This window comes from Heterodontus francisci, chromosome 27, assembly GCF_036365525.1.
Source record: "Heterodontus francisci isolate sHetFra1 chromosome 27, sHetFra1.hap1, whole genome shotgun sequence".
Taxonomy (NCBI): Eukaryota; Metazoa; Chordata; class Chondrichthyes; order Heterodontiformes; family Heterodontidae; genus Heterodontus; species Heterodontus francisci.
Window position 1 is genome coordinate 31,307,896 of NC_090397.1, and position 72,089 is coordinate 31,379,984.

Below are 72,089 nucleotides of genomic sequence, written 5' to 3' on the forward strand. Positions count from 1 at the left end.
ACACACAAAGTATAACTATACCCGAGCATAACCGCAACATCATTTGAAATCATTCTATTTAAAACATTGCATCTCCTGTGAGTTTTATCAGACCATAACTTATATAGATTCATCCAACAGATAAAATATGGCAGAGTTTAACCCTTTAGTTCCTACAGTGCCCAGAACTGCTCACAGTACTCCAGGTGTAGTCTAACTAGGGCTTTGTATAGTTCTAGCATGACTTCTACCCCTTGTATTCGAGTACTCTCAATATAAAGGCAAACATTCCATTAGCCCTTTTGATTATTTTCTGTACCTGTTTATAGCATTTTAATGATCTATGTACCTGGAGCCCAAGTCTCTGCACTATTTCTATCTTTTCACCATTTAGAAAGCACCCAGTTCTAATCTTTTTAGGTCCAAAATGGATGATCTCACATTTGCTTACATTGAAAACACATTTGCCACAGTTTTGCCCATTCACTTAATCTTTCAATATTTCTTGGTAATTTTATGCTTCCATCTACACTGCTTACAATGCTGCCTATCTTTGTGTCATTGGTAATTTGGATATGTGGCTTTCTATCCCAACAAATAGTGAATAGTTGTGGCCCCAAACAGATTCTTGTGGGACACTAGCCACATCTTGACAAATGGAGTGCCTGCCCATTGTCCCAACTCTCTGTCTCCTTCTACTCAGCCAATCTCCTAACGAGATCAATAATTTGCATTCAATTCCATGAGCTTCAACTTTAGCTAACAGTCTCTAATGAGGGACTTCATGAAAGGCCTTCTGAAAGTCCATATAAATAACATCCATAGACATTCCCCTGTCCACTACTTAGAATCATAGAATCATAAAGAATGGTTACAGCACAGAAGGAGGCCATTTGGCCTGTCATGTCCATGCTGGTTCTCTGCAAGAGCAACTTACCTCTTCCCATGCCCCTGCCTTTTCCCAGTAGCCCTGCAAATTTTTACTCTTAAGATAATTATCCAGTTCCTTTTTGAAGGCCTCGACTGAATCTGCCTCCACCACACTCTCTCAGGCAGTGCATTCCAGCTCCTAACCATTCTCTCTTTTGCCAATCACCTCAGAATGGTGTCCTCTGTTTCTGGATCCTTCTGCCAATGGGAACAGTTTCTCCCTATCTACTCTGTCCAGACCCTTCATGATTTTGAATACCTCTATCAAATCTCCTCTTAATTTTCTCTTCTCCGAGGAGAACAGCTCCAGCTTCTCCAACCTATCCATTTAACTGAAGTTCCTCATCCATGGAACCATTCTCGTGAATCTTTTCTGCATCCTTTCTAATGCCTTTCATCACCTATTCAAAAAATTCAATCAGATTTGTCTCTTTTACAAATGCATGCTGGCACTCTCTGATCAGTTGAAAATTTTCAAGGTGTTCAGTCACCCTATCCTTAATTATAGGCTCTAGTAATTTCCCAACAACAGATGTTAGGCTAACTGGTCTATAATTCCCTGGTTTCCCTCTCTCGCCTCTCTTACATAGCAGAATGACATGAACAGTTCTCCAATTGAAAGGAACAGTTCCCGAATCGACAGGACTTTAGAAGACTATAGTTAGGGCCTCTTCAATGGGATAGAAACTATCTGGTCCTGGAGATCTGCCACTCTTCAGTGCCATTATTTTTTTCATTGTTCACATTGTGACAACCCAACTACCTGTCCTGATAGTCCCACCAAGTTGTGTGTATCTGAGCTGGTAGAGGGTGCACATGAGTCCTGTGATGGTGCTTCCTTAGAGCGAGTGACCTCCTCTGAGGAGTTTTCATCCTCCTCCGCCACCACCTCCTAAGGGACGCGTGAAGGGCCTGTGGGAGATGAAAGACATGAATTACAACTGACAAAGTGTGAGGGTTCTTAATCATCATTGTGCAGATCATCATATTTCATTGCATGCTGACATCAAGACAAAAGGAGTAAGTGTGAATGCCATGTGTCAGTGTGATAGTTAATTCCTGGTGACCCCCATTTCTCCATCTGCTATGGCACAGTATGCTGGAACCTGGTTTATCTATGGGGTCTCCTCCTCTGCAGTTGTCTAAATGGAAATGACTGGAGGACTCTGGTTCTCTGCCTCTCCCTGGTGTTCTGTGCTCTCTTCTCCTGGAAGGAGAGAAAGAAGAGAACAATTAATGTAAAAAAATTGAATGTTTTGAGAGGATGGAAGGACAACATTTATGGAGGGTCGTTGTGAGGGATGGGTGTGACATTGCATTAAGATGGAGGTGGGTGTCAGTGATGGCTGGTCAGATGGGAACATGAGGAGCTCCCTCAACTGAGAGGGATGGGTGCAACTGCAAGTTTTGATGGTGTAGGGTAAGACACACACCAGGATATAGTTGATTGTGCCATGCCACTCACTTTTCCTGCCCTGATCAGGTCATTGAACTTTTTGCAGCACTGTATCCAGAAGCAAGGCACCACACTCCTGCTGCTGACCTCCTCTGCCACTTCCAACCACACCTGCTTGTTTTTGGAGGCAGGCTTCTTCCTCTTATCTTCAGGGAACAGAATCTCCTTGCGAGCTCTCACAGCTCACAGCACTACATTCACAGGGGCATCGCTGAATCATGGTGCTGCCTTGCAATGTTGTGCCTCCACTTCTGCAGCTTCTGGCTCTGTCTAAAAACCTCTACAATATTTCAAGTCGGTTTCTTGCAAGGTCCCTTTAAATAGTTGAGCTGAAATAAACTGCTGTGGGTCATCATCTCACCCGCTCACTCTCTAATTTGCCAGGAAATCTGGAAGTCAGATGCAAATACAGAGGCTGGGTTACAAAGCCACTAACAAACACACTGCTGAAACCTTTAGGTTCCCCACCCGCTGCTGATCTCCCCAGCTGCGAGAAGGCTGGGAAGTTAAAATTCAGCCCATAGTATCTGGGCCAGTTCTTTGTTAAAACAATGGATCTCACTACCCTGCTTTCGCTCCATAGTCCTTTCCTTTGCTTTGAACGTTTAGCTCCACTTCCCTTAAAGGTTGCACCAGTTGCTGCCTCAACAACTCTCTGTGGCATATCATTTGCTGCTCCAATATTCTCTACATAATTAAATTTCTGCTGTCCTTTCTCCTAATTCTTTCAATGATGATGTTAAATTCATCACTAACTTCGTCATTCCCTTTACATTCTATGAAAATCTTTTTGTAACTTTAAAATTGCTTACTAAATATCTTCTTAGCCTCTCTGCTCATCTCTTCTCATGTATACTTTCTCATCCAATTGAATCTACAGTCTACACAATCTTTGGCTTTAATGTTCTTTCTATAATGAAGCAACCAAAACTCCACACAGTATTCTGTCACCTAATGATTACCTGGTACAAATTGGCCTCTTTGCTCTTCTACTCCATGCTCCTAATTATAAAACTCAAAATTCTATTAGACATTTTATGCTTTCTCTACTTGTACTTACACCTTTGGGAAATTATGTACTTGAACTCCAAGTTCTTGCTTTTCATCTGCAAACTTCAGCATCTTTTAATTTGAATGTATACTCCCATTCCTTAATTTTCCTTCCTAAAAGATATTACCTCACACTTATCCACATTAAACTATATATACTTGTGTCATCTGCAGATTTTGTGATTATGCTTTCCATGCCCAAGTCCAAATCATTACTACTGTGAGCAAAATTGAACACTGTACTGATTGTGAGGTACATTATTTCCAACTCTTTATCAAACTATCATTCAGATAACCTGTCTATTGGCCCTAACCCTTTGTTTCTTGTCCTTCAACCAAATTTCTAATCATGGTGCTCCATTTCAGTTGCAAAGTCTCATAAAATTGTGGCTTAAATCATTAGGAGTCTCCTTCCATGTGTGTTATAAATCTTAATTTTATCATTTATTAAAAGTCCCCATTAGTGCAGCTTTATCCTTGTGTTGTATATAGGTTTGGTTTGGGTCTTTGCATTTTTCCTAGACAATTATGCTAAATACTAGCTACTTTATCTGGGGTCAAATCCACATATACCATAGTGAAAAGGCCTGTTTAAATAGGTAATATAAAATAGCTGACAAAATGATAAGCATGAGATAACACGAGTAAATGACATCGAATCATTATAAAGGTCTTGAAACACTGTTATCTCAGTATTTGAGCTGTGTGACAACTTAGAAACTAACTTTTTGTGCTTTATCTTGTACAATACCTGAGTGGTCAAGTGGAACAGTTTGTAAGAAGTGAACTTTGTCCCCTCTTGAACCATGCCTGCAGGTGGGTGAATGGGGTAGATACGAAAGTGAATGCTAGGGTTATTGACTTCAATGAAAAATAAAATCAAGTGGGGCGTATAACATACAGCTAATCCACTACTGCCTGTTTTGCACTCCCACCAAAGTTGAATTTCACCCCCCAAATTGTTTCCTTAATCCTATGTTTCTTTGCCAATCCAATAATATGTTAAGAGCAACTAGAACAAATTGGGAGTCTGCATTGACTAAAATTGGTGTTAACTCAATACAGAAAGATCTGTAAATCTTTAAACCAGTCAACTTGCACACTTCAGGCTCATTCATTACAAATCTGAAATGACTTTGCATGACTCTGATGGATGGAAATCAGGAATGGGCAATCCAAGAGTGTCTTGTAGCTCATTCTAGAGTATCAACAGTTATAAATTACCTTCTATTTCTCGAACTTAGATGGTAATTCATAGCTGTTACTAGTCTAGTGAGTGACATGACACTATTGGATTACCAATAATTTAGTCTTAATTAGTACCAAATTGGTATCACACTCAAAAAGGGCATAAAGGGGATTGGTGCCAAAATTATAAATGTCATACTGGCCTACAGTAAGGATGAGACTTCTCAGATTGGCTTTATGCTTCACCATAGTGTCAACCATGGCTCAGTTGATAGCACTCTTACCTTAAGAAGGTGTGGGTTCAAGTGCCACTCTGGAGACCTGAGTACAATAATCTAGGCTGACACTACACTGCAGTATTGAGAGAGTGCTGCATTGTTGGAGGTGCATGAAATGTTAAACTGAGGCTTTGTCTGTTCTCTCAGGTGGACATAAATGATTCCATGGCACTATTTCGAAGAAGAGCAGGGGAGTTATCCTTCATTTCTTGGCGAATATTTATCCCTTAATCAACATCAAAAAACAGATTATTTGGCTATTATCACATTGCTGTTTGTGGAAGCTTGCTGTGCGCAAACTGGCTGCCATTCTTCCTACATTACAACATTGACTACACTTCAAAAGTACTTCATTTGCTGTAAAGCACTTTATTTATTTAGAGATACAGCACTGAAACTTTGGTACATTGTGAAAGACACTACAGAAATACAAGTCTTTCTTTTCTGTAGGAGCACTGTCGAGAGAGTTTTTTTTACTCTTCTAATCGTATCTGAGGATGCTTGAGTTTAACATTAAAGGGTAAAATTTCTGGACGAATCATGGGGGGAGGGAGGGTCATGTAGTTTTAGGTGGAAAAATGGTCCATTCTTTGAATTAAAAAAACACTCAAATTTTAAGTTTAAGAAAACGAGTGCTCTTGTTCTAGGTTTGGTTGCTCATGTTAGTACAGTATTATAACATGGAAAAGGAACTAAAACAGTACTCACTCACTATTTAAACTCCTTGATGTGCAATTTGACAGCATAATGTTTACATTGTTGTAGAAATTCTATGATGTGGATTTAATCATATCCAGAGTAAGTGAACCAGTATGCAATAAATGAAATTTAACCCTTTTCAGCATTGAATTTACAGCTTTTTAAGTGTGCATCTGTTTTCAATTACAGCTGTAAAAATAGCTTTCTGTGAATTTCTAATCATCCAGAAACCTGCATGTGGGGTATATCTAATTCACACATTCATCAACTTCATTGGGTGCAGAGATGATGTGGACTTTGAATGATCCGCCTTTCACTTTGATGTAGCAAAAATATATATTATTGAAATTCTGTTGAAGGGTATTTAATGAGTGTTACATAAAATGTAAGAGGAGAGAAAATTAAGTTTGGTGATCAAATGATGTTGGAGACGGTTACATGTTATCTACTAACAGAATGACCTCTGATGAAATTTAATCGCAGTCATGCAATTGTTTTTGTGCAGATAATGATGTACAGTAAATCATTATGTACATATTATGCATAAAGATCACTACAAATTGGACCAATATCTTGCATGTGCATTAGCAGTTACCCAGGACAAACATCACAACAGATGACAATGCTGAATCTGAGTGGGATTGGACATCATATACCTGGGCAGTTGTACGTCTAGAGATAACAAAACAAGAAAATCTGAACAATCTGAGAGTATCCATAAGGTATAGATGATTTAGAGATATCAGCAAGTATAATAAACAGTAGAAATGGCATCTATTTATGATGGCAGGCTCAAATGATTTTGATATGAGAAAGAAATTAGATATGAGAAAGAATTTTATGATAAGCTGAGGAACGCCGATTATTTCCTTCAAGGAGTTTGTGGTGGGGTGGGGGAGGAGGGGGGGATGCTCCTGATCGGTCACAGTAACATTGGCAAAAGATCAACAGAAACAACATTTACACCACGTGAATTAAGTACCTGTCAATATTCTGTTGAACTTACAGCAGCAGCCATATGGACATAAGAAATAGGAGCAGGAATAGGCCATTCGACCTCTTGAGCCTGCACCACCGTTCAATAAGTTTTTGTCAGCGCCCCATAACCCTTAACTCCCTTGTAGATCAAAAATCTGTCTAACTCGGCCTTGAATATATTCAATAATCCAACCTCCACTGCCCTCTGGGGAAAGAAATTCCAAAGATTAACGACCCTCTGAGAGAAGAAATTCCTCGTTATTTCCATCTTAAAGGGGAGACCCCTTATTTTCAAACTGTGGCCCCTAGTTCTAGATTCCTCCAGGAGGGGAAACATCCTCTCAGCATCCACCTTTTCAAGTCCCCTCAGAATCTTATATGTTTCAATAAGATCACCTCTCATTCTTCTGAATTCCAATGAGTATAGGCCCAACCTGCTCAACGTTTCCTCATAAGACAACCCCTTTTTCCCAGGAGTCAGCCTAGTGAACCTTCTCAGAACTGCTTCCAATGCAAGTATATCCCTCCTTAAGGAGACCAAAACTGTACACAGCACTTTAGGCGTGGTCTTACCAATGCCCTGTACAGTTGCAGCAAAACTTCCCTACTTTTATATTCCAACCCTCTTGCAATAAATTCCATTTGCCTTCCTAATTGCTTGCTGTACCTGCATGCTAACTTTTTGTGATTCATGTACAAGGACACCCAGATCCCTCTGTACCACAGCATTCTGCAGTCTCTCTCCATGTAAATAATATTTTGCTTTTCTATTCTTCCTGCCAAAGTGGACAACCTCATATTTTCCCACATTATATTCCATCAGCCAAATTTTTGCCCACTCACTTAACCTATCTATATCTCTTTGCAGACACTTTTGTGTCCTCCTCACCACTTGCTTTCCTACCTATCTTTGTAGCATCCACAAATTTGGCTACAATAGACTTGGTCCCTTCATCCAAGTCATTAATATAGATTGTAAATAGTTGAGGTCCCAGCATTGATCCCTGTGGCACTCCACTAGTCACAGTTTGCCAATGTGAAAATGCCTCATTTATCCCAACTCTCTGTTTCCTGTTAGTTAGCCAATCCTCTATCCATGCTAATATATTACCCTGAACATCATGATCTCTTATCTTTTATGTGGTACCTTATTGAATGCCTTTTGGAAATCCAACTACACTACATCTACTGGTTCCCCTTGATCCACTCTGCTTGTTACATCCTCAAACAACACTAATAAATTTGTCAAATATGATTTCCCTTTTGTAAAACCATGTTGACTCTGCCTGATTGCATTATGATTTACTAAATGTCCTGCTACTACTTCCTTAATAATGGATTCCAGCATTTTTCCACAGTCTCCCTCCTTTCTTGATTAGAAGTGTTACATTTGCAGTTTTCCAATCTGCTTTGACCTTTCCGGAATCTCAGGAATTTTGGAAGATTATAGCCAATGCATCCACTACTGCTGCAGCCACTTCTTTTAAGCCTCTAGGATGCAGGCCATCAGGTCCAGGGGACTTGTTAGCCTTTAGTCCCATTAGTTTTCCTAATACTTTTTCTCTAGTGATAGTGATTGTTTTAAGTTCCTCCCTCCCCTTTGCCTCTTGATTTTCTATGATTCTTGGGATACATTTTTTGTCTTTTACTGTGAAGACAGACACAAAATACTTGTTCAAAGTCTTTGCCATTTTCTTGTTTCCCATTATCAATTCCCTAGTTTCATTCTCGAAGGGACCAATGCTTACTTTAGCTACTCTTTTCCTTTTTATATATTTGTAGAAGCATTCAGGAAACCCCCCACAAGGAAACTCACACCTAAAAGATTTTACAGGATAGAAGGGACCATTTGGCCTATCAGCTCTCTGAAAATGCTATTCTTTTGTTACCATTCGCCTATCTTCTTTGGCTTGGCTTCCAATTTTTTCCCTTTTGCTGTGACTGGGATATTTTTCTATGTTAAAATCACTATACAAATGCAAGTTGTTATTTGTAGGTGAATTAAGATTTTTTTAATAGTGAATTACATTTCCATCCTATTTGTCTTTACTGCTGTATCCTGTTCTAGAATGTTTTAATGTTTTGCTTGCATAACTCCTAATAATTAAAGTCGATATCCCACAAACTTAAGACTGCACCCTGAACCAATATAAAGGAACAAAAAATGATGAGTTTCATGTAATGAAAATATCAAAATAAGGAACAAGTTTGAAATATCCATATCCAATTAATAGGTCATTTTTCTTTTGGGCCTCCTTATCTCGAGAGACAATGGATACGCGCCTGGAGGTGGTCAGTGGTTTGTGAAGCAGCGCCTGGAGTGGCTATAAAGGCCAATTCTGGAGTGACAGGCTCTTCCACAGGTGCTGCAGAGAAATTTGTTTGTTGGGGCTGTTGCACAGTTGGCTCTCCCCTTGCGCCTCTGTCTTTTTTCCTGCCAACTACTAAGTCTCTTCGACTCGCCACAATTTAGCCCTGTCTTTATGGCTGCCCGCCAGCTCTGGCGAATGCTGGCAACTGACTCCCACGACTTGTGATCAATGTCACACGATTTCATGTCGCGTTTGCAGACGTCTTTATAACGGAGACATGGACGGCCGGTGGGTCTGATACCAGTGGCGAGCTCGCTGTACAATGTGTCTTTGGGGATCCTGCCATCTTCCATGCGGCTCACATGGCCAAGCCATCTCAAGCGCCGCTGACTCAGTAGTGTGTATAAGCTGGGGGTGTTGGCCGCTTCAAGGACTTCTGTGTTGGAGATATAGTCCTGCCACCTGATGCCAAGTATTCTCTGAAGGCAGCGAAGATGGAATGAATTGAGACGTCGCTCTTGGCGAATAGGTCATACTGCATCAGCAAACACCGCAGAATAGGGAAAGTGGGAAACCAATACTCACTTGCATTGCTGTTGAGTGGGGCAAGTCAAATCTTCAAGCTAATAGTGTTGAGTGCTCATAAAATTTCTAAAATTGGAATTTACTTGATATGATTATCAATGTCTATTAATATTAGCATTCAAAGGCTGCATGGGGGCAGCCTAATGTTTTAAAGTTTATATTTAAATGCTAGTACTGCGAGGTCATTTTTTTCATAGAAATCAACTGTGGTACACTACACCTCTGGCTTTAGTGCAATGCAAAAGATCACTGTTTATAACATGTAGTATAACTGAAACATAACTAAGAACCAAAAACCTTGGATTTCAATCTCGGGCAACCAAAAGAAAGATCTTATCAGTTAATCTAAAATAGCTAATCTCAGCCACATACATGTGCATAAGTAAATCAGATGCCAGAAAGAGAAACTGCAGGTTAAAAATTCCAATTGCACATTCCTAGCATGAAGCCTTACTCACCAGGACAGCATATCATGGGTGCACAGCCCATAATTTTCCATTGCCTGCTGGGAGCACAGATTAATCATCCATAATGGGCCCTGCATTAGGAACATGCAATCTGAAAAATTTATGTTTACATTAGCTTGGAGAATGAAATATAAAACTAAAAGTACAATTCTTTACCTTGTACGAGGCCTGGGTGTCACCACATCTAGAATACAGTGTCCAGTTTTGTTTCCCTCATCTGGTGGGTGAGATTAAGGTACAGGTTCAGAGGAGGTACAAGGGCTTAATATCTACTTTAAGAGCTCTTAATTATCAGGACAGGCTTAAAGAGCTAAGACCTTTTACTTTGAAAACTATAGACTTTGAGGGGATTTGGTTGAGGTCTTTAAAATAATGAAGGGATGAAATTCTGTCAAAATGGATAGATTAATTGAACTTTGCAGGAAAGGACTAGGGAACATCAATAACAACATGCATTTATACAGTGTCATTAACATAGAAAAACAATTATGCTTTACAGAGGCATATCAGAAATAAGTAGGCACTATACCAAAAGAAGAATATATTTGAAGGGGTGACCAGAAACTTGATCAAATTGATTTGTTTGAAAGAGGGTCTTAAAAGAATCTGCAGAGATGGAAGGCCACGGGCCGTTGGTTGTACTTTGACCCCTGCATCAGAATGTTGTGGGTTTAAATTCTATTACAGAAATGTGAGTACAAAATCTAGGCAAACACTCCAGTGCAGTACTGACAGAGTGCTGCACTGTTGGAGGTGCGATTTTTTTTTTGGAACGAGATGCTCTGTCAGGTGGACCCAGAAGACATAAATATCTGGTCTGGATCACAAGGGGATGCTATTTCAATGTCTCCATGTTAGCCTTTCATACCTATAGATTTATAGCAGTGTGAATCAACTCTGATAAAGACACTCAGACTGCATAAGGGAGCAACTATTACTGAATCTGAGATTTCTATGACAGAACCAAATTCATAAGTGTACAATGTGTACATTACATCTTATGTTAATGAACTTAGCTGTAGCTTTTTTATCTGGGGTCTCCGTTTTAAACAAAAGCTCTGAGTTTAAAATATATTAAGCACGTATAGAAATTAGGTATTGCACCAGCAACAACCCTCTCTGTGCTATTCTAGGTGATGCGGTTTGCCCTTCAAAATTGGAGATTGGCATCTCCACTGAAATAGCAGCAATTTCAATCTCACTCAGGCCCTACCTTTTCAAGAACTCCTATGAAAATAACCGGATAGGATAATAAAACTATATGTTATTGATGTTGGATAAACTATAAACTGCAGAACCAAAACGTTAAACTTTGTTATATATAACTTGACCACTACTCGAAACTGACCTTGTATTTTTCTGCCTATCAACTTGCACAATTCATCAGTGAAGATAATTCTAAGACACACACACAAGGTTGGAGACTGGGTAGCTTAGATGGCTCCTGTGTGGTTCAGAACAGCATCAACAGCACAAATTCAATTCTTGTCTTGGTCTAAGGAAAACAATGGGAAACTACCTGGTATTCAATTCAATACTCAATTCCCTACTCATGTTCAGCTCTCCTGGGTGGAAAAAAGAGCAGGGGACCTGGGCAGATCACATCATTGCATGGCACACACAGGGTTACAAATGTGACATTAACACAAGACAAATTAACACAGCCTGTTATTTGTAAAGTGGATCTACATGAGCCTGCGTATCTATTAGTGTGATCGTGCACTTGTGTCATCTAAAGCTCCTCAAATGTATAAAGAATAGCTATTTTCACCCCTTCCTCCCGAAGCTCAGCATGGTGTCACCTGCGTCTACGACTGCTGTCTCCCCAGGACAGGTACTGCCAGCCTCACCTGCTGCTGTCCCTCAGTCAGCAGGCGAACCAGGGAAAGGAGGCAAGTGCGGGGGAGCCAAGGGGAGGGGCCAAATAATGCAACAAGCAATTCATATTTGCCACATGGCAAGCTGGTCAATCAAATTCAGGACAATTCCACATCTGCTGCCTCTAACTGCCACAACAATATGAACAGCAGCTTCGTTCGTGCTTGAGGCATAATACTATTGTAATAAAGCCGGCAGCTTTATTTTTGGTTCGATTTTCAATGTGACAATTCAGTACGTGCCTTTTTCATTCAAAATAAACATTGCGCGAGGGTTTAGACTGTACGTAACAAGTTGAGTACATAATCAGGTTATATAACTATCAGATAAACAAAGCTTTATTTCGAGGTGATAGGGTAACACTACATGCTGAACGCTGCGACAATGTTTCCGTATTTCGCAATGCTTAAATTGGGAAAAGCATTTTAATTTCAGAATTCGGAAAAGCCGAACGAAATGGGTTAACGATCCTTGGAATTGTTTCAGTTTATGTTTTCCCCTTAAGTTTACAGTTATTATCTTGTAGATAACCATCATTTTAAATGACTTGCAGTAACAATGATACTGCCTGTTGAATAAATTATTGATGTAAACTCATCTCTGTGAATCCACCTTGGATGAGTTTTAAGGGTTAAAAAAACGCCCATAATTTCTTCAACCTGCTTCCCCTCTTAAAATATCTTGCACGTCATTCAGTAAACCCCCTGGCACCGGTGAGTGAAAATGCCCATATTTACTACCGAATAGTCAACAATCGGACAAAGATGGATTTCCATTCAGGAAATTTTACACATGTATTGCAAATGTATTGCAAATCCACGCATTGCTAAAGAACTAAAAACAGCAAATGCTGGAATAATCAGCAGATCTGGCAGCATCTATGGAGAGAGATAGAGTTAAGAGCTTTCGGCTCTCCACCTGAAACTTAACTCTGTTTCTCTGTCCACAGGTGCTCCCAGACCTGCTGAGTATTTCCAGCATTTTCTGTTTAATATTTCAGATTTCCAGCTTTTGCAGTATTTTGCTTTTATATTACTGTTAGTTTAAATGTTGTAAGGAGCAACGTTTTCTCAACGTGTCTGATTAAACTAGGTAGTCTGTGCTAGCCGAAAAACGATCCACCCATTTTAATCCCATCTTCCACCATTTGGTCGGTAGTCTTGCAGATTACAGCTTTTGAGGTGCATATCCAGACTCCTTTAGAATGAGGTGAGGGTTTCTGCCCCAACTACCCTTTCAGGCAGTGAGTTCCAGACACCCACCACCCTCTGGGTGAAAAAGGTTTTCCTCATCTCCCCTCTAATTTTTCTACCAATCACTTTAAATCTATGCCCCCGAGTCACTGATCTCCTTCACCTCCACTCTATCCAGGCCCCTCAAAATTTTCTAAGTTTTAATCAGATCTCCCCTCAGCCTTCTCTGTTCCAAGGAGAACAACCCAGCCTATCCCATCTTTCCTCATAGCTGCATTTTTCCAGTCCTGGCAACATCCTCGTAAATTTCCTGTGTACCCTCTCCTATTGCAATTACATCCTTTCTGTAATGAGGTGACCAGAACTGCACACAGTACTCAAGTTGTGGCCTAACAAATGAGTTATGACTTGTACAGTTCCAGAATAATCTCCCTGCTCTTATATTCTATACCTCGGCTAATAAAGGAAAGGATTCCTTAACCACCTTCTGAAACCACCTTATCGACCTATCCTGCTACCTTCAGGGATCTGTGGACATTCACTCCAAGGTCCCTCACTTCCACTACACTTCTCAATATTTTCCCATTAATTGTATATTCCTTTGCCTTGTTTGACCTCCCCAAATGTGTCACCTCCCACTTCTCCGGGTTGAATTCCATTTGACACTTTTCAGCCCATCTTGATCAGACCATCAATATCTTCCTGCAGCCTACAGCTATCCTCCTCGCTATCTACCACACGACCAATCTTTGTGTCGTCTGCAAACTTCTTGATCATGCCCCCTATATTTACGTTCAAATTGTTAATATATACCACAAAAAGCAGGGGACCCAGTACTGAGCTCCGTGGAATGCCACTGGAAACAGCCCTCCAGTCGCAAAAACACCTGTCAACAATTACCCTTTGTTTCCTGCCACTGAGTTAATCTTGTATCCATCTTGATGCATTTCCCAGGATCCCATGGGATTTTATATTTTTAAACCAGTCTGCCATGTGGGACCTTGTCAGAAACCTTGATAAAATCCATGTAGACCACATTGACTACACTACCCTCATCTATCTTCCTTGTTACTACTTCAAAAAATTTGATCAAGTTGGTCAAACTAAATCTTCCCTTAACAAATCCATGCTGACTATCCTTCATTAACCTGTGCATTTAAGTGACAGTTTATCCTCTCTCACAGAATAGATTCCAATAATTTGCCCTGCTGAGGTTAGACTGGCTGGCTTGTAATTATTCGGTCCATCTCTCACTCCCTTTTTAAACAGAGGTACAACGTTAGCAGTTCTCCAATCTTCCAGCACCACACCTGTATCCAATGAGGACTGGAAAATGATGGTCTGGCCTTCCACTATTTCCTCTCTTGTTTCTTTTAACATCCTGGAGTACTGGCCCTGGTGATTTATCAATTTTCAAGGATGCTAATCCCATTAATACTTCCCTTTTCCCTATGTTTATCACACCCAATACATCACACTCCTCCTCCTTAACTACAATATCTTCATTGTCCTCCTCTTTTGTGAAGACAGATGCAAAGTATTCATTAACAACAATACCAATATCTTCCAACCCTACACATAGGTCACTTTTTTGGTCTTTTATGGGCCCTACTCTCTCCTTAGTTATCCTCTTACTCTTAATGTATTGATAAAACATCTTTATCTGACTGTTTAGGGGTCTATAGTCTTCCATTTTCCAGATGGAAACATTGGATTTCAGACAAAATGGAAGCAAGAGTTTGATCGGTTTGGTAACTGTTGCTGACATTTATGGAGTAGACATCTTTCCTCATTCCTGATCCAACTGTGGTATCACTCATTCCTCTCAAAGTTGCTGAGACTAAGTCGCTTGCAACACCCGTTCCCGGGATGAAGCACATGAACAAATCTGATCAGCAACCAGCAGCGCCCAACGCAGGATGCAACGCGCCCGTATGCTACGTAGATAAACAGGGGACAGGTAGCGAAGTACACAATTCAAGCTATTTTAGAACATCAACTAAAACAAAATATCCAAACACACAGCAAATCACATAAAAACAAAAGGCAGCTCACACAAACACGCAGCTGAAACACAGACACACATAGCAACGTAAACGTTGCACAACTTAAACCCAAGTTTCTGCGTTGAAGTTGTGTGTTTAACTTCTTCAAATTACTGTGTCTTGTTGAGGTTACGTTGTGTTTCTGTGATTAAGTTGATTGTATAATCCATTTAAACACACCACTTTAACATACACTTAAAATAACTGCAACGCACAATAAACAGCGACTCATTCAACATAATCCTTTAATTCCGATGAAACGGTAATTCTGTTTCTCTCTCCACAGATGCTGCCAAACCTGCTGAGGAGTTGCACCATTTTCTGTTTTTGTTTCAGATTTCCAGCATCCGCAGTATTTTACTTTTGTTCCCTTTATCTATTCGGCACGCAACTGAGGCTGCAGAAAGAAATATCCAGTGCGTATTGACAGGGATATTTTAATAGAAAGCTACATGCTCGTGTGCTGTATTTTCGGGATATAGTTGGATAGTTGATCTAGTTATCCATCTCTCTGTGTACACACAAAGCATCCTTGAACGGTGATCAAAAGGATTTGGGCAGATGGCAGTGGCTAGCGAAGCCGTTGTGATTCTTGGCAACTCTGCTTGATCGAGAGCAGCGCACAATCTTATTTCCTAGAAAGTTGCTGCCGATGAGAGGCCGATGGTTCGTGTTTCGTATTCAAGCCAATTTAACAAAAGCACAGTGGAGAGGCAGGGCAATCAGCACAGAAAGGGTTAGCGGCCTCTTTGAAACTTCAATCACTGGCGGAGAGGCGGGGCCATCCCTCTGGAACACAACGAAGCCTGTCAATCACTGGCGGAGAGGCGGGGCCATCCCTCTGGAACACAACGAAGCCTGTCAATCACTGGCGGAGAGGCGGGGCCATCCCTCTGGAACACAAAGAAGCCTGTCAATCACTGGCGGAGAGGCGGGGCCATCCCTCTGGAACACAACGAAGCCTGTCAATCACTGGCGGAGAGGCGGGGCCATCCCTCTGGAACACAAAGAAGCCTGTCAATCACTGGCGGAGAGGCGGGGCCATCCCTCTGGAACACAAAGAAGCCTGTCAATCACTGGCGGAGAGGCGGGGCCATCCCGCTGAGACTTGGGAAAATGTTAATCAGTGGCGGGGGCGGGGCCAGGGCCATCCCGATGGTGCACACGGAGCGCGAGCAGTGGGGTTGCGGACTTGAGTTTTAATCTCCATGAAACGCACAGTTGAAGTCTCAGCTCCAATCTGACCGCTTGCTCTTTCACTCTGGCGGCGGGTCGCTGTTCCTTCCCCTCCCCGGAGATGAGCGCTGCTTGTGTCGGGGCCCAGGCTTGCCATCCTGCCGGGGGTCTTTAATAAGTGGCCCGATGTGTATGCGCGCCTTCCCCTGCCGCCGGCCTCCCCGCTTCCCTCTGCCAGCGTTGAATGTGCGCGGTCTCTGCGTCCGCCCAGCTGCTCATCGACACCACAAGGGGCTGCCCGCTCCCTGCGTCAGCGCGTCCCGCTCGGTTCCGCACCCGAGCAACATTTGAGGGAGGCCAGGCTGTGGACCCCGACACCAGCTTCCCCCTTCCCGCAGCGGCGATGGAGCTGCTGTGCTGTGAAGTGGAGACCGTGAGGCGGGCGCTGCCCGACCCCAGGCTGCTGCAGGACGAGCGGGTGCTGCACAATCTGCTGCTGCTGGAGGAGCGCTGCCTGCCGGCCTGCTCTTATTTCAAGTGTGTCCAACAGGACATCCAGCCCTTCATGCGGAGGATGGTGGCCACCTGGATGCTGGAGGTTCGTATTGAGAGTCTGCTGCCCGACAGCGGTACCCGTGCCCCTTTCCCCCTCCCCCCCCCCGTGCCCCTTTCCCCCTCCCCCCCCGTGCCCCTTTCCCCCTCCCCCCCCCGTGCCCCTTTCCCCCTCCCCCCCCCGTGCCCCTTTCCCCCTCCCCCCCCCGTGCCCCTTTCCCCCTCCCCCCCCCGTGCCCCTTTCCCCCTCCCCCCCCGTGCCCCTTTCCCCCTCCCCCCCCCGTGCCCCTTTCCCCCTCCCCCCCCCGTGCCCCTTTCCCCCTCCCCCCCCGTGCCCCTTTCCCCCTCCCCCCCCGTGCCCCTTTCCCCCTCCCCCCCCCGTGCCCCTTTCCCCCTCCCCCCCCCGTGCCCCTTTCCCCCTCCCCCCCCCCGTGCCCCTTTCCCCCTCCCCCCCCCCGTGCCCCTTTCCCCCTCCCCCCCCCCGTGCCCCTTTCCCCCTCCCCCCCCGTGCCCCTTTCCCCCTCCCCCCCCCGTGCCCCTTTCCCCCTCCCCCCCCCGTGCCCCTTTCCCCCTCCCCCCCCCGTGCCCCTTTCCCCCTCCCCCCCCCGTGCCCCTTTCCCCCTCCCCCCCCCGTGCCCCTTTCCCCCTCCCCCCCCCGTGCCCCTTTCCCCCTCCCCCCCCGTGCCCCTTTCCCCCTCCCCCCCCCGTGCCCCTTTCCCACTCCCCCCCCGTGCCCCTTTCCCCCTCCCCCCCCGTGCCCCTTTCCCCCTCCCCCCCCGTGCCCCTTTCCCCCTCCCCCCCCCGTGCCCCTTTCCCCCTCCCTGTGCCCCTTTCCCCCCTCCCCCCGTGCCCCTTTCCCCCTCCCCCCGTGCCCCTTTCCCCCTCCCCCCGTGCCCCTTTCCCCCTCCCCCCCGTGCCCCTTTCCCCCTCCCCCCCGTGCCCCTTTCCCCCTCCCCCCCGTGCCCCTTTCCCCCTCCCCCCGTGCCCCTTTCCCCCTCCCCCCCGTGCCCCTTTCCCCCTCCCCCCCGTGCCCCTTTCCCCCTCCCCCCCGTGCCCCTTTCCCCCTCCCCCCCGTGCCCCTTTCCCCCTCCCCCCCGTGCCCCTTTCCCCCTCCCCCCCGTGCCCCTTTCCCCCTCCCCCCCGTGCCCCTTTCCCCCTCCCCCCCGTGCCCCTTTCCCCCTCCCCCCCGTGCCCCTTTCCCCCTCCCCCCCGTGCCCCTTTCCCCCTCCCCCCCGTGCCCCTTTCCCCCTCCCCCCCGTGCCCCTTTCCCCCTCCCCCCCGTGCCCCTTTCCCCCTCCCCCCCGTGCCCCTTTCCCCCTCCCCCCCGTGCCCCTTTCCCCCTCCCCCCCGTGCCCCTTTCCCCCTCCCCCCGTGCCCCTTTCCCCCTCCCCCCCGTGCCCTTTCCCCCTCCCCCCCGTGCCCCTTTCCCCCTCCCCCCCGTGCCCCTTTCCCCCTCCCCCCCGTGCCCCTTTCCCCCTCCCCCCCGTGCCCCTTTCCCCCTCCCCCCCGTGCCCCTTTCCCCCTCCCCCCCGTGCCCCTTTCCCCCTCCCCCCCGTGCCCCTTTCCCCCTCCCCCCGTGCCCCTTTCCCCCTCCCCCCCGTGCCCCTTTCCCCCTCCCCCCCGTGCCCCTTTCCCCCTCCCCCCCGTGCCCCTTTCCCCCTCCCCCCCGTGCCCCTTTCCCCCTCCCCCCCGTGCCCCTTTCCCCCTCCCCCCCGTGCCCCTTTCCCCCTCCCCCCCGTGCCCCTTTCCCCCTCCCCCCCCGTGCCCCTTTCCCCCTCCCCCCCGTGCCCCTTTCCCCCTCCCCCCCGTGCCCCTTTCCCCTCCCCCCCCGTGCCCCTTTCCCCCTCCCCCCCGTGCCCCTTTCCCCCTCCCCCCCGTGCCCCTTTCCCCCTCCCCCCCGTGCCCCTTTCCCCCTCCCCCCCGTGCCCCTTTCCCCCTCCCCCCCGTGCCCCTTTCCCCTCCCCCCGTGCCCCTTTCCCCCTCCCCCCGTGCCCCTTTCCCCCTCCCCCCCCGTGCCCCTTTCCCCCTCCCCCCGTGCCCCTTTCCCCCTCCCCCCCGTGCCCCTTTCCCCCTCCCCCCGTGCCCCTTTCCCCCTCCCCCCCGTGCCCCTTTCCCCCTCCCCCCCGTGCCCCTTTCCCCCTCCCCCCGTGCCCCTTTCCCCCTCCCCCCCGTGCCCCTTTCCCCTCCCCCCCGTGCCCCTTTCCCCCTCCCCCCCGTGCCCCTTTCCCCCTCCCCCCCGTGCCCCTTTCCCCCTCCCCCCCGTGCCCCTTTCCCCCTCCCCCCCGTGCCCCTTTCCCCCTCCCCCCCGTGCCCCTTTCCCCCTCCCCCCCGTGCCCCTTTCCCCCTCCCCCCCGTGCCCCTTTCCCCCTCCCCCCCGTGCCCCTTTCCCCCTCCCCCCCGTGCCCCTTTCCCCCTCCCCCCCGTGCCCCTTTCCCCCTCCCCCCCGTGCCCCTTTCCCCCTCCCCCCCGTGCCCCTTTCCCCCTCCCCCCCCGTGCCCCTTTCCCCCTCCCCCCCGTGCCCCTTTCCCCCTCCCCCCCGTGCCCCTTTCCCCCTCCCCCCCGTGCCCCTTTCCCCCTCCCCCCCGTGCCCCTTTCCCCCTCCCCCCCGTGCCCCTTTCCCCCTCCCCCCCGTGCCCCTTTCCCCCTCCCCCCCGTGCCCCTTTCCCCCTCCCCCCCGTGCCCCTTTCCCCCTCCCCCCGTGCCCCTTTCCCCCTCCCCCCCGTGCCCCTTTCCCCCTCCCCCCCGTGCCCCTTTCCCCTCCCCCCCGTGCCCCTTTCCCCCTCCCCCCCGTGCCCCTTTCCCCCTCCCCCCGTGCCCCTTTCCCCCTCCCCCCCGTGCCCCTTTCCCCCTCCCCCCCGTGCCCCTTTCCCCCTCCCCCCCGTGCCCCTTTCCCCCTCCCCCCCGTGCCCCTTTCCCCCTCCCCCCCGTGCCCCTTTCCCCCTCCCCCCCGTGCCCCTTTCCCCCTCCCCCCCGTGCCCCTTTCCCCCTCCCCCCCGTGCCCCTTTCCCCCTCCCCCCCGTGCCCCTTTCCCCCTCCCCCCCGTGCCCCTTTCCCCCTCCCCCCCGTGCCCCTTTCCCCCTCCCCCCCGTGCCCCTTTCCCCCTCCCCCCCGTGCCCCTTTCCCCCTCCCCCCCGTGCCCCTTTCCCCCCTCCCCCCCGTGCCCCTTTCCCCCTCCCCCCCGTGCCCCTTTCCCCCTCCCCCCGTGCCCCTTTCCCCCTCCCCCCCGTGCCCCTTTCCCCCTCCCCCCGTGCCCCTTTCCCCCTCCCCCCCGTGCCCCTTTCCCCCTCCCCCCCGTGCCCCTTTCCCCCTCCCCCCCGTGCCCCTTTCCCCCTCCCCCCCGTGCCCCTTTCCCCTCCCCCGTGCCCTTTCCCCTCCCCCCCGTGCCCCTTTCCCCCTCCCCCCCGTGCCCCTTTCCCCTCCCCCCCCGTGCCCCTTTCCCCCTCCCCCCCGTGCCCCTTTCCCCCTCCCCCCCCGTGCCCCTTTCCCCCTCCCCCCCCGTGCCCCTTTCCCCCTCCCCCCCCGTGCCCCTTTCCCCCTCCCCCCCCGTGCCCCTTTCCCCCTCCCCCCCCGTGCCCCTTTCCCCCTCCCCCCCCGTGCCCCTTTCCCCCTCCCCCCCCGTGCCCCTTTCCCCCTCCCCCCCCGTGCCCCTTTCCCCCTCCCCCCCCGTGCCCCTTTCCCCCTCCCCCCCCGTGCCCCTTTCCCCCTCCCCCCCCGTGCCCCTTTCCCCCTCCCCCCCCGTGCCCCTTTCCCCCTCCCCCCCCGTGCCCCTTTCCCCCTCCCCCCCCGTGCCCCTTTCCCCCTCCCCCCCCGTGCCCCTTTCCCCCTCCCCCCCCGTGCCCCTTTCCCCCTCCCCCCCCGTGCCCCTTTCCCCCTCCCCCCCCGTGCCCCTTTCCCCCTCCCCCCCCGTGCCCCTTTCCCCCTCCCCCCCCGTGCCCCTTTCCCCCTCCCCCCCCGTGCCCCTTTCCCCCTCCCCCCCCGTGCCCCTTTCCCCCTCCCCCCCCGTGCCCCTTTCCCCCTCCCCCCCCGTGCCCCTTTCCCCCTCCCCCCCCGTGCCCCTTTCCCCCTCCCCCCCCGTGCCCCTTTCCCCCTCCCCCCCCGTGCCCCTTTCCCCCTCCCCCCCCGTGCCCCTTTCCCCCTCCCCCCCCGTGCCCCTTTCCCCCTCCCCCCCCGTGCCCCTTTCCCCCTCCCCCCCCGTGCCCCTTTCCCCCTCCCCCCCGTGCCCCTTTCCCCCTCCCCCCCCGTGCCCCTTTCCCCCTCCCCCCCGTGCCCCTTTCCCCCTCCCCCCCCGTGCCCCTTTCCCCCTCCCCCCCCGTGCCCCTTTCCCCCTCCCCCCCCGTGCCCCTTTCCCCCTCCCCCCCCGTGCCCCTTTCCCCCTCCCCCCCCGTGCCCCTTTCCCCCTCCCCCCCCGTGCCCCTTTCCCCCTCCCCCCCCGTGCCCCTTTCCCCCTCCCCCCCCGTGCCCCTTTCCCCCTCCCCCCCCGTGCCCCTTTCCCCCTCCCCCCCCGTGCCCCTTTCCCCCTCCCCCCCCGTGCCCCTTTCCCCCTCCCCCCCGTGCCCCTTTCCCCCTCCCCCCCCGTGCCCCTTTCCCCCTCCCCCCCCGTGCCCCTTTCCCCCTCCCCCCCCGTGCCCCTTTCCCCCTCCCCCCCCGTGCCCCTTTCCCCCTCCCCCCCCGTGCCCCTTTCCCCCCTCCCCCCCCGTGCCCCTTTCCCCCTCCCCCCCCGTGCCCCTTTCCCCCTCCCCCCCCGTGCCCCTTTCCCCCTCCCCCCCCGTGCCCCTTTCCCCCTCCCCCCCCGTGCCCCTTTCCCCCTCCCCCCCCGTGCCCCTTTCCCCCTCCCCCCCCGTGCCCCTTTCCCCCTCCCCCCCCGTGCCCCTTTCCCCCTCCCCCCCCGTGCCCCTTTCCCCCTCCCCCCCCGTGCCCCTTTCCCCCTCCCCCCCCGTGCCCCTTTCCCCCTCCCCCCCCGTGCCCCTTTCCCCCTCCCCCCCCGTGCCCCTTTCCCCCTCCCCCCCCGTGCCCCTTTCCCCCTCCCCCCCGTGCCCCTTTCCCCCTCCCCCCCCGTGCCCCTTTCCCCCTCCCCCCCCCGTGCCCCTTTCCCCCTCCCCCCCCGTGCCCCTTTCCCCCTCCCCCCCGTGCCCCTTTCCCCCTCCCCCCCCGTGCCCCTTTCCCCCTCCCCCCCCGTGCCCCTTTCCCCCTCCCCCCCCGTGCCCCTTTCCCCCTCCCCCCCGTGCCCCTTCCCCTCCCCCCCGTGCCCCTTTCCCCCTCCCCCCCCGTGCCCCTTTCCCCTCCCCCCCCGTGCCCCTTTCCCCCTCCCCCCCCGTGCCCCTTTCCCCCTCCCCCCCCGTGCCCCTTTCCCCCTCCCCCCCCGTGCCCCTTTCCCCCTCCCCCCCCGTGCCCCTTTCCCCTCCCCCCCGTGCCCCTTTCCCCCTCCCCCCCCGTGCCCCTTTCCCCTCCCCCCCCGTGCCCCTTTCCCCCTCCCCCCCCGTGCCCCTTTCCCCCTCCCCCCCCGTGCCCCTTTCCCCCTCCCCCCCCGTGCCCCTTTCCCCCTCCCCCCCCGTGCCCCTTTCCCCCTCCCCCCCCGTGCCCCTTTCCCCCTCCCCCCCCGTGCCCCTTTCCCCCTCCCCCCCCGTGCCCCTTTCCCCCTCCCCCCCCGTGCCCCTTTCCCCCTCCCCCCCCGTGCCCCTTTCCCCCTCCCCCCCCGTGCCCCTTTCCCCCTCCCCCCCGTGCCCCTTTCCCCCTCCCCCCCCGTGCCCCTTTCCCCCTCCCCCCCGTGCCCCTTTCCCCCTCCCCCCCGTGCCCCTTTCCCCCTCCCCCCCCTCCCCCCCCTTCCCCCCCCCCCCTTCCCCCCCCCCCTTCCCCCCCCCTTCCCCCCCCTTCCCCCCCCCTTCCCCCCCCCCTTCCCCCCCCCCTTCCCCCCCCCTTCCCCCCCCCTTCCCCCCCCCCTTCCCCCCCCCCTTCCCCCCCCCCTTCCCCCCCCCTTCCCCCCCCCTTCCCCCCCCCTTCCCCCCCCTTCCCCCCCCTTCCCCCCCCTTCCCCCCCCTTCCCCCCCTTCCCCCCCCTTTCCCCCCCCTTTCCCCCCCCTTTCCCCCCCCCTTTCCCCCCCCCTTTCCCCCCCCCTTTCCCCCCCCTTTCCCCCCCCCTTTCCCCCCCCCTTTCCCCCCCCCTTTCCCCCCCCCTTTCCCCCCCCCTTTCCCCCCCCCTTTCCCCCCCCCTTTCCCCCCCCCTTTCCCCCCCCCTTTTCCCCCCCCCTTTCCCCCCCCCCCTTTCCCCCCCCCCTTTCCCCCCCCCTTTCCCCCCCCCCTTTCCCCCCCCCCTTTCCCCCCCCCCTTTCCCCCCCCCCTTTCCCCCCCCCTTTCCCCCCCCCCTTTCCCCCCCCCTTTCCCCCCCCCCTTTCCCCCCCCCCTTTCCCCCCCCCCTTTCCCCCCCCCTTTCCCCCCCCCCTTTCCCCCCCCCCTTTCCCCCCCCCCTTTCCCCCCCCCCTTTCCCCCCCCTTTTCCCCCCCCCTTTTCCCCCCCCCTTTTCCCCCCCCCTTTTCCCCCCCCTTTTCCCCCCCCTTTTCCCCCCCCCTTTTCCCCCCCCCTTTTCCCCCCCCCTTTTCCCCCCCCCTTTTCCCCCCCCCTTTTCCCCCCCCCTTTTCCCCCCCCCTTTTCCCCCCCCCTTTTCCCCCCCCCTTTTCCTCCCCCCCCCCCTTTCCCCCCCCCCCTTTCCCCCCCCCCCTTTCCCCCCCTTTCTCCCCCACCCTGCAGAGAGATAGTGAGGGAGTGAGCCAGTTGTAAGTGAGTTTTCGGGGTGTTTAAGGGAGTGAGTCAGCTTGGATATGGGAGTGGGGGGGGTCTGAGTCAGAAGGTTGGAGCAGGGTGGGTGTACTGTGATTGAGGTTGGCGGGTGAGTGGCTGTGGTTTTGTGTTAGGTGCTGCCAGACTGTGGGCGTATTTTTATTTTAAATATTGTTTGTCACTTTCCAATCTGTCACTTTCCAATCAGACTGCAGCCAGTTATCCCTTCAGTTTTTTGGTGCTGTGATTGTGACTTAAATTCATTTCTTGCTGACTGAGCCAGAGACATGTGACACTTCAGGGCTGGTGCCAGGGCCTCACCATCCACCCACAGTACTTTTTATGACTTCATTTTTTCCCCAGGTCTGCGAGGAGCAGAAGTGTGAGGAGGGAGTCTTTCCTTTGGCAATGAATTACCTGGACAGATTCTTATCAGTTGTACCAACCACCAAATGCCACCTGCAGCTGCTCGGAGCGGTCTGTATGTTCCTTGCATCGAAGTTCAAAGAGACTATTCCTCTGACGGCGGAAAAGCTTTGCATTTACACTGACAACTCTATCAGACCACGCGAACTTCTGGTAAATTTGCAATCTGTAGTTGTCTATACAAAACGTCCAGTGTTGCAAATTAGCAACCTGGACCTATCTATACTTGGCTTTTTATCAATATAAGCTTCCAACAGAAGTGTAAATGACAGTTTAAGATTTGCACTTTCTAGGAAATTTTGAATGTGTTCAGCTGCAAAAACTCATTCAGGTCTTAAACGACACCCAAAATTGGGATGATTTAAATATTTTATTTACAAATTAACAAAATTGTAGAGGGCATTTATGAAATAAGTTACACTTTTATTCCTTGTCATTTGAAAAAAAACTTTAAAATTGCAGCAGTTACAGCTTTCTTCAGTTGCTAAAGTGCCCAGAAATTGGATGGATGAGCTGAAAGTGTTTGCATGGCATGGAAATTAAAATGAAAACGAGGTATGAGTATGCTCAATTTGTTTTGCAACTAAGTAATTTAGGCAGCTTCTGGTATCATTGCTTATTGAATAATTATAACTAGGTTGAGTCCATTTGTCGTGTCGCCGGAGCACTGGTTGTTAATCGGCGATGGCCTTAGGACGTGGCCGCCCTCATGTCCTCCCTCAGCACTTATCCCACAACCAAAAACAAAACTCGCCAGCGAGTGTTAATGAGCCAGCAGCACAACCCCATGTACCAGCTCTGCTAGTGACCAACAGTTCTCTCCAATTTTCAGCAAGTTCTCAATGTGTTGTTTGGTGATGAGCCAGGGCCCATGTGCCAGGATCTTGTTCATCTCATTGAGGTTCCTCAGTCTCTGAGGGATGCAGTCCTGCAATATTTGAATTACATTGAAAAGGATGGTTTTCCCTTAAAGTGCAGGAGCTGGTCTGTCCCCTCTTAACAATGAAGTGAATGGTGCAAATTTCAGTCTGTAGCTCCCTCTGGAGGTAGATATTCAAGACTACTGAAAACTTCACCCTGAATTATGTGCCAGTGTACTTTTCCCATACAGTATGCTTCTTGTTTCAAATGCACTCTTTTGAACACTTTCTGGTATATTTTATTTTCTCCCCTCCATTGTTGCCTTCCTATGCTGCATTTTACCTTTTATCTCTATTTGTTAGGAGTGGGAGTTGGTAGTTTTGGGAAAGTTGAAGTGGAACCTTGCAGCAGTGATCCCACACGACTTCATTGAACACATCCTGAAGATGCTTCCTTTTCCTAAAGACAAGCTGCACTTGATCCGAAAGCATGCACAGACCTTCATTGCCCTTTGTGCAACAGGTACTGTTTGTCTGTATAGATAGGATAACTTGGGGGAAGTTACGTGTGATTGCAGCAGTGAACCAGAATGAACCTCAGGTTGGCTTTGATTGTGCTTTGAAGCAAACTTCAAAAATTTGATGTAAATGTTGACTCTGCTACTGCTGATGCAAAATTGTTTTGGTTTGTATGAAATTGGGCACAATATTGTGCAGGGTACCATAACATCTGATGAAAGGTCACAGACCTGAAATGTAAACTCTCTTTCTCTCCTCAGAGACCGGCTGAGTGTTTCCAGCATTTTCTGTTTTTTTTTTGTATTTCCAGCATCCACAGTATTTTGCTTTTGTATTGGATTATAACATCAATTATATTTATTCGAGAATTTCTTCAAGGGTTTTGTGTTAGATCTTTGAATCAGCTTTTATTTATTTTTTTTATTTATATCATTCACTTATCTATATTAAAAATCTTGTGTCAGCATGCCCTTCCCTGTCAACTTTTCCATTACAAATTCCTATGTTCCGATAATGGAAACTGTGTAAGCTTGTCACACCAATTATACCATCCTATCAGTGAAGGAGCTGTAGTGCCCCCATTAGTGGAAAGCTATGACTACAGTGCAACAAGTTTACATAGGCAATTTTTATTAGAAACATGGGCATAGAAATTCATAAATGAAACATACAAATAAGGACAGAATGAAAATATTATGTCTGCATGCCCTGGTCCAGTTAGCTCCTCCCTGCAACTGCTTACCTGAAGAATATACTTGGTTTTGACTTCTTGTTTCCAAAGTCGTGGGAGATTGACTGACTGGCATTAATGTATATTTTGATATTTATTTGCAGAAAGTTCATATTAATTCTTGTCAATTTTGTTCAGTGTTGGTTGATAGTGCTGCATGTTTCTCTCACTTAAGATTTATAAACTGATTTATACACACTAATTTTACAGGAAACTATCTTCGATCAACTCTTCGAATTTTTAAAATAAAATCAAAGAAAAGATTATTTTATCACTAGTAGTACATATGAAGCTAGAATTTAGCATAGAATCCTTTAATGAATTTTAATTAATTTAAAAAAAAAGCCAGTTAGATAAGGCATATTTCCAAAACTGGCTGATAATCCTGTAGAAAGCAATACCATGGCTTTTGTTTTGTATCATGTAATAAACGAAATTCAAAGACCACTCCAATAACTATAACAATAGGCGATGTGTAGCGTGACCTGCTTACACAAGTTGGGTCCCTGCTCAGAGATTTAACATTCATAATTGAGTTTTAAAGCTACCTGTCCGTTACTGTCTGAAAGATGCTGATAAGTTTGTATTATGCTATTAAACCCACACACCGTGGGCCATCTGGTTTGTCCTTGTATAGAAAATTAAAATCCCCTCCAATACACCATCTAACTGCCTATGAATATGAAATATGATGCACAGTGGATTGATTGTTTCTTTGATATTTGTAGTGCAGGCATCTGCATTAGGAAAACAGTTTACTTTGACTCTGATCTCGCATTAATTACAGTCTCCGGAACATTCTTTCAATTACATGCGAGTCAAAAGCTGGATTTTTAGACCTCTTTAACCATTGTGACTACCAATAATCTCGTGTCGATGTTTGTGTCATATTTACACTAGTTCACAACGTGACTGCTGAGGTAATTCCGGGTAGCACACAGATTTGTAATTGTTACCTTGATGCAAACTTTGAATTTCTGTTTCAGCTGTTGATGCTCAGACAGAGATGTATGTGGAGTTAGTCATCATACTGCTTCCCCCCCCTCCCAAAACCCAGTTGGAGAGGTATAGGACAATGCATTAGCAGAGTGGTGTCGTACCAGGCTATTATTTACACATTAATTCCAATCTGCAATCTTAGATTGGAAGAGTGGGTCCAGGGAAGGTTTTACATCTTTACAGGTAGGTTACCTAGGACAAGAACCCCTTCCACATTCTCAGGCACAAAATTTGTTCTGTAAACTGATAACGTAACTTAAACATAGTAAGCTCTAACTCAGCCCTGAATGTGCTTTCTGATGAATATAGCAACCACATGTTAGCAATATTCTACTGTACATTAGCAGTGCCCACTACCTGTAAATATTGCAGTTGGAATGAAAAGGGGGGGATAATGCATGACTTTGAAGAGAATGCCATTTTAAGTAAAACCGTATTGTAAATTACTCTTAGTTTGGTTGATCCATTTGATGGTCCTTTGTGTTTTAACTTTGTTTACAAGATCAGAAGATAATTACAGTTAGGGAAGGTCATTCAACCAATCTTAATTCATCATCCAGAGGCATCTTACAGTTCTCCCCTCCACCCCCACTGAACCCCCAACATTGCAACATTCCAATGTTTCTTAAATGTTTCTTTGATTTTTGCTACATTGTTCAATTCTGAGAATCTGTTCCATCTGTTGATCGCGCTCTCTGAAGAATAGTTTTTTAATATTCCTAAATTTGCCTCTTTGATTTTTTTTTAAAAAGCTGTGTGGACTTGTCCTATTGTTGCACTTTTATTTAAAGTAATAATCCAGGTTTAGCTTGTCCAGTCCCTTAATTTGTCATGTCTGTCTCTATAAGATCGTGTCTCAGAAGTCTTTCCTCATAATTCAGACCATTGACACTAGAGATCATTCTTCGGGTCTACTCTGCAGTACCATCCTTGTGACCTGTTGACCAGAACGCGATACAGTATTTCAGGTCTGACTTGGAGCACAGTACAGTTTGATTGTGACTTGCTCTGACTTTAATTCTGTTTTACCTATGTAGTTTAACATTCTTTGTTTGATCTGCATTGGTTGGATGTTTCATGTAGAGTCTACAAGTACTCTTAGGTTTCTTTCACTTTTATCCTTAACTATTTCACAGCATTTGGTTTATATAGTTGATATTTATTGTGTCCCAAAGCACTTCAGTCAATGAATTACTTTTTGAGGTAATTGTATAGGTAAATGTGACTGGATTTGCACACAGCAAGATCCCACAAATAGAAAATGAGTTGAATGATCAGTTAAATTTTTGCTAGATGAAGGTCCAGTACAGTCATCTTGCATGTTTTTGGCTGGAAATTCTAGCCACTTGTTTAAATTGTTGTTTGGTCAGGCAAATTTGCAGATTTCAGGGCGCTAATCAATGTTGAGCTACCAACTGAGGAGCATCTAATATTTTATAGTTGTTTTGTATCTGTGACTGTGCTGGCTGGAGTGCAGTACTGTAAGAAAAACATTTATACCATATCATGCACCATATTGTTCTGCTGGTACGGTTAAGGCCACAAAAGTCTAGTTGCTGTTAATGGTGGATGAGGTTGTTCAGAATTTAATTTTTCACCCGGCTGCAGTATAGAACCCAAATGCAATATCATGCCTTTGTTTTGGAGTGTGATTGCTTAGATCGCTTCGATTACAAACATTCTGACTCTTGTGTCCAAAAATTTATTTGTTGCGAGGGGAATTTCTGTGCATTCCAAATTCACTTTTCTTATATCTATTTTAATGTGATGCAAATTTGCATGTGTTGTGACATATACAGAAGTATGCTAAATATACTGTTATTTCCCAATATGTTTTATAGAATAAATATAGATATAATAGAACTGCAGACTCTGGATTTTTAATCACACTACATAGAGTAGCAGGAAGATTTTATTCTTACAGGCATTCACGTTTTAGAAAAACAATCCTTCTAAAATATTGTAATTTTGAATTAGTGTTGTGTTGTAGTCCAATCATTACTTAATTATTCTTGATCCTAACACACAAACATCTAGGTGACCCACAATGATGTAGCCCTTTTCGCTTTAAAGTAAACTTCCTTGTTAGCTTGGTCGGGTGAGCTTGCAAACCACATGTGTGAAATTGGTGCCGTTTCCACCCCCCCCCCCCCCCCCAAATCCTTTTGTGAACATGTCCGCTTGAATTCATATCAGTGAGAAGGTCATTTCCATGATTTTCAATAGTGAAAGATGAGGAGATGGTTTTAAACAATGGTGCTACACTCTCCTGTTGGAGACACTTGCCTCAACAGTTGCAGTAGTTAATTAATATGCTAAAAATAGGAGCCACTGATACAAATCACTGCCTGTTGCACAACAAAGAGAGGACATGTGGAGCTTTGATAGCCAAGTTTATGGTGCTTATTATGGAGGAAAGGAAGAGTGGAGATGGAAGCAATGCAAGTCTTTTGGAAGCTAGGCATGAGTCACACTGGGCCTCTGGCCATTTGCTAGCTGTCTCATTTGCATTGTGAATGACATTAAAGGAGCTTACAAGGTTTTTGGGCATTGAAATTCGTTCATGTGACCACACGTGGAAGCAGACCTACAGCAGTGTCAATTGGCAGGGGCATTGTGGCTCTTTATTCTGACTTCCATGATCAGAGTGTTTCTAAGATGTAATTTTATTGAAAAGCTGGCCATATATTCTGACTCTTAAGTATGTTGCAAATAATGAGAGTTCTCTTTCGATCCGTCTGCTCAGATACGGTTTTATGAATGAGATGTGTGTTCAAAGTCAGGGTGAGGCATTGGTTTAAAAATTATAGCTTTGTTTGAGAGCAAGTACAATTCAAAATTTTTAACTTCTGTTATGCCTGACCCTGCAGACTTCAAATTTGCCATGTATCCACCATCAATGATTGCGACTGGAAGTGTGGGGGCAGCAGTATGTGGACTTCAGCTTGATATTGGAGACAGTTCACTTTCAAGTGACAACCTGACAGATCTCCTGGCCAAGATCTCACGCACAGATGTGGTGAGTATCCTGTTACGCTATTCAGAGGCACTGACAGATGGTTGGCAACCAATATCTTGTCCATAAGTATGTTCAATCTTTGACCTCAAATCCACATAGAGTTAAATTGCAGGGTGGAACTCCTGGAACATTATATTTAAGGGTACTTGCAGATTTAGATCACCTCAGGTAATGTGTTAAAATGAATCAATTTGAAAAAGCAAAGGGAAAGCGAGAGAGGTTTTATTTGGGTGTAGCAGTGAATTTCATATCTTGAATAATTTAAAATCCTTACAATGCAATAGATTTTTACTAAGTAAAGACTCAAATTATTGGGTCTCCATTCCAGTTTTATAAACGTAGGTATAGTGATTTAGTTGTACTGCATTTGTTAGCTTTTTTGCATAATATATAAATACAATAAATATAAAAAATTAGAGGTGCTAGTGGAAAATATTTTGGAAAAAAGTGTGCATGCTCAGAGGTAAGGATAATGTTGTGCTTAACCACTTGGTGTTCTCTTTCTAGTTGCTTGATCTCCCATCAGTGTCTAATTGTGATTAAGGGCACATGATGTGCATGCAGTTAATTAGCTACTCACAGTACAGCTGGAATGCAAGTATGGAACGATGCAGTCATTGTACTTATCAGAAATTTGGAATCCTTAAAATGTGATTTTAAGAGTGTTAGATTTGTAGTTTAAATATGTGCAACCTAGGGCTGGCTGTCTGCTGCTTGGACTGCCATAGATCATTTTTCTAACATCTACTTCAGAAAATGTTTACATTGATGTGGCACTCCTGATTTTCATATGGACTGTTCAGCTGGAAGATAGTGTGTGGGGGTGAAAGATGATGCACAGAAGATGGCTGAGATTCATCTTATTACATCAGTGGAAAAGTTCATTGAGAAATAGGGAGGAAAAATATCCAACTGCTATATTCAAGGTTTCCAGCCTTTTCAACTTTATTATAAATTTAAAAAAAAATTCCTGTTGGCTATTACTAATTAAATTCTAGTTACTTTAAAGTGCAGCAGCTATGTGTTGCATCAGTTGGTAAGTAATTTGATGCTTCCATGTCATGTCTATAATTTGGCAGGGTAGATAATCACAAAGTGTTTCTGTAGACTTGTGCAGTCTTGCCATAGTTTTAGCATGACAATACTTTCCAGACATGGTGCTCTACATTCAATATTTTGCTGTCCAAAATTAAGTATACTGTTCAATGTAGCACTTAGCTTACAGCTGTGGAACATAAAATGTGTATAAAGTATACATCATGCATGGTTTTTATCACCACTGATTGAGGAATTACTAGTTCTTGAGAATTAAGAGTATATTTTCTTAATTTGCTAATTTTGGCAAGAAATAGATGTAGAGGCAAAGTCTTTTTAATGCCTGCACTCATTTTTCATAAATTATGACCCAATAACAAAAAGCATGCAGTTTTAAAACATGTCCTTACTGCATTCTCAAGAATAAAAGAAAGCAGTTACATGCCTGCGTTAATCCTTTAACACTTCTCATGCAACTGACCAACTAAAATCCATATAACAACTGTCCAAAGATTTGCTAATGTAGCTATGGAGCCTACAATATCTGTAGATAATAGCTCAATTGATTAAAAAAACCCAAATGTACCAGCTTAGGGCCTTGTAGGTACTGGCAGCATGTATTGGAATTTCACAATTAGATTTTTGGTGGAGTGGGAAGGACACAACAATTTCGAATATGTTAAGCAATGGCTGCAGAGGCAGAAAAGGGATGGGTGACCACCAGGAGGAGTAGTAGGCGCAGGTAGGTAGTGCAGGAGTCCCCTTTGGCCATCCCTCTCTCTCAAACAGATATACCGTTTTGGATACTGTTTGGGGGGGGAGGGAATGGCCTCCCAGGGGAAAGCAGTAGCAGCTAAGTTTGTGGCACCACGGTTGGCTCTGCTGCTCAGGAGGGGGTGAAAAAGAGTGGGAGAGCCATACTGTTGGGGGATTCAATCGTAAGGGGAACAAACGGGTGTTTCTGTGGCTGCAAATGAGACTCCAGGATGATATGCTGCCTCCCTAGTGCTCGGGTCAAGGATGTCTTGGAGTGGCTGCAGGACATTCTGAAGGGAGAGGGTGAACAGTCAGAGGTCGTGGTACACATTGGTACCAACGACATAGGTAGAAAGAGGGATGATTTCCTGCAACGAGAATTTATGGAGCTAGGTAGCTGATTAAAAAGCAGGACCCCAAAGGTTGTAATCTCTGGATTACTCCCAGTGCCACGTGTTAGTGAGTATAGGAATAGGAGGATAGAGCAGATGAATGCATGGCTGAGGAGGTGGTGCAGGAGGGAAGGCTTTCGTTTCCTGGATCATTGGTCTGTTTATGGCAAAGGTGGGACCTGTACAAGTTGGACAGGTTGCACCTGAACCGGAATGGGATCAACATCCTTGCTGGGAGGTTTGCTAGTGCTGTTGGAGGGGGGGGGTTTAAACTAATTTGGTAGGGGGATGGGATACAGAGTGGAGTTACAGTAAGGGGTGATGCACAGTCAAATATAGAAGAGAAAATGAGTCAGTCTGGAAGGCAGAGCAACTATAGACCTGTTGAGGCACGTGAAAAATGCAAGGCTGGGTTGTATCTATTTTAATGCAGGGAGTCTTACTAGTAAGGCAGATGAATTGAGGGCATTGATTAGCACATGGCATTATGATATTGCTATCACAGTGACATGGTTGAGGGAGGGGCAGGACTGACAGCTCAATATTCCAGGGTATAGAACCTTCAGGCATGACAGGGTAGGGGGTAAAAGAGGAGGTGGCATTGTACTGTTGATCAATGAGTCAATTACTGCAGTTAGGAGGGATGCTCTCTTAGAAGGTTCCTCAAATGAGGCCATATGGGTAGAATTTAAAAACAAACGGGGCAATCACTTGGCTGGGAGTGTACTACAGGCCATCAAACAGTCAGGGAGAGATAGAGGAACAGATATGTAGGCAAATCTCAGAGAGGGGTAAAAATAACAGGGTAATAATAGGGGATTTCAACTTCCCCAATATTAACTGGGATAGTCTTAGTGCAAAAGGCTTACAGGGGGCAGAATTCTTAAAATGCGTACAGGAGAGCATTTTGAGCCAGAATGTAGATAGTCCTACAAGAAAAGGGACAGTACTGGACCTAATCTGAGGGAATGAAGCCGGACAAGTGGTAGAAGTGTCAGTGGGGGAGCATTTCGGGGATAGTGACCATAACTGTAAGATTTAAGGTAGTTATGGAAAAGGACAAAAATGGACCAAAAATAATGGGACTGAATTGGGGGAAGGCCGATCTTAAGATGATAAAACAGAATCTGGCCAAAGTGGACTGGGAGCTTGTAGGAAAGTTGACATCAGATCAGTGGGAGTCATTCAAAGAGGAAATAGTGAGAGTTCAGAGCCACCATGTACCCATTAAAGTGAAGGGTAGGACCAACAAGTCTAGGGAACCCTGGATGTCAAGGGATATAGAGGATTGGATCAGTTTTTAAAAAAAGGAGGCTTATGGCTGATTGAGTGCTGAAAACAGTGGAGGCACTAGAGGAGTATAGAAAGTGTAGGGGGGTACTTAGAAAAAAAAAAGTAATTAGGAGAGCGAAGAGGGGACATGAAAAAACATTGGCGGACAAGATAAAGGGAAATCCTAAGGCATTTTATGTATATTAAGGGCAAGAGGATAAGAAGGAAAAGAGTTGGGCCCATTAGGGACCAAAGTGACAATCTGTGTGTGGAGCCGGCGGGCAGAGGTGAAGTTTTAAATGATTACTTTTCATCTTTGTTCACTATAGAGAAGGACAATGTAGGTGTAAAGATCAGGGAGGCAGATTGTGATATACTTGAACATATTAGCATTGAAAGGGAGGAAGTATTAGCTCTTTTGGCTGGCTTAAAAGTGGATAAATCCCCAGGCTCAGATGAGATGTATCCCAGGCTGCTATGTGAGGCAGGGGAGGAGATTGCAGAGCCGCTGACACAAATTTTCAAATCCTCTCCGGCCACAGGGGAGGTACCAGAGGATTGGAGGACAGCGAATGTGGTACCATTATTTAAGAAGGGTAGCAGGGATAAACCAGGTAATTACAGGCTGGTGAGTCTAACATCAGTGGTAGGGAAAATATTGGAAAAATTCTGAGGGACAGGATTAATCTCCACTTGGAGAGGCAGGGATTAATCAGGGATAGTCAGCATGGCTTTGTCATGGGGAGATCGATTCTGACTAACTTTGAATTTTTTGAGGCGGTGACGAGGGTAAAGCAGTTGATATAGTCTATATGCACTTCAGTAAGGCTTTTGACAAGGTCCCGCATGGGAGATTGGTTCAGAAGGTAAGAGCCCATGGGATCCAGGGCAATTTGGCAAATTGGATCCAAAATTGGCTTAGTGGCAGGAGGCAGAGGGTGATGGTCAAGGGTTGTTTTTGCGAGTGCAAGCCTGCGACCAGTGGTGTACTGCAGGGATCGGTGCTGGGGCCCTTGCTGTTTGTAGTGTACATTAATGATTTAGATGTGAATATAGGCGGTATGATTAGTAAGTTCACAGATGACACGAAAATTGGTGGTGTCGTAAATAGTGAGGAGGAAAGCGTTAGATTACAGGATAATATAGATGGGCTGGTAAGATGGGCGGAGCTGTGGCAAATGGAATTTAATCCTGAGAAGTGTGAGGTGATGCACTTTGGGAGGTCTAACAAGGCAATGGAATATACAAAGGATGGTAGGACCCTAGGAAGTACAGAAGGTCAGAGGGACCTTGGTGTACTTGTCCATAGATCACCGAAGGCAGCAGCACAGGTAGATAAGGTAGTTAGGAAAGCATATGGGATACTTGCCTTTATTAGCCGAGGCATAGAATATAAGAGCAGGGAGGTTATGATGGAGCTGTATAAAACGCTAGTTAGGCCACAGCTTGGAGTACTGTGTACAGTTCTGGGCACCAAACTATGGGAAGGATGTGATTGCACTGGAGATGGTGCAGAGGAGATTCACCAGGATGTTGCCTGGGCTGGAGTATTTCAGCTATGACGAGAGACTGAAAAGGCTGGGTTTGTTTTCCTTCGAGCAGAGAAGGCTGAGGGGAGATATGATTGAGATATACAAAATTATGAGGGGCATTGATAGGTTAGATAGGAAGAAACCTTTTCCCTTAGCGGAGGGGTCAATAACCAGGGGATGTAGATTTAAGGTAAGGTGCAGGAGGTTTAGAGGGGATTTGAGGAAAAAAAATTTCACCCAGAGGGTGGTTGGAATCTGGAACGCACTGCCTGAAGAGGTGGTAGAGGAAGGAAGCCTCACACCATTTAAGAAGTATTTAGATGAGCACTTGAAACGCCCATAGCATACCAAGGCTACGGGCCAAGTGCTGGAAAATGGGATTAGAATAGTTAGGTGCTTGATGGCCGACACAGACACGATGGCCGAAGGACCTGTTTCTGTGTTGTATAACTCTATGACTCTAACAAGTGTGGGGAATTTGTCACTAAAAGACTGAACTGCATGAGGCTACATGCAGGATCCGGCAGGCGCTTGGGAACGTCACACAAGTGGGCGGCACAGTGGCGCAGTGGTTAGCACCGCAGCCTCACAGCTCCAGCGACCCAGGTTCAATTCTGGGTACTGCCTGTGTGGAGTTTGCAAGTTCTCCCTGTGTCTGCGTGGGTTTCCTCCGGGTGCTCCGGTTTCCTCCCACAAGCCAAAAGACTTGCAGGTTGGTAGGTAAATTGGCCATTATAAATTGTCCCTAGTATAGGTAGGTGGTAGGGAAATATAGGAACAGGTGGGGATGTGGTAGGAATATGGGATTAGTATAAATGGGTGGTTGATGGTCGGCACAGACTCGGTGGGCCGAAGGGCCTGTTTCAGTGCTGTATCTCTAAACTAAGTAACCAGCTCCAACGAGAGAGAATCTAACCATTTCCCCCCCACCCCACCCCTTTGACATTCAATGGCATAACCATTGCTGAATACCCGACTGTCGACATCCTGGGGGCTTACCATTGACCAGAAATGGAACTGGACCAACCCTATAAATATTGTGGCTACAAGAGCAGGTCAGAGGCTGGGAACTCTGCGGCAACTAACTCGCCTGACTCCCCAAAGCCTGTCTGCCATCTACAAGACAGAACCCAGGAGTGTGATAGAATACACTCTACTTGCCTGGATGACTGAGGCTCCAACAACACTCAAGAAGCTCAACACCATCCAGCACAAAGCAGCCTGCTTGATCGGCACCCCATCCACCACCTTAAACATTCACACCTCCACCTTCAATGCACAGTGGCAGCAGTGTGTACCACTTACAAGATGCACAGCAACAACTCACCAAAGCTTCTTCGACAGCACCTTCCAAACCCGCAACCTCTACCGCCTAGAAGAATAAGGGCAGCAGATGCATGCGAACACCACCACTTGCAAGTTTCCTCTCCAAGCCACACACCATCCTCACTTGGAACTATATCGCTGTTCCTTCACTGTTGCTGGATCAAAGTCCTGGAACACTCTTCCTAACAGTATTGTGGGTGTACCTGCACCAGATGGACTGCAGCAGTTCAAGAAGGCAGCTCACCACAGTCTTCTCAAGGGCAATTAGGAATGTGCAACAAATGCTGGCCTTGCCAGCAATGCCCACATCCCATGAAAGAAAAAAAAACTTGAACACTGTCTAGAAAAAAAATATTGCCGTAAATTAATAGCACAGGTCATAAAACAACACTAAGGAAAGCTTTAGGTGCAAGGTTTTCTATATGCAAAAATGACTGCCCTGACCCAAACATTACTCGGGACCACTACTTTTCTCTATACATATTAATGACCTAGACTTGGGGGTATGCAGGGCAAAATTTGCAGACTTGGAAGTATTGTCAACTGTGAGGACAATAGCGATAGAGACTTCAAGAGGCTATGGACGGAAATGCGACAGATAAAATTTAATGTTGAGAAGTGTGAAGTGGTGCATGTTTGTAGGAAGGACGATGAGAGGCAATATAAAATAAAGGGCACAATTCTGAAGTGGGTGCAGGTGTAGAGACACCTGGGGGTATATAATTGGTGAAGGTGGCAGGGCAGGTTGAGAAAGTGTTTAAAAAGGCATACAGGATCCTGGGCTTTATAAATAGAGGTATAGAGTACAAAAGCAAAGAAGTTATGATGAATCTTTAAGAAACACCGGTTCGGCCTCAACTGGCGTATTGCGTCCTATTTTGGGCACCACACTTTAGGAAGCATAAGAAGGCTTTAGAGAAGGTGCAGAAAAGATTTGAGAGTGGTTCCAGAGATGAGGGATTTCAGTTTTGTGGAGAGATTGGAGAAGCTGGTGTTTATTTATTTAGAGATACACCACCGAGTCTGTGCCGACCAACAACCACCCATTTATACTATCCCTACAGTAATCCCATATTCCCTACCACCTACCTACACTAGGGGCAATTTACAATGGCCAATTTAACTATCACCTGCAAGTCGTTGGCTGTGGGAGGAAACTGGAGCACCCGGCAAAAACCCACACGGTCACAGGGAGAACTTGCAAACTCCGCACAGGCAGTACCCAGAATCGAACCCGGGTCCCTGGAACTGTGAGGCTGCGGTGCTAACCACTGCGCCACTGTGCCGTGTTCTTGGAGAAGAAAAGATTGAGGAGATTTGGTACAAAATCATGGGTCTAGATGCAGTAGATAGAGCAGCCCTTCCCACTGGTGGAAGGGTCAAGAACCAGAGGTCACAGATTTGAGGTGAATGGCAAATGACCCAATGCCAACATGGAAACATTTTTACGTAGCTTGTGGTTAGGATCTGAAATACACTACCTGGGAGTGTGGTGGAGACAGATACAATTGGGACTTTCAAAAGGGTATTGAATAAGCACCTAAAAAGAGAATTTGCAGGACTACGGGCGAAGCAACTGGTTGAGTTGCTGTTGCATTGTGTCTGTGCCAGAGAGCTGGCACAGACACAATGGGCTGAATGGCTTCCTCCTTTGCTGTAACCATTCTCTGATTAGCAAGAATGCAATGCGTAAAATACTAAGAAGCGAAAGGAGCAGGTTATGAAAATTACATTGCTCGTGCCATGATGGGAAAGATAACGATTACAGGAAGTGCCAAATGATCACCTAAATTCCCACTGCCCTTATTTTTAAAAACAAGATTGGCACATAACAGGAGGGCCCAACCTGCATCAGGTATTGTGTAGTATGACCACAAAAAACTCCCTATATATAAGGAAGCAATTTTGATTTATTTGGAAGTAAAGCGTGGCTACCTGACCCGAACCCAACCAGACCTGACGACGTGTCAGGATCGGGTCTGTCTTCTGGGTCCAGCATTCAGGCTCGGGTCGGGCTGCGCTGGACGTGAACAGTGCTACCTTGCTCCGGGAAGTAATCTTCAAATGAACATTCAGGATGTCAAGGTGGGAAATGTGCAGTCCAGACTCTACACTCTGCAGTAAAACCTGGCTACCTGACTACGTGTCAGGTTTGGGTCGGGCATTTAAAAAAGTTAAAGGACTCTGGCCTGGGTCGGGTTTTAATTTTATACCCGAGCCAGGCTTTATTTGAGAGGTGATGGCTAGAAGGCCTTGGAACTACAGAGTTTGGAGCATTTGAACTGATTATGTAGCATGTATTTACTGATCATAAATGTGTTCTTATATATTGCTCGTTAGTATGACCAGGTGAAAAAGGTATCTGGGGGTCTTTTACTGTCTTCACCTGGTCTTATTGTAACAGGGTTTGATTTTTAAACAGTGTTTTGAGCTTCCCCCCCCCCAACACCCCTTGATGAATCCTTGTTCAAAAGGCAAAGAAATGAGCACACCAGGTTTTCTTGGGTTTAAAGAAGAAAAGTGAAATTTATTAAATCTTAAACTCTAATTCGGTTAACACCTACGGATATAGGACGCGCCCATGCTAGCATGCACACAATACACACATGCGAATAGGGGCAGAAGAAAAATAAAATGGAGAGGTCTCTGAAGGGGGTTTCTTACTGTTTCTGTTTCCAGCCCGCCCTAGAATCTTTGATTGTAGACTATTCTTCTTTTTCATTGGGGCCCAGTATTCTTCTTAAAACTTTTTTCACGTAGGAGACTTTTCTCTCTGAGTTCACGTTTCTTCAATGGGTCTTCCGTTCTGTGAGAAAGAGATAGGAGAAGACAGGAGAGAGGTGTTTGTCCAGGAGCAAACAGCTTTCTGAGTTTCTTTCTCTCAGCAAGTTTAAATTTCAAAAAGACTCTCAACAGTCAGTTAGCCATGTGATTAAACTGGTTTGACCACTTCTGTGTATTAGTGAAGCAAGGACTGGGTCCCTTGTTCCAACACTGTCTGCTAGCATGCAAATGTTTTTCCAGTCAGGGGCTTGGCAATTCCTTGTGATAGGCCCTCTTTTCTTCCCAGCCACAATTTTAAGTTTTAATGTGCATGTGGTGAAATAATGTGTGCCTCAGTCTTAGCAGGTGGGAGCCTGCATGGCATTGTGCACATGTGTATAATACTGCAAGTAATATCCAAATAAGTGTGCTTATATACAGCTAATGAATCACCTCGTCTTTTCACAGATCAATTTGAACCCAGTGGTCAACGAAGTGCAACCAAAGAGTACTGGGTCACCTGCACGCCAGCCATCACCACTCCCACTCGATGCAGGCACCAGCGCAGTTACACCCTAATGAGAAGTTTGCAGTGATATTGAGCAGCGAGCACAAGGAAAAATACTAAGCACTGATTTACAGTGGTATTGGAGGAGCCAAATGTTACAGCGTAGAGGTCCAGCATGCTGAGAGCACTTCCTTAACGTATGGGAATACAGACTGTCATGAGGCTGCCTTCCAAGGATGATAATTAAACTTGTTGAAACACAACGTTCATACTGAAGAGTCACTTGCCTATATATCCATGGCATTTGAAGGTGCTACATTTAGGCTACCTAATGGTTGCGTGTAATTTAATTTGCCGTTGAGTACACAGCAATGCCAGTTGTAGTTAGAATCTCTGTTATGCAGGTAATACATGGAGGTAGAGAATCTTTCATGAGTACTCACTCCTGTATTGCAGGCTTTGGAAGCCAAATGCCCAAGATATAGCTGTGGCCAGCTTCAACTTGCTAGGAAAATGGTTACAGGGAATCATGAGGGGACCATTCTGCAACCTCATGGATACAAACTGTTATATACTCATGTAGGTATGTGGCCATCATGAGGTACCCTCCAGCAGCCATACATGTGGAATAGCATGGGACTAGGTGGTTAGCAGTCAGAGCTATTGCATAACACAAATGATGGAAAATTCTACCTTGTATCGCAAAGATTTCAGCAGATGAGATCCCTCATGCTATAGCAGCTCCATCAGTGTTGTCACATATGTGTGCGGAGCAGGCTCGAGGGGCTCTTAATTCGTATGTAGTGATTCCAGGGAGCTTTCCAGTTGAATATGCAGCCATCCAAAAAGTGGTACTTGCTCACATAGGGGAGCATGATAGTAACACACACCAGCAAGCAAACAAGGGGAAAATGAAAGTCAAATATGTAAAACAGATTAATCACTGGTAGTGAAAAGTTTAATAAAAATTAATTGATCATTGTTAATTGTAGTCTGTCTTTTCTCATATTAAAAAGCACATTAGGGGCAATTTTCTTGTCTGTCATAATGGGCATGAAATTTGGTGGGGTGGGAGGTGGGAATTCCACCCACCCCGTGCCCACACTGACCATGACCTATTTCCTGGGATCTGGGTTATGTCCATTCTAAGGGTTGCCGACTCTGGTTGGATGTTCTCCTGGAGATTTAATCACATGACCTCCAGGTTCAACCACTCCAACCAGGAAAAGAAACTGCTTTTTTCCCCCATCTCCAATATTTTAATAACTAAAATAAAAGGATATTCAAAGAAAATTAGGAAAATGCACAATTTTTTTAATACCCTATAATTTTTCTCCTGGGTTGCTTGCAGCAGTATCCAGGGTATGAAATTTTTATAATAAAACCAAAAAGTGCTGGAAATACTAAGCAGGTCTGGCAACATCTGTGGAGAAAGAAGCAAAGTTAACGTTTCAGGTCAATGACCTTTCATCACAAGTTCCTGCCCCCCCCCCCCCCCCCCCCCCCTCATTAGCCCATAACAGTGCTGGACACCAGTGGGGGAAATTATTGCTGCAGTTTGTTTAATTTATTTTTGTTTTGCATATTTAAATATCACTGCACACAGGAAATACCATGTCTATCCATTTCTCCTTTAAATTTGTCTGTACTATTAAGCTCCCTCTGCCTGCAGCACATGTTAACAACTGTCTGTTTAAAACAGTTTACACTAAAGTCTTTGTGCACCTACCATCTTATAAGCTTGATCTGTGTTTCCTAGTTCTAGAGATTGTGGCAATCTCAACCATTATGGGGGTTCAAATTATCTATTTAATTAATATTATCCCCTCTATAACATTGCTTGACTTCAATCTTCCCTCAGCTCATCTGCTGAAACCCTTATCCATGCCTTTGTTACTTCTAGACTTGTATTGCAGTGCTGTCCTGACTAGCCTCCCACCTTCCACCCTACATAAACTTGAACTCGTCCAAACCTCTACTGCCCCTACCTTTATGCGCTCCAAGTTTTATTCACCCATTACCCCTGTGCTTGCTGACCCTCGCTGGCTCCCTGTCTGACACTGCCTCAATTTTAAAATCCTCATCTTTGTTTTCAAATTCCTCCGTGGCCTCTCCCCTATCTGTGTATCCTCCTCCAATGCAACAAGCCTTCGAGATCTCTGTACTCCAGTTCTGACCTCTTGCGCATCATTGATTTTAATTGTTCCACTTTTGGTGACCATGCTTTCAGCTGTCTTGGACCTAAACCTACGAATTCTGTTCCTAAACCTCTCTGCCGCTCTACCTTTCTCTCCTTAAGATACTTCTGAAAATCTACCTCTTTGATCACGCTTTTGGTCATCTTCCCTGATTTTGCCTCCTGTGGTTCGGTGTAAAAATTTATTTTATTGCTATGGCTCTTGTTAAGCATCTTGGGTCATTTTACTGCATTAAATGCTCTACATTAAGTTGTTGATCCTTCTCTTGTGAATTGCCTTTGTTTAAGAAGGGTGGCAAGGATAATCCAGGAAATTATAGGCCGGTGAGCCTTACGTCAGTGGTAGGGAAACTATTAGAGAGGATTCTTCGGGACAGGATTTACTCCCATTTGGAAACAAACAAACTTATTAGCGGGAGACAGCATGGTTTTGTGAAGGGGAGGTCGTGTCTTACTAATTTGATTGAGTTTTTTGAGGAAGTGACGAAGATGATTGATGAAGGAAGGGCACTGGATGTTATCTATATGGACTTTAGTAAAGCCTTTGACAAGGTCCCGCATGGCAGATTGGTACAAAAGGTGAAGTCACACGGGATCAGAGGTGAGCTGGAAAGATGGATACAGAACTGGCTTGGTCATAGAAGACGGAGGGTATCAGTGGATGGGTGTCTTTCTGAATGGAGGAATGTGACTAGTGGTGTTCCGCAGGGATCAGTGCTGGGACCTTTGCTGTTTGTAGTATATATAAATGATATGGAGGAAAATGTAGCTGGTCTGATTAGTAAGTTTGTGGACGACACAAAGGTTGGTGGAGTTGCGGATAATGATGAGGATTGTCAGAGGATACAGCAGGATATAGATCGGTTGGAGACTTGGGCGGAGAAATGGCAGATGGAGTTTAATCCGGACAAATGTGAGAATGCATTTTGGAAGGTCTGAGGCAGGTGGGAGGTATACAGTAAATGGCAGAACCCTTAGGAGTATTGACAGGCAGAGAGATCTGGGCGTACAGGTCCACAGGTCGCTGAAAGTGGCAACGCAGGTGGATAAGGTAGTCAAGAAGGCATACGGCATGCTTGCCTTCATCGGTCGGGGCATAGAGTATAAAAATTGGCAAGTCATGTTGCAGCTGTACAGAACCTTAGTTAGGCCACACTTAGAATATTGTGTGCAATTCTGGTCGTCACACTACCAGAAGGACGTGGAGGCTTTGGAGAGGGTACAGAGGAGGTTTACCAGGATGTTGCCTGGTCTGGAGGGCATTAGCTATGAGGAGAGGTTGGAAAAACTCTGATTGTTTTCACTGGAACGACGGAGGTGGAGGGGCGACATGATCGAGGTTTATTTATTTTTATTTAGAGATACAGCACTGAAACAGGCCCTTCGGCCCACCGAGTCTGTGCCGACCAACAACCACCCATTTATACTAACCCTACAGTAATCCCATATTCCCTATCACCTACCTACACTAGGGGCAATTTACAATGGCCAATTTACCTATCACCTGCAAGTCTTTGGCTGTGGGAGGAAACCGGAGCACCCGGCGAAAACCCACGTAACACAGGGAGAACTTGCAAACTCCGCACAGGCAGTACCCAGAATCGAACCCGGGTCTCTGGAGCTGTGAGGCTGCGATGCTACAAAGTTATAAGCGGCATGGACAGAGTGGATAGTCAGAAGCTTTTTCCCAGGGTGGACGAGTCAGTTACTAGGGGACATAGGTTTGAGGGGCAAAGTTTAGAGGGGATGTGCAAGGCAAGTTTTTTTACACAGGGTGGCGAGTGCCTGGAACTTGCTGCCAGGGGAGGTGGTGGAAGCAGATACAATAGTGATGTTTAAGAGACATCTTGACAAATACATGAATAGGAAGGGAATAGAGGGATATGGGCCCTGGAAGTGCAGAAGGTGTTAGTTTAGGCAGGCAACAAGATCAGCGCAGTCTTGGAGGGCCGAATGCCCTGTTCCTGTGCTGTACTGTTCTTCTTTGAATTGACAATGCCTGGCGTTTCAGCTTCTTGGTTCAGGCGACTTAATCTAGGTATCAGTTTGATAACCCAAACCAGAACGATCTCAGAACGATTGCAAGCACATAGATGCATGGAGCCAACTTTGTATTTAGTGGATCAATACATGAGGCATAATGTGGGACTGAAAATTATGGCCATTCCAGTGGACTCTTGTTGTACTGGGAGTCTACTGGAACAACCAGAACTATACCAAGACTTGGATATGCTGTGTCTTGGCCATGGGCTGAATTTTGCAAAATAGTCTTGGGGCAGAGCCTGTGCCCACCCTTTGTGAGGCAATTGGTGTGAGGAGCACAGGGATGTGGATTCCCTAAATCAAGAATTTCTAGCCTCAGCTGCGATTTGGGATCTGGCATTGGTTTGGCCTGAACCTGAGCCAAATATACATTACCGGTAGATGACTGGCTGAAATTTTTTTATAAAGAAGCTATAGCCTGTGTTTCTTTGCGGGTTGACTGCCTCAAGAATACCCCCAAGCCGGCAGTGGCATGTATCTTATGACTCTTCACCTGACCATGTGAAATTCAGTGGGTTCTGTGGCAAAGGCTACTGATCCATGTATTCTAGCACTTGTGCATTCCTCCTATCCCAAAAGTAGATATCAGCCCCCCCAGAAATGCAAAGCTATTGGATCTGCACAAGCTCTTTGTATTTCAGAGTGCTGTTGATATTCGGAAAGCTTTACGTGTACTGACTACAGTATCTCTCAAGGTAGGAGTCATTTTAGGATGAGATCATGTTTAGTTTGCCTGGAGAAGTATTACATTTATCCATTCTTTGTGTTGCTTAATGCTTGTGGTTTGAAAGCATATGACAGGACCTGCTCCCTCATCCTGCTTTGTTTGTTTGCACACTATAGTTAGTATGCAAGAAAACAGCAGCTAGGATTGACTGAAATGAATGGAAGAATGAGATCGTTTCCTACTTGTATTTGGTTAAATTGGCAGCTATTAGCATTCATTCAGTTTCTAATCTGAGTGTTTTGCATGTGGCGTAACAGTGGTGTGATGCAGCTACGTATAAAATAATAGTGTTGTTCCTTCACATCCCATTCACAGTGGAAAACACAATATAGCAGGTGATTGTGCCAGTGAGCTTAAAAAATGCGAAGTGGGTTTTAAAGCATTTTTATGGGTGGTTGTAAATAATTTTAACCCTTTGTGTGCTGAAGCAACCTTAGTTGTTTTATACACTGTTACTATAAATTCTGTCACTAATTTAATTTATTTGAGGGGTTTTAGATTGGCGTTTATGGTATTCTGTTGCAGCTTGGGTGGTTGTGTACTTTTTAGTGTTGAAAGATTTAAACATACTTTTACAAATCCTGTGAAATTTGCCATTTAAGTAAATTGTGTAATGGAAATAGAAAATTAAGTTTTTGGCCTAGAAAGCAGTTTTTAAATAGTGGGACACACTGACAATATTTAAATAAAAATTATTGGATGCATGCTTCAATGGATTTCATCTTGAAAGGTACAAGGTTGAGTAGAGCCTTATTTATGAAGAATGGTGACTCATGATCTCAGAAACTAAAGTTCAATTTTATATTCAACCAGCTGGACATTTGTCAAATCATTTTTTGTTTTAATTTTCCTGTCCAAATTCATCAGGCTTAGGAAAAACCTACAGTTCTCCCTAGTGTGAAAACCTTTGGTACCCTTCCCCTATCATTTACATAAAATCTTCAGTAACCCTCTCCTCCACTTGTAGCAGTCTTTCACTCCTTGTCCCCGTATGGAACAGAACAATAATAGGTTCCTGTGTTTTAGTGTTGCTTGGGAAGGATACCATGTCCCACTGCCAGTGTCTAATTTCCTGTGTTCTTTTGATCCCAGTAATTTGAAGCAGTGGCATCCACAAGCTGTTAACAAGCACTAATAACGAGTACTTTATCATCACCTCATTCCATGACAATATGAAAGGCACAATTCAACATGGTGGCTCCTCATCAGAGCCCTTTCCTATCCTGAGTGGTGTGAAACAGGGCTGTGTTCTCGCACCCACACTTTTTGGGATTTTCTTCTCCCTGCTGCTTTCACATGCGTTCAAATCCTCTGAAGAAGGAATTTTCCTCCACACAAGATCAGGGGGCAGGTTGTTCAACCTTGCCCGTCTAAGAGCGAAGTCCAAAGTACGGAAAGTCCTCATCAGAGAACTCCTCTTTGCTGACGATGCTGCTTTAACATCTCACACTGAAGAATGCCTGCAGAGTCTCATCGACAGGTTTGCGTCTGCCTGCAATGAATTTGGCCTAACCATCAGCCTCAAGAAAATGAACATCATGGGGCAGGATGTCAGAAATGCTCCATCCATCAATATTGGCGACCACGCTCTGGAAGTGGTTCAAGAGTTCACCTACCTAGGCTCAACTATCACCAGTAACCTGTCTCTAGATGCAGAAATCAACAAGCGCATGGGTAAGGCTTCCACTGCTATGTCCAGACTGGCCAAGAGAGTGTGGAAAAATGGCGCACTGACACGGAACACAAAAGTCCGAGTGTATCAGGCCTGTGTCCTCAGTACCTTGCTCTACGGCAGCGAGGCCTGGACAACGTATGCCAGCCAAGAGCGACGTCTCAATTCATTCCATCTTCGCTGCCTTCGGAGAATACTTGGCATCAGGTGGCAGGACTATATCTCCAACACAGAAGTCCTTGAAGCGGCCAACACCCCCAGCTTATACACACTACTGAGTCAGCGGCGCTTGAGATGGCTTGGCCATGTGAGCCGCATGGAAGATGGCAGGATCCCCAAAGACACATTGTACAGCGAGCTCGCCACTGGTATCAGACCCACCGGCCGTCCATGTCTCCGTTATAAAGACGTCTGCAAACGCGACATGAAATCGTGTGACATTGATCACAAGTCGTGGGAGTCAGTTGCCAGCATTCGCCAGAGCTGGCGGGCAGCCATAAAGACAGGGCTAAATTGTGGCGAGTCGAAGAGACTTAGTAGTTGGCAGGAAAAAAGACAGAGGCGCAAGGGGAGAGCCAACTGTGCAACAGCCCCAACAAACAAATTTCTCTGCAGCACCTGTGGAAGAGCCTGTCACTCCAGAATTGGCCTTTATAGCCACTCCAGGCGCTGCTTCACAAACCACTGACCACCTCCAGGCGCGTATCCATTGTCTCTCGAGATAAGGAGGCCCAAAAGAGGGGGAGCATCGACAGCCCTATGGGTAGAGAATTCCGAAAATTCACAATCCTTTGATTAAAGAAATTTCTCCTCACTTCAGTCCTAAATGATCAACCCTTTTATACTGAGATTATGCCCCTGTGTTCTGGATTCCCCGGCCAAGGGAAATAACCTGTGTGTCTACCCTGCCAAGCCCCTTCAGAATCTTGTGTTTCAATGAGATCACCTCTCATTCTTCTAAACTCCAGACAATATAGACCCAGTTTACTTAGCCTGTCATCATAACCCAACCCTCTCATCCCAGGAACCCATCTAGTGAGCCTACGTTGTACCACCTTCAATGCAAGTATATTCTTCCTTAAGCATGGAGATCAAAATTGTGCATGCTATTCCAAATGTGGTCTCGCCAAAGCCTTGTACAATTGTAGCAAGCCCTCTTTATTCTTGGACTCCAGTCCCCTTACAATAAAGGCCAACATGCCTTTTGGCTTCCTAATTGCTTGCTGTACCTACATGCTAACTTTGTGTTCCTTGTACAAGTGCACTCAAGTTCCTCTGAACATCAGCATTTACAAATGGCACACCTTTTTAAAAACCAAATTCTGTCTTTCTATTTTTACTACCAAAGTGAATAACTTCACACTACCCCACATTATACTCCATCTGTCACCCTCACTTAACCACTCACTTAACCTGTCTATATCTCTTTAAAGCCTCTTTGTGTCCTCTTCACAGCTTGCATTTCCACCTAGCTTTGTATTGTCACCGTAAAACCATGTTGACTTTGTCTGACCGTACTATGATTTTCTAAGCGCAGTGTTGAGAGTTCCTTAATAATAGATTCCAGCACTTTCCTGCCAACCGATGTCAAGCTGTCTGGCCTTCAGTTCCCTGTTTTCTCTCTTCCTCCCTTCTTGAATGACGGTGTTACATTTGCTAACTTCTAATCCATTGGGACTGTTGTAGAATCTGGGAATTTTGGAAAATCATAACCAGTGCATCCACTACAGCTACCTCATTTAGAACCCTAGGATGTAGGCCATCTCGTCCTGGGAATTTGTCCGATTTTAGTTCCTTAAGTTTCTGTAGTATGTTTTCTCTGCTGATATTGATTACCATAATTTCCTCACTCTTAGTCCCTAGGTTACCCTCAATTTCTCAAATGTAACTTGTGTCTTCTGCTATGAAGCAAGACACACAATGTTTGTTCAATGAGTCTGCCATTTCCTCATTTCCCATAATTTCTTTTGCCTCTGTCTCTAAGGGACCAACATTTACTTTAGCTACTTTTTTTTTTATATAGTTGTAAAAGCTCTTACAATCTATTTTTATATTCCTGGTTTACTCTCATTCTATTTTGCTGGTTTCTAAAATACTCCCAATCCTCAGGCTTACTACTATACTTTGCAACATTATAAGCCTTTTTTAATCTAATACTATCCTTAACCTCCTTAGTAAGCCACAGATGGATCTTTCTTGCTGAGTTTTTGTTTTTTAATGGAATGTACTTTTGTTGAACATTTTGAATTGTTTCTTTAAATGTTTCCCACTGTTCATTTACCCCATACCTTTTTGTCTTGTTGCCTAATCAACCTTCACCAGCTCTCCCCTCATACCTAATTAATTGGCTTTGTTTAAGTTTAAGATTCGTGTTTGGGAATGGAGTATGTCGCTTACAAACTTAATATGGAACTTAATAGTTACCATTACATTGCTAAAAGGAAATAGCATAACTGTAAAATGTCCTAAATGGTTGCAGAGTGCAGTTGTGTTTGATGGCCTAAGGCTTGACTATAATCTCTTGCCACCCCCTCTCCCCAATGCTCCCCCACCAAAAAAATGTATCTATTGGATACATTATAAATTGAGGCAGAGTTTCTGATGTTTTGAGTGTGGACACAAATCTGGGGAGCAGAGCCTTGTGATTGTTCTGTAATGTCTCAATAGCCAAAACAGAAAGCAGTATGTATGCAGTGAGGACCAGAAGTATTCATAAACCAAACATTGAATTCAGACCTATAACTTTTATTTATTTTCAGAAATGTATTTCTCCCCATTACGGTTCTCTTGTGTTGCATGCCAATTTTCCTCCTCTGTTGCAAAGTTGACATCAGGATCTTGTTTGTGGAATTGTGGGCATGAAGTTATGACCAGCTACTTCATGGTGCGGGACATAGTACACATGCTTTGTAGTTTCAGTTTGATTTTGTGTTTTACAAATAGAATCCTTCTGTATTGGTTTATTTCACTTGCCATGGAAGAAAGAGGTTTAAAAATGACATGCTCAATTGCAAAGCACAGTGTGTATTTCTAAGTTAATATAGTAGTAATTGACTTCTGTTTCTAACCTTGCCTTGGCGAGTTGGTGCAGTGCACCTTGTAGATGGTGTACATTGTGCAGTGGTGGATGTGGTGCCAGTTAAGCAGGCTACTTTGTCCTGGGTAGTATTGAACTTCTTAAGTAGTATTATGTAAGCTGCACTCATCTAGGCAAATAGAGAGTATTCCATCACATTCCTGAGTGGTGCCTTGTAAGTTATGGGCAGGCTCTGGGGAGTCCAGAGGTGAGTTACCTGCCACAGAATTCCCAGCCTCTGACCTGCATCTGTGACCACAGTATTTATATGGCTGCTGCAGTTCAGTTTCTGGTCAGTGGTAAACCCCCCCCCCCCCCCCGCCCCCCAGGATGTTGATGGGAGATTCAGTGATGGTAATACCATTGAATGTCAAGGGAAGATGCTTAGACTCTCTTATTGGTGATTGTGATTGCCTGGCATCTAAGTGGCAAGTAACATTCATGCCACAGATCAACCCAAGCCTGAATGTTGTTTCATGCAGGCACAGACTGCTTCACTATCTGAGGAGTTGCAAATGGTACTGAACACTGGGTAGTTGTCATGGAACATCTCCACTTCTGACCTTATGTTGGAGGGAAGGTCATTGAAGCAACTGAATGGTTAGGCCTAGGACACTACCCTGACGAACTCTTGTAACGATGTCCTGGGGTTGAGATGGTTGGCCTTCAACAATCACAACCATCTTCTTTTATGCTAGGTATGACTCCAACCAGCAGAGAGTTTTCCCCCTGATTCCCATTGACTCCAGTTTTGCTAAGGCTCCTTGATGCCATAATCGGTCAAATGCTGCCTTGATGTCAAGGGCAGTCACTGTCATCTCACCTCCCCTCTGGAGTTCAGCTGTTTTGTCCATGTTTTGACCAAGGCTGTAATGAGGTCAGGAGCTGAGTGGCCGTGGCAAAACCCAAACTGAGCACCAGTGAGCAGGTTATTGCTAAGCAAGTGCTGCTTGATAGCGCTGTTGACGAGCCCTTCCATCACTTTGCTGATGCTTCAGAGTAGACTGATAGGGCGGTAATTGGCTGGGTTGGATTTGTCCTGCTTTTTGTGTACAAAACATACCTGGGCAATTTTCCACATTGTTGGGTAGATGCCAGTGTTGTAGTTGTACTGGAACAGCTTGGCTAGGGGTGCGGCTAGTTCTGGAGTACAAGTCTTCAATACTGTTGCCGGAATTTTGTCGGGGCCCTAGCCTTTGCAGTATCCAGTGCTTTGCTTGATATCATGTGGAGTGAATTGAATTGGTTGAAGACTGGCATCTGTGATGCTGAGGACCTCGGGAGGAGGCCGAGATGGATCATCCACTCAGCACTTCTGGCTGAAGATGGATGTAAATGCTTTATCCTTGACTTTTGCACTCATGTGCTTACTCTCCCATTGTTGAGATGGGTCTATTTGTGAATCTGGCAGGACTGCAGAGCTTTGATGTGACCCATTGGTTGTGGGATTGCTTAGCTCTGTCTAGAGCATGCGTGTAGTCCTGTGTTGTAGCTTCATCAGGTTGGTATCTAATTTTTAGGCATGCTGGTGCTGCTCTTAACATTCTCTCCTACACTTCTCATTGAACCAGGGTTGATCCTCTGGCTTGATGCTAATGGTAGAGTGAAGGTTATGCTGGATCACGTTACAGATTGTGGTTGAATCCAATTCTGCTTCTGCTGATGGCCCATGAATGCCCAGTTTTGAGCTGCTAGATCTGTTCCGAATCTATCCCATTTAGCACTGCCACACAATATGATGGAGGGTGTCCTCAGTCTGAAGATGGAACTTGGTCTCCACTAGAACTGTGTGGTGGTCACTCCTACCAATACTGTTATAGACAGATGCATCTGTAATAGGTAGATTGATGAGGTCGAGGTCAAGTAGGTTTTCCCTTGTTTGGTTTTGTCATCACCAGCCGCAGGCCCAGTTTGACATATGTCCTTCAGGTTTTGGCCAGCTCGGTCAGCAGTGGTGCTACTGAGTCACTGTTGATGGGCATTGAAGTCCGCCACCCAGAGTATATTCTGTGCCCTTCCCACTCTTGGTGCTTCTTCCAAGTGATGTTCAACATGGAGGAGCAATGATTAATCAGCAGAGGGAGGCTGGTAGGCGGTAATCAGCAAGAGATTTCCTTGCCCACGTTTGACCCGATGCCATGAAACTTTATAGCGTCCAAAGTCAATGCTTTGGACGCCCTGGGCCACTCCCTCCCCACTATATACCATTGTGCCTGTGAGACAGGACATACCCAGGAATGGTGAAGTAGTAGTCTGGGACATTGGCTGTAAGGTATGATACAGTGAGTATGACTGTCAGGCTGTTGCTTGACTATGGGACAGTTCTCTAAAGGTGTGCAAAGAAAACCCAACGTGAGCCCGAATTCCGGACCTGGAAGTTCGACCCGACCCGAATCCGACTCGTCGTCAGGACCCATCAGGGTCGGGTTGGGTGGCAGGCCTTTACATCCGTATGTGGTTAAAGGCCTGCTACCCGACCTGACTCCGACGTCATGTGTCGGATTCGGGTCGGGCTTCCGGGTCCAGCTTTCGGACTTGGGTCGGGTTTCCTTTGCACACCTGTACAGTTCTCCCAATTTTGGCACATCCCCAGATGTTAGTGAGGAGGACTTTGCAGGGTTGACTAGGCAGAGTAAGAGTCGACTAGGCAGGGTGTGCCTTTGTTGTTTCCGGTGCCTAGGTTAATGCAGTGTGGTCTGTCCGGTTTTATTCTTTTACAATATTTCTGTAGCGGTTTGACACAACTGAGTAGCTTGCTAGGCCATTTCAGAGGGCAGTTAAGAGTCAACCACATTGCTCTGGACCTGGCGTGTCTCATACGCCAGACTGGGTAAAGACAGCAGATTTGCTTCCCCGGTTTTTGAGATTCCAGTAGTCTCATGTTCGTTACTGGGTAGCTTTTTATTCTAGATTTATTAATTACTTGCTCCTGTTATGTGCTGCTTTGGCCTGCAGCAAGTGAACTAGTTCCTGAGATGTTGGAAAGTTAAAGAGTGCATATCCTTCCTGTATCTTAATATCCGTGAGTAAATGAACATGCATCGTGCACTGGTTTTGTTGGAATCTTGCTTTATGGGACCACCTTTACAGATTAGTTCAACAGGAGTTCCAGTGCTAAATTACAGTTGGAAAGTTTGCCTTGTTGAACAAGATCCCAGTAAATAAAGTCCCTGGGCCAGATGTGATTCAGGGATGGGTTTATACGATGTTAAATAGGGACAATACTATTTTCGAAGGAAAGCTGACAATTGGCAGCTACAGTTTAATATAATTGTAAAAAGTTTTTTAGATTAAACTTGCATTTATATAGCCTCTTTTCATGACCTTAGGATGCCCAAAGCACTTTACAGCTAATTAACAACTTTTTGAAGTTTAGTCGCTGTTGTAATGTAGAAAATGCAGTAGCCAATTTGCACGCAGCAAACTTCCACATACAACGACATGATGCTGATAAGATAATCTGTGTTTTAAGATATTGATTGAGGGATAAATATTGACCAGGACACAGGATAACTGCCCTACTCTTTGAAATAGTGCCACGGGATCTTTTACTTCTACCTGAGAAGGCAGACGGACCCTTGGTTTAATGTCTTATCTGAAAGAAGGCACCTCTGGCAGTGCAGCATTCCCTCAGTACTGCACTGGAGTGTCAGCCTAGAGTTTTGTACTGAAGTCATGGAGTAGGACTTGAACCCTCCAACCTTCTGACTCAGATGAGAGTGCTACCAACTGAGCCACAGCTGACACAAGTTCTGAAAAGAGATTGTAGGGGCAAGTGGCTTAAATTTCTTCAGGGTCAAATTGAATAATTATCTTGGAGAGAAACCAATCCATTTGCAACTGCAAGGGAGACAGACTGTATGGACAATGGATTTTGTTCGGTCTTGAGATGGTGTTGCTATGTGATTTGGACATGTGTCAGAAGATTGAAAGAGCTGAAATGTTGTCTGGTGGCTTTGCATTTAGCTATAGTTAAGCTGTAACACTTTAGTGCATGCGTGCTTTGCCCATCTATTTGATATATGATGCTATTGGGTAAGCTTAGCAATTTTTCTTTTTGATCTATACCCTGTACTTCTGGACATGGTACTTGCCATTTCTGTTGACTTCCAAACAGTCTGTACAACTCATCTGTGAGGAGGAAACCCTTCAGCGCCAAGCAGGGTAATTCTTCTTTGATCCATTTCAGAAGGAGCAGCTGCATCAATGAATGGAGAGTTTCTGTATAGACTTTGCACCGTCAGCAATTGATTTCCTGACTCCTTCCTTTTAGCAGAAATAAATCAGTTTGCCTTTAATTTGTAACTGCAGCTGTGCCAGATTCATACACTCTTTTTGCCTCCTTTCTCCACCAGCACACTGCCCCCAACCCAAACCAGGAACTAGCATTGAAATTATAAATGGGCTGCACACAAAAGGTCTGGTGGGATCTGTTCTTGAATGGGCTCTTTCAAAGCCTGTAGTTTGCAGGTTCCACAGGCTGAGTGCAAGACAGGAAAATCTACCTTGTGTGCGGGAGCTGAACTGGTGCTCGGGGAATGCTGCACAAAGTGTTGCATTCTAGACTGCCTCTATCCTACAGTTCAGAGTATAAAGTGTAGTAAAGCGAAGTTGCAAACACACTGGTGGGTGTAGAGTTAATGTTTAAGATCATGGAACAATTCAATAAACTTCCAATTTATATGTATATTCATAAAAAAATTAGGAGAGATGATCAAAAATTTCATTTAAAATGACAACGTTTTTAGAAATGTAGAGATGTGATGTCAGCGATTTAAGGAAGTTCAGAAAGTATCGTGGAGATGCCCAATGGCTCTGCCACTAATGACTTGGCAAAAGATGTGGAGATACTTGAAAGGCTAAAGTCAGAGGGCAGTAGAATGCTTAGAAGGATTTAGAGGGAAGGGTGGGGCAGTAAGGGATTTGAAGTTGAGGATATTTTTATTTCAGTGGGTTGGGGGCAATGAGCTTTTGTGGGTCAGCAAAGTCAGGGGTTTGGGTGAGTGAGACTTAATTGTGTGACATGTTGAGTTTGGGCCAAGTTTGAATTTGTGGGGAATAAGAGACTGACTAGGAAGAGATTGGAGAAATTGTATCGAGAACTAATAAAAATGTGGCTAAGGATTCCATCAGCACTGGAGCAGAGGATGGGTGAAATTTGGGCTTTAACTTGAACACAACACCAAGGGGATAAAATTGGACATGAGCAGAGATGCACTGCAGGAGTGGTTGCTTTTGCTGCTCATTAAATGACACGGCTGGTATTTATTTCCATTGGTTGCAATAAAACTGAATATTGGGCGGGGTGTATAACAGGTGAGTGATGTGATACCACCATTTTGCATCCCTGTGCATGCCCAACTCTCTCCCCACCACCACCCCCCCCCCGCCCCTCCTCCCACCTCCCTCAATTGCTTTTTTTTATAGCTTTGTTTAGCCTGAGGGAGTGGCTGGAGAGAGGGATTGAATACGTGGCTAGGAGCAGAGTCTTTGGCCATGACTGAAAACCTTGACTTTGCTCCCAATGGAGGTAGCTTAGACTTACTAACAATGTAATGTTGGACAGGTGCGTTTTATGCCATGCTCTGGCAAATCAAAAATTATTTACCAAGAAAATAAAACTAAAATTGTAATAAGAGTTTGTTAGATAATAAATTAGTACATCTTTAGCATCTCAATCTTGATGTATTCTGTAATTAGGTATGATTAGAATATCTCATTCTAAAAGACTGCAAATAATTGATTCTGACTATACAGTTGCAATTTTGTTTTCACTCAAATGGTTGGAAAATGCTTCTAAGGTTCTCTTTTATCTTGGTCATTTCTATATTTTGATAGTCATTCATTTTTATTTAACTTTGTACTCTGAATCGTGTTGCCTTTAAATTCCAGTATTTAACTGTGATAGTAATGTTTCTTTGATTAAACATGTGGTTTATTTTAACTTTAACCTCTGACTGAGATACTGAGTAATTTATTAAACAATGATTGTTCTTTCCAGGTTTGCAATGAAAGTGTGTAGATTGTAGGAGATATTGCATCTTCCCTCACCTTGCAGCAGAATAATTGAAGTGTGTCACAGTGTGATATCTACCAATACTTCACGGCAATGTTTATGATTTGGCTTATCTCTTTTCCATTAGGATTGCCTGAAAGCTTGCCAGGAGCAGATTGAATCATTGCTGGTCAGCAACTTGAGACAAATTCAGCAGCACCAACAGCAGCGGGACCCTTCAAAGAGGGTGGATGAACTGGGCCAGGCCAGCACTCCCACGGATGTGAGAAATGTAAACCTGTGAGCCTGCTGGAGTGGAAAAGACTGTGCGTGATCTTCCCTTTAGGAAGAAATCTTTTAGTTTTTTCTTTTAAAAATGCTCCCACATAGAAACTATCTAAAGCTTTTAGAAAAAAAACTGATAAAATTCTGGTGCCTATGGTGTTCTGCAGAAGGGAATCCCACCGTATTTGTTTGCATAATTGCTGATATATTATCGATGATGAACATGCTTAAAAAGCATTAAAATAGCTAGCTAAATGCAGGCCTGTGTATGTGGGATCAAATGATTAGACATTTACTGTTCTTATTTTATGGTGCATGCACCCTCTTCAGATATAACGAAATGTGTGTACAATTTGTGGCTCAGTTTAGATTGCAAAGCAATAGCCTGAGGGATTGGGGAGGGTTGCTGGGAAATAGTCTCTTTTGTGAATGAACCATCTTCAGTGTAGAAGGAATGTAACTGCCTTAACATATTGAACCTTGTATCTTCCAGTGAAGTTTAGTTATTGGCAGGATTGCTATACTGTGGGTATATGTTTTGCCTTAAATAATCAGTGTTTGTGTAGAAGGTTCCTATTTAAACCAACTTTTAATTTCTCCGTGTCTTAGTTTTGTGTATATTTCCTCACACTCTGTCTGTATGTCTTTTCTCCCTAGTGACAGTGTTCTGCATGGCACTCACTTTTCCCCATGTGTGTCTCTCTCTGTTACTTGTTTGTACCAAAGTGTTTCACTTTTTCCTGTATGTTTCACTTTTCCGTATGTTGGTTTCACTTTTTGTATGTCTATTTGTGTATGTCTCACTACTTTTCTGTATATCATCTATTTCTAATTTTGTTCTGTCTCCGTTCTTTCTCCATCAATGTATATCTCTAGCTCCTTCTGGTTCCTTCTTCAGAAATGCTACTCACAGCAGCATTGTTGGCTCCAGGTAGAGCTGCTCCTCTAACTGTGGACCAAACTTGAATGTGCCCAGGGAACTCTGAATCCAACTGCCAGTCAGCTGATTACACTGCCATGGAACTTTGCATTAGAAGGCATAAAACAGGGTTGTCCAGGTTGATGTAAATCTTTTGGTCATCCCTATTGATCTCCGATTTTAACTATGTGATTACCTAGCATTTTGTGTGAAGAGCGAAGAAAAAGAACTATATCCTTCCACTTGACGAGGCATAAAACTTTTCAAAGAGAAATACTTCCAAACATATTTTGTTTTTTTGTGCAGACATTGGCCCACAGTTAGCATTATCGTAAACCATTTCATTTGAAAAGCACTTTGAATATATTTCCCAAGGGATGAATGGAATGGTTTATGAAATTGACTTGTTTTTGTTTTCCGGTATCTGGTGTATTATATAATTATGGTGTTGCTAGAAAAAGAAACAACGCTTTGTATGGAGGACATTCCAGTTTGGGTTGCAACATTCCACAAATGTTCAGTAACTTCATGTATTTTCAGTGACACAGAAGGATCTTGTGTGCCACAGGTGTGCGGAGCGTTGGACATTTGGATGAGAATCATTGCTGGTGCAAGAAGCAGCAAGTAACATGGTTCACAACTACTTGTTGTTTGAGAAAATCTGTATTCAGTCTACTTGAATTTTTCTGCTCCATCGTTAGGGCATGGATGGTAAAGAGTTGGGGCGGTGTTTATTTGCACATGTTTTGATAATAGTCTGAAATTTGCAAAATGAAGCTATTGATTGAAATGTTGAACTAGGGATTTGTGAAAGGCTGGCCTAAAGAAAGTATTTGGGAGAAAAGTAGAGTTTTGCTGAATTGACACAGCCTGACCTGGGTTGATGAGGGTAGAAAATGGAGTACGAATCTTTATTTTGCGCTGCTATGAAAAGCTATGATTTGTTTCATTCTTATTCACCTTAACAGTACTTGGCTGTATTGTTTCACTGAGTGTGCTGCTATTTTATAAACATTTTTATAATATATTATTTTACCGCTTAAGTTTCAAAATCCTGAAGTAGTAGGTAATAGAGAATGAAGACATTGATTTACTGGAAGTGCCCATGTACAGTTTTTTCCAGTATTGTTTCATGATTTTCTTTTTGTCACATTCTGCAAAGACAGCATAGTTACCTCAGGTTTACTGGACAATAAAATGGTTCATATTCACAATACCTCACACTTCTACAGTTTCTGGGGAGCCTTACAGGCTTCGTTGCTAGAAAGAGATATGGTTGGGCACACTGTAGTACAGTGCTGCCTCAGTTGAGAGATGCATAGTCTGGTTGCACAGGCATAAGGCTCCCTTCTGGGCTCAGTAACATTACCATGTACCTCATTTACTTTCAGATGCACAACTCTGTTCTTAAACTTTTTGCTTTACTGGGTGTTATGCCATATCAATACAATGTAATTCTTTCACAATGTGCTCTTATGTTTTGTGGTTATTCATATGGTTAGGGATGAGTAGACAGCTTTTATAATTTGAGTACATTGTGGAAAACTTGTGTGATGATCAGTTGATGGGTACAAGGCTGATTTCAGTAGATTTGTGAATAAATTTAAAAGGTCTTGTTTGTTCAGTATTGAAAAGACTTTTTTATTCAACTTATTATGACTTTGATTGGATCATAGATGGTTTTATGGTGTGAAGGAAATAGGCATGTCTTATGGACAATAAAGTCACTTGGTCCAAAGTGTGTGTATGTTTGTGTGTCTTTTTCACACTTGTATTTTCTCACTTACATTTTCTCACTTGTCACCCAAACAGTGGAAACTCTTTGCGTTATAGTTTTCACTTGATTCTAATGTAATGCATCTTTATTCACAGGATGTGTGCTGATTCTCTAAGCATATTTTGTTGAGTTGGTGAAACTAAACTTGTGCCAAGAGACTGATTCTAATGAATAGAGCAGAATCTTAAAAGGGAAATATAATCAAGTTGCATTATTTTACATTGTTTTTTGGCAGAAGGATAAGAATTGGACATTATGGTTAATCCTATAGTTGGAGCATCATGCCCTGGCTTACTGAACATTGTGGTGCTATACCATAAATACTCCATTACAGGTTTGGGATATAATGCTACTGAATAGGGGTGGTTCTGTGCAAACATTCCGCTCTTTTCAGCATAATTTTGGGATTCTGCTGTTTCGCGTGACCATTTTAGACAATCTAAAACAAGCTAGTCTGTATGATATGGGTGTTCATTGTTGTAACAGCTGAGCCACAGAAGACCCAGAAATATTCAGATCATTTCAAAATTGAATTATCAAAATTTTCTGAACGCTAGAAAAAGTACAGCACAGAAGACCATTCAGCCCATCCTGTCTGCGCCGGCTGAATAAACTATCCGCCCAACCTAATCCCACCTTCCAGCACCTGGTCCATAGCCCGTCAGGTTATAGCACCTCAGGTACATGTCTAGGTACCTTTTAAAACAATTGAGGGTCTCTGCCTCCACCACCATTCCTGGCAGCAAATTTCAGACACCCGCCACCTTCTGGGTGAAAAAGTTTCCCCTCATTTCCCCTCTTATCCTTCTACCAATCACCTTAAACCTGTGCCCCCTGGTAATTGACCTCCCCGCCGGGGGAAACAGGTCCTTCCTGTCCCCTGTATCTAGGCCCCTCATAATTTTGTACGCCTCAATCAAGTCACCCCTCAGACGCCTCAGTTCCAGGGAAAACAACCCTAGCCTATCCAATCTTTCCTCATAGCCGCAACCTTCAAGACCTGGGAACGTGTAAATCTCCTCTGTACTCTTTCCAGAGCAATTACGTTTTTTCTGTAATGTGGTGACCAGAACTGCATGCAATACTCCAGCTGTAGCCTAACTAACACTCTATACCGTTCCATCATCACATCCCTGCTTTTGTTCTCTATACCTCAACCAATAAAGGAAAGCAATCCATATGCCACCTTCACCACTCTGTCCACCTGTCCTGCCACCTTCAGGGACCTGTGGACATGCACTCCAAGGTGTCTCACTTCTACCCCTCTCAATAACCTCCCGTTAATTGTATATTCCCTCGCTTTTTGTCCTCCCCAAATACTTCTCTTTTGCCACTTTTCCATCCACTCAACCAAAACATTGATATCATTCTGGAGTCTACGGCTTTCCTCCTCACTATTAACTACATGGCTAATTTTTGTGTCATCAGCAAATTTCCCAATCATGCCACCCACATTCAAGTCCAAATTATTAATATATTCCACAAACAGCAAGGGACCCAGCACTGAGCCCTGTGGAACACCACTGGAAACCGCTTTCCATTCGCAAAAACATCCATTGACTACTACACTGTTACTGAGCCAATTCTGGATCCAACCTGCCACCTTCCCCTGTATCCCATGGGCTTTCATTTTACTGACCAGTCTGCCAATGCGGACCTTGTCAAATGCTTTACTAAAATCTGTGTAAACCACATCCACTGCACTACCCTCATCAATCCTCGTCACTTCCTCAAAAAACTCAATCAAGTTAGTAAGACCTGACCTTCCCCTAAAAAATCCATGCTGACTATCCTTGATTAATCCATGCCTCTCTAAGTGATAGTTTATCCTGCCCCTCAGAATAGATTCTAACAATTTACCCACCACTGAGGTCAGACTGACTGGCCTATAATTGCCTGGCTTATCCCTTGCACCCTTTTTAAACAATGGTACAACGTTCGCAGACCTCCAATCATCTGCTACTTCGCTAGTGAGGATTTGAAGATGATCCTCTGCGCATCCACTATTTCTTCCCTGTTTCCTTTAACAACCTGCTGGAGTAAACTGAGAATTCATGTCTTATCTTTTTGAGAATCATTTTGTTACAAATACATTGCTTAAATGGGACGTTATAGGGCAATTTAATACTTCCCATTTAACTCATTTAAAGTGGCTCCCCGTTAGTAGCTACTACGTTGGATGTGCCCAGAGTGTGGATAAAGAATTCCAATTGACCATTAATACTACAGATGTGAAGATTTAGTTAAATGATTCCAAACCAAGGTATCATTTCCTGCAAATATTTCTGTTGGCCACTATATTGAAAGGATAAATGCTCTAGTTCTTCTATACAGTAGACCATAAGCCTAGAACTACTACTGAGTCAGAGTAACTGAATAAGGCAGCTATGGGAAAGGTAAAATAGTTCTAGTGATATACTGATTAAATTTCATATCCCACCAATATCTGAGTAATGTTTTATCTTCAAGTGGATAAGTGTTATGAGTCATAATCTTATTGCTGCAATGATTTTATGGTTTACGTAAGATCATATCTTTTTAAAATAAGCCCTTATGAGTTTTTTTTAAACCGCTTGAGAATTTCTGCCATGAAGATTTTTTAAAACTTAAATGACTATATTTAATAGTGTTTAGTAACTGTAGTCTTTCAGTAGACTTTTCTTATCTGGTTTTGCTGATCATCTGTTCCCTCCCACCACTTGTCACTGCAGTAGTCACAGCACTATGGCTAACCCAACGTTAGTCCGGTCAATGTGTGTTATAAAACTAATGAATCTTTAGAAGATGAGAATCATCCAAAAAAATGCTATGCAGTTGATGCCCAGTTTTAGGAGTATCGTGTGTTGACAAAGCTTTGTGTAAAGTGAACATGCTCTTCATATTCATCAATGGATTGTCTAAAATTATAAGTTATAAGTGTTCCAATTTGAAAACGATGGAGTGAAGTTTTGCACTGGCTGTAGGGTCTTACATGAAATGAGTTTGTGCACTCTCAACCCAGCTCTGAGGAGACCTGAACTTTTGGATACTCTCAAACCAGCTCCGAGGACACCTGAACTACAACACTAGCTCACAGTCCTGCAATAAGTTGGCAATCTCTCAAAAGGTTGAATAGCAGAAATGGAAAAACTCATGCTGGTGAGGTTGAGTTTGAAACACATTTTTGGGGAGTGTGAGGAAGCTTCATATTGCACATGGCCATACTGTTTCTGGTAGTGCCTACAAAAGTCATCAAGGTACCTGCACTTTGAATGGAAAGTAAGCCACTTTTTCCAAAGTGGGTGCTGAACAAATTGGAACTTTTTTACTTTGTGGAAAATGCTGCTTTAGTATTGTGTGGTTTCAAATCAATGTTGAATCTCAAAGTTGGAAAATAATGCTATGTAAAAACTACAGTGCTGGATGTACTTAATTTTTTTTTTCTGAAAATAGGTCCCTTCCTTGTCCCCCTTAAAGAATAGGGTAACATTTTTCCACTGGAATTTGAAAATGACCAGAAGCCATAATTTGAGTCTCATCGTTCTAATGCAAAGTACTTTTCCCTAAACCTGCCTGTAATGAAAACTGCTTCACCTGCTTAAGCATGTTGTAGAAACTTGAAATAAGGGGCAAACTGAGGTGGATAACAATCATTTGCTAATCTGAGATTAAAATATGAAGTACATGGTAGATTATGCTCTCAATCTCAATTTAATGTTTTTTGGAGTATGTAAACAAATATTAATCATAGAGAAGTGAGAGTTAAGGGGTTGTAAGGGAGGCATATTGAATAAGTTTCTTACTGTCTCACTATTATATGCTACCCTGCATAACCTCAAATTATACTTACCATACTTTGCCTGAACACTGCCCATAATGTTTAAATCCTACTCATTTTGGCATCATTCTAAATTTTCTTATTGATTTCCTTATTAAAATATTAGCCTTCCTTTCTTAAAGCCTGCTCTCTGGCTACCTGGTTCTTATCAAAACCACTAATGCAGGATTTTGAGAGAAAAATGGGCAGTTGGGGACTCTAGTCTTGAAAACCGCGTTCAAAATTCTGGAAGTTCCCATGTAATAAAAATGGAATTTGACTTATTCAGTCTTGACCTTGCTGATCAATTCCTCAGTTTGTTTTAACTTAAATAAAAATGATCTCCCAACAGTAAATTATAAATAAGAATATTTTAGTAAATGGTTCTTTTCAGGTCTCCATCAGTGTGTTAACACCAGCGGTTTGACAGCAGTCCCAATCCCTGTTATGCTGGCTCTAACCTCATTTTCTAACGCATTTCTCATGACATGTCTTCTGGAATGTACAGCCAATGCAAGGCTTCAGTAAGCAATATCCAAAGTTTTGAAGTTTAAAAATACAGGGTTGTTGTGCTGCCCCTAAGTTCCAAGTGCAAAATAAACCAAAAAACTGCCCAATAAACAAACATGTTGATGGCCTGAATCACTGCTCCTTGTGTCTCCGCTTTAGGTAAAATATTAGAATTCAGCAAATTTATTTTACTTAGTTTCCTACTGTAAAGTTGAGGGTAAATAAATATGTTGGAAAAAAACCCATTGACAACATGTCATAATTTTGGCTGAATTAGTATAACCACTGGCTCACTTCTGTATGGCATTTGGGATTATTTAAATTACCATGTTGCTATGTCTTTTAAAAGTAGGCTAGATTTGGTTTCCAGTTTAATATTACTACAGCAAAATCTGAATGAGGAAATGAATGCTGTAAATAGGTTATATTAAACATTTTTTTAGATCACAGCAGTTTGTAATGCAGACTCTTTTACTTTTGGATTTCTATCCAGTTTTCTGCAAGTAGTAACTTTTGTTGAGGTTCAGTTTCACAGACAGGAGTAGCCATTCTGTACGCTACTACATGTCAGCATCACATGTGCCTTCTACCCAGGTTCAACACCCATACATGCACACTTTTCAGCAGGAGTCGCTGGAGCAGGGACCCTCTCTGCCTCTCTAAGCCAGCGATGCTGAACTCCATTATTGTATCGTATGACAACTAGGCTAGGAGAAAGTGAACTAGATGGACCTTGTCTTTTTTTTTTGTCTCACAATTACTATCTTCCTAAGGCAATTGTAGTGCCTCAACTGCTGCCCAGCAAAAATCAGCTAACTTGGCACAGACCAAACATCGATGCTGGGAGTAAAATAAAGGCTGTAGCACAATTTAAAACTTTCAAAAAATGTATGAAATGTTCAGTCTTTATGCTTGCACTTTATGACATCACCTATTTCAAAAAAAAAAATACTTTTCCTGAATCTGCCTGTTGGGAATCTATTCTGTGACACTTCCTGTGCAGTTGAGGCTATCATTGAATATGTTAAGGGTGTCTACTTTTATGGATTCCATTTGAGTAGTATTTATCCCTCAACTAACATCACTAATACAGATTAAATTGGTCATTTATCTCATTGCTGTTTGTAGGATCTGTCTCTGTATAAATTGGTTGGCATTTTGCCCCATATTAGAACAGTGCCTCCACTTCAAAAAGTACTTCATTGACTGAGTGCTTTTGGATGTTCTGAGATTGTGCAAAGTTGCTATATTATGCGTTGTCATGACCAGGTGAATAAGGTGTCTAGGGGTCCCTGTTAGCCTTCACCTGGTCTTATTGTAACAAGGTTTAATGTTTAAACAAACTGTTTTGAGCTCCCCCTTGGTGAAACTTTGTTCACCGCTTTCCAATTATAAGGCAAAGAAATAAACACAAACAGGCCGCCGTAGGTTTAAAGAAGAAAAGTGAAATTCATTAAAACTTAAACTCTAATTCGGTTAATGCCAACAGATACATGCCACGCCCCACACTAGCATGCATATGCGATATGCAAACAGACAGAAAAGAGCAGAAGAAAAAAAAGAGAGGTTTGAGGCACTATCAGAAGAGTTTCTTGTTACTGTGCTTTGAGCTCACTGTCGTCCTTTTGTAGTTAGTCGTGCTTTTCGTTGGCCCAGTATTCTTAAACCTTGTTCGCTGTCGGAGACTTTTCTCTCTTGGGGTTCATATGTCTTCAGTGGTTTCCGAAGCTGGTGAGAGCGAGATGTGAGCAGACAGGAGAGAGGTCTTTTCAGTCCAGGAGCAAACAGCTTTGAGTTCAAATTCTCTGTGGCAAGTTCAAATTCAAACAGACAGTTAGTCATGTGACTAAACTGGTCTGACCACATCTGTCTGTGTATCCGGCCATCTTAGCAGTTAACCTGGAATGCTAGCCTCTCCACCTTCAACATCTGGTAATCAAAGTCCATTGTGGATTAAAGTGGAGCAGGGAGTGGCCCCTTTGTCCTTTCTGAGTACTGTCTGTTACTATGCAAAAAAGGTCTTTCTGGCGAGGGGCCTGGCAATTACTTGTGATAGGCCCTCTTTTCTTCCCAGCAACACTTTTAGATTAGAGATACAGCACTGAAACAGGCCCTTCGGCCCACCGAGTCTGTGCCGAACATCAACCACCCATTTATACTAATCCTGCACTAATCCCATTTTGCTACCAAACATCCCCACCTGTCCCTACATTTCCCTTCCAACTACCTACATAAGTGACAATTTATAATGGCCAATTTACCTATCAACCTTCTACATGATGTCCATGTGGCAAAATATCTGTGCCCTATTCTTGGCAGGTGGGGGCCTGCATGACATGCATCATCTTTATAAAAGATTCTTAACAAGTAGTTAACCCATGCACCAGTAATTTCCACAGAAGTTCTTCCTCGCTTCTGACATAATATTAGCAGAAACCCCAGAACAACCATGTAAATGGCCATTGGCACCATTTTTTGGGGGTTTCTGTTTAACGTATGGCAAGAGGATCAGGTACCCCAGTGGAAATTTTAGCGCGTGGTCCCCAGTGTAGAAAGATGACTTTAGCAGAAGATTTAAACTGTGGATAGAGATATGTACTTATTAGAATTCTAAATTGCCCCCAGCTGCATTCTTACAATGTAGGTCTGTAATACGTTTAGAGATCGATCCAGACCTGAAGTACCCAATTTTATTTCCCCCTGCACCCTCTTCAGAGAGTCATGTGCCATGTGTGTCCTTTTCTGCCCAACTGTCTATTTAAACAGTCGGGGTGGAATTGGTCTGACAGTAGCATGAAACGGGCAATCGTAAACCAGCAGCCCATATTACATTGAAGTCAATGGCAAACAGGCTGCTGATTTATTGCCCATTTTGCACTACTGCCAAAGGCCAATTTCAACCACTCACCACCGTGTCCCATATTTTTGTCAAGCACAAAAGGATTTATTTACTCAGCTAACATCATATATTGCTTAAGATAATATATATACTACCAAATAAACTTGAACATGCATGAACACTTGATGACTCACTCTTAGTACGTAGGATGAATCTGTTTTACTAGCTTACAATTTGTAAAATCTTAGATTTTGGAAATTTTCAAATGCAAAATCAGTCTCTGCAATTCAAACTACATCTATTTTTCTTTGATGTAGATAAGTGAAGAAAATCCCACTTCACACAGATACATTGAGCCAATTTGGGACAAATCTCAGACCATTTTTTGAATTGAGAGCCAAAACTGCTCAAAGGGCATTCCTTTAATATTGTTACTAAAACAGAGTCACCAATGCCATTAATAGAAGTCTCTTCTAGAATCACAGCAATCTTTGCCTTTGCTACAAAATCCTCTGAAAAGAGATTTTGAACAAAGGTGAAATTTTGCAGTTCATTCACCTTTTTCAGGAAAATATTGACAAATTATGAGGGCCTGTTTCTGTGCTGTATAACTATGACTCTATAACTGCTCAATCTAGAACAAAAGCAGAAAATGGCAGAAATACTCAGCAAGAAAAAAAAGACAGGTAGCATCTGTGGCAAGAAAAACAGTTAACATTTCAGGTTGATCTTTTGTCAGAACTGGCAAAGATTAGAAATGTAATAGGTTTTGAGCAAGTGAATGGGGGTGGTGGGGGGTGGGGGAAGAACAAAAGGGAAGGTCTGAGAGGGAGGAGGGGGGGAGAGATTAAATGACAATCAATTTTATGATACAAAGCTGAAGGGAGTGATGGGATAAAGTAAAGAAACAAAAGATGTGTCTGGATGAGGTGTGAATGACGGGATAGCAGCCCTCTGAACGCAAAGAAAAGGGATTAAGAAAGAAAAAAAGGTCGGGGGTGGGGGGAATTAACCAGCAAAAAAAAGAGGCCAGAGGTTATGATCTAGAAGTATTGAATTCAATGTTGAGTCCAGAAGGCTGGAAAGTACCCAGGCGAAAGATGAGATGCTGTTCCATGAGCTTCATTGGAACACTGCAGCAGGCCAAGGAGAGAGAAGGGAGCAAGGTGGAGAATTGAAATGACAAGCGACAGGAAGCTCGGGGTTGCACTTGTGGACTGAACAGAGGTGTTTCGCAAAGCGGTCACCCAGTCTGTATTTAGTCTCCTCGAAGTAGAGATCACTTGTGAGCAGGGAATACAGTATACTAAATTGAGGGAAGTACAAATAAATCGCTGTTTTGCTTGGAAGGAGTGTTTGGACAGTGAGAAGCGAGGTGGTAAAAGGACAGGTGTTGCAACTCTCTTGTATTTGCATGGGAAAATGCCATAGGAAAGGGGGAGGGGGATGTTGGGGGTGACGAGGAGTGGACCAGGTTGTCTCGGAATGGTCCCTTCACAATTTAAAAAAAAATTCATTCATGGGATGTGGGCATCGCTGGCTAGGCCAGCATTTATTGCCCATCCGTAATTGCCCTTGAGAAGGTGATGGTGAGCTGCCTTCTTGAACAGCTGCAGTCCATGTGGGGTAGGTACGCCCACAGTGCTGTTAGGAAGGGAGTTCTGGGATTTTGACCCAGCGACAGTGAAGGAACGGTGATATAGTTCCAAGTCAGGATGGTGTGTGACTTGGACGGGAACTTGCAAGTGGTGATGTTCCCATGCATCTGCTGCTCTTGTCCTTCGAGGTGGTAGAGGTCACGGGTTTGGAAGGTGCTGTCTAAGGAGCCTTGGTGCGTTGCTGAAAAGCATCTTGTAGATGGTACACACTGCTGCCACTATGCGTCAGTGGTGGAGGGAGTGAATGTTTGTGGATGGTGTGCCAATCAAGCGGGCTGCTTTGTCCTGGATGGTGTCAAGCTTCTTTAGTGTTGTTGGAGCTGCACCCATCCAGGCAAGTGGAGAGTATTCCATCACACTCCTGACTTGTGCCTTGTAAATGGTGGATAGGCTTTGGGGAGTCAGGAGGTGAGTTACTCGCCGCAGGATTCCTAGCCTCTGACCTCCTCTTGTAGCCACGGTATTTATATGGCTCCTTCAATTCAGTTTCTGGTCAATAGTAGCCCCTAGGATGTTGATAGTGGGGGATTCAGCGATGGTAATGCCATTGAATGTCAAGGGGAGAGGGGAAGGGAAGTTATCTTTGGTGGCATCACACTGGAGGTGGTGGAGGATGATCCGTTGAATATGGAGGGTGGTGGGGTGGAAGGTCAACAAGGAAAACATTATTCTGGAAGGAAGGGGAAGAGATGCGAGCAAAAGTATGTGAAATAGATTGGACACGGTTGAGGGCCCTGTCAATCGCTGTGGTAGAGGAATCCTCTGTTGAGGAAAAAGACACAATGGAAGAGCTAGTATGGAAGATTGCATCGTCCAAATGGATGCGATGGAGAAACTGGGGGAATGGAATCGAGTCCTTACAGGAAGTGGGGCATGAGGAAGTGTAGTTCAGGTAGCTGTGGGAGTCTGTGGGCTTATACTGAATATTGGTTGATAGCCTATCCCCAGAAATGGAGACAGAAGTCAAAGAAGGGAAGAGTTGGAGATGGATCATGTGAAGGTGAGAAGGGTGCAAATTGGAAACAAAGTCAATGAAATTTTCCATTTCAGGGTGAGAGCAGGAAGTAGCACCGATACAGCCATCAAAGTACTGGAAGGAGAGAGGGGACCTGAGTATGACTGGAACAAGGAATGTTCTACACATCCCACAAAAAGGCAGGCATAGCTAGGGTCCATGTTGGTATCCATAGTAATACCTTTTATTTGGAGGAAGTGAGTGGTGTTGAAGGTGCAGTTGTTCATTATGAGAACAAATTCAGCCAAGGGGAGAAGGGTGGTGGTGGATGGAGACTGGTTGAGCCTCCATTCAAGGAAGAAGCGGAGAGCTCTCAGACCATCCTGGTGGGGGATGGGGGTGTAGAGGGATTGGACGTCCATCGTGATTAGGAGATGGTGCAGGCCTGGAAACTGTTGAAGTGACAGAGGGCACTGGAAGAGTCATGGATGCTGGTGGGAAGAGACTGGACAGGGGGAGTAAAAATAGAGTTGAGATAGCAAGAAATCAGTTCAGTAGGGCAGAACCAGCTGAAACCATACTTCTACCAGTGCAGTCTTTGCGGATTTTGAGAAAGAGGTAGAAACGGGCTGTACAGGGTTGGGGAACTATGAGGTTGGAGGCCATGGAGGGAAGATCTCCAGAGGAGATGAGGTCAGTGACGGTCCTGGATACAATGGCTTGATGTTTGGTAGTGGGGTCATGGTACAGGGAGAATCTAAGACTGATATTTTGTATCCATAATAAGACAATAACAAGTAAACAGTTATGTTGCCTTGCAGCACATAGCTACTCCACAACAAAAGATTTTGGCAAAAATCTGTACTTTTTTTGAGCATGATGACTGTTACATTTATTACGTTGCAAAGGTTCAGTTCATTAAGCCTGTCAAATATGTCGCCTAAATAGCCCAGTAAAATTTGGAGATGCTAGATGAAGAAGATTCAAAGTTGATTTCAAAGCATGCAGCACTCCTAGAGTTCGTAGATTCTTGCCAAAACTTTACCACAAGACAGCCGTCTAACATCTTCGATTACCTTCAACTATACTTGCAGTTAAAAGAGCTTTAGTTTGAAAAAATCTTGGTGTATCTTTTGAGGGCAGGATGTTTGTCTCCAAGTGATGTTTTAGTTTGCTTGGTATTATGGTATTCTGAGAGAGAACTTCAACATAATTGACACATCATTTACCAAATGATTTTTTTTGCAAGTTTAGATCAATGGTTCTCAAAGTGTGGTCTGTGGGCTGGTCCAAAATGCATGTCTGTCTCTTGGACCACCACAGCTGAGGCCATATGAGAGAACAGGCCAGAACTCTCATTCTCCACCACTCGCGTAGCATCACACAATCAGACTGGCTCCCACATGCGGAGCATGAGTCTTCATAAGTTCGAGCAACAACAAGGTCATTTTATAAGCAAGATTTTTGTTACTGTTATAACATTCAATTGCGAGATCGGATTTTCAACACTTGTGGGCCTGAAAACAAAGGGGAACTGGCTGAACGCAGAGCCCAACATGAATATGAAGCTAAGCGTTCTGAAGGGATTGTTCCCTCAGCGATGCCCTGGTCCACTCCTCCATTACCCTTGCCACCTTGTCTCCTTCCCACAGCACCTTCCCATGCAATCGCAGGAGGTGTAAAACCTGCCCCTTTACCTCCTCTCTCCTCACTATCCCTGGTACCAAACACTCCTTTCGGGTGAAGCAGCGATTTACTTGTACTCTTTCAATTTAGTATACTGTATTCACTGCTCACAATGCAGTCTTCCATTGGGGAGACCAAACGCAGATTGGGTGACCGCTTTGTGGAACACCTTCGCTCAGTCCGAAAATATGACCCTGAACTTCCTGTCGCTTGCCATTTCAACATACGCCCCTGCTCGCATCCCCACATCTCTGTCCTGGGCTTACTGCAGTGTTCCAGTGAACATCAACACAAGCTCGAGGAACAGCATCTCATTTACTGCTTAGGCACGCTACAGCCTACCGGACTGAACATTGAGTTCAATAATTTCAGAGCATAACTAACTCCCTTTTTTCTTTTTCTTTTTTTTTATTTTTTATTTTTATTTTAGTTTGTTTCATCATTCATTTTTTTTTTAACATGTGCCTGCCCACTTTTTTCATGTTTGTGCTTTTGGCCAGGGCTGTTTGTTGTTCTGTCATTTAACACCCTCTCTGCACTAACGTTTTGTCTTTCACCACACCATTAACACACCCTTTGCCTTAGCTCCATGACTTTCTGGTCAGTTATTTTCTATGACCCTCTGTCCTATCAACACCTCCCCTTTTGTTATCTTTTGCCCCACCCCAGATTTATTTGCTTAAAACCTACTACATGTCTAACCTTTGCCAGTTCTGATGCAAGGTCATTGACCTGAAACATTAACACTGCTTCTCTCTCCACAGATGCTGCCAGACCTGCTGAGTATTTCCAGCATTTTTTGTTTTTATTTCAGATTTCCAGCATCTGCAGTATTTTGCTTTTATGAAAATGTAGCTCTCCAGCTTGGATCCAGACATCACCTCATCAATGTCTCATCAAAAGCAGCACCATTCTTCCCATTAACTGAGTATTTTGTGGTGGCAAGCGAAAACGAAGGGGCAGGACCGGTAGGTGGTCCATGGGTTCTTTAGCCCCACGTATGTGGTCCACGAATGAAAAAGTTTGAGAACCACTGGTTTAAAACATAAACACGTTGTGTAGAAATTTCAGTGAACACAAGCCCCTGAAAAGGTCTAAATGCAAACCGTGAGCTTTACTACAAAAAGGATTTTAGTCAGAACCAATAAATGTAAACTGAGTGCAAGAATGGAGGATTTTTCTTTTAGGGGATCAACATTCTGACTCTTAGGCTTGATACGGACAGGTGGTAAGGGGTGTGGGTGGTTCCCCACGATTCACCTCCCTTCTTGCTGCAATCGTGTTTTATTTAAAATGATGAGTTAGTCCCTGGGTGTTTTTAGGGTCAAATAAACAGACAAATGACAGGTTTTCTCGTAAAAAAGATAACTATTTTTAGGCAATTCCTGAAAAGGTCACAACCTCGCCCACACACACATTCACACACACGTACACAAGAATAGATAGAGAAAAGGGTAAGTGATTTAAAGTGAGATAGTTGCAAGTAGTTTACAGTAAACCTGTTGAATTTTCTCAGGAGGACAGTCTCTTTTAAAGGTGCAGGCCTGGGTGTTTGTATTCTTGAACTTGTTGAGGTGTTGTAGATTTTCTGGTGGTTAAGATTTCAGACTGGAGGTGGTGGTCACTTTAAGTTCTCTGCTGTAGCAAGTTGACGTGTAGAGTTAGCAGTAGGGCTCCTTCCTTGCCTGGTGGATTTCTTTCCGTCGCCACTGGCTGGACTGCTTTCTGTGATGATGTTGTGATCTATCCTCCCTCTCTTTCTCTCTCCAGAGGGCTACCTTTTAAGGTCTAAATCCATCACATTAGCATTTCTGTGAGTTGGCATGTGGCCTTCTCCCCTGGTGTGACCACATAATGGACCAGGATGTTAAATCCATGATTATCTATTGATGTCTGGATTGGTACCATTCTGTTATGATGTGGCTACTTCACACCTTCTTTGTCTCAGAAGAACCCATTCAATTAAGGAATGTCTCTTGATGGTTTCTGGATGGTTGTAGTTAACATCTTTAATTCTGGAATGTATCCTTTTGTCCTTTCAAGACAGTGAGGCAGTTTTTGAATACACAGGCCATGTCATCTGACCTTCGGCAACCATCTTTGCAGCACATTGAAACTGTCCACTATTTTTAAAGGAAAAGTCAGTTCACATTGAATAAACTTATCTTAAAAGTTAGGAATATGATCTGTCTTTACTGGGCATGACAGGCTTCAGAAAAATTTCTTCACAATTATTGAACATTAAATGTCACAGTCATATCGGTTATGTAGCATGTGGGAG

General features: G+C 45.3%; 1 protein-coding gene across 2 annotated transcripts; it reads left to right on the top strand.

Moving 5' to 3' along the window:
• The first annotated feature begins 16,151 nt into the window (after positions 1-16,151).
• ccnd2a (cyclin D2, a) lies at positions 16,152-58,325 on the top strand. Of its 2 annotated transcripts, none has more exons than XM_068059088.1 (5): positions 16,152-16,812; positions 23,900-24,115; positions 25,186-25,345; positions 29,941-30,089; positions 55,532-58,325. In XM_068059088.1, exons 1-5 carry the CDS (start codon positions 16,459-16,461, stop codon positions 55,685-55,687), a joined length of 1,035 nt encoding a protein of 344 aa, XP_067915189.1. In that variant the 5' UTR covers positions 16,152-16,458; the 3' UTR covers positions 55,688-58,325. The 2 variants fall into 2 exon arrangements, with proteins under 2 accessions (XP_067915189.1, XP_067915190.1); XM_068059089.1 differs by lacking the exon at positions 55,532-58,325 and adding an exon at positions 39,634-40,659.
• The last annotated feature ends 13,764 nt before the right edge of the window (positions 58,326-72,089 follow it).

Bases quoted from the DNA above. Each gene is read 5' to 3' on its own strand.
- ccnd2a (XM_068059088.1), top strand. From the start codon at position 16,459: ATGTGCGCGGTCTCTGCGTCCGCCCAGCTGCTCATCGACACCACAAGG. The intron at 24,116-25,185 runs GTAAATTTGCAA...TCTATTTGTTAG, and splicing joins TCAGACCACGCGAACTTCTG to GAGTGGGAGTTGGTAGTTTT. The intron at 25,346-29,940 runs GTACTGTTTGTC...CTGACCCTGCAG, and splicing joins CATTGCCCTTTGTGCAACAG to ACTTCAAATTTGCCATGTAT.